This window comes from Rattus rattus, chromosome 10, assembly GCF_011064425.1.
Source record: "Rattus rattus isolate New Zealand chromosome 10, Rrattus_CSIRO_v1, whole genome shotgun sequence".
Lineage (NCBI taxonomy): Eukaryota > Metazoa > Chordata > Mammalia > Rodentia > Muridae > Rattus > Rattus rattus.
The window spans coordinates 50,239,940-50,309,811 of record NC_046163.1 but is presented as its reverse complement, the minus strand read 5'-3'; the positions used below and the strand labels follow the sequence as shown (position 1 = coordinate 50,309,811).

Sequence of the window (69,872 nt, the reverse complement as noted above, 5' to 3'; positions counted from 1 at the left end):
TCTAGACATTTATTTTAGGAGTTTTGGGATTAGTGTGGAGAGTCTTCATCTCTGGGTTCTTCTTGGATCTAGTCAGTCTCACATCGAAACTATTTGAAAAGCTGATCACAAAAAGCAGTTTGAGTGTGCTACCTGCCAAGCATTGTACTGAGTCTGTGTGAGTGGAACTGTGGGTATGCCCTGGTCATTCAGGTACTCTGCCATCCCAGCCCTCAGAATTGTTTGCTTCACCTTCTGTCCTCCTGCAGGCTTGTGATTGGTTGTATCTACAAGTAACTCTTTTCTTATTTCTGTGTATGGATTGCATGCACATAGGTAGCTCCTCCCACCCCATTATCTTAAACCATAGAGTGTAAGATAAGGAACATTTATATTGTAGTGGGGACTATAAGTAATACAGAAATTGCTGGAAGTATAGGAGAATGTGCACGGGGCATATGTAAATGCCACACCACGTGAAAACATAAATGACTCAGCTGCTTGTGGAGACTCACACCACTCACCTCAGACTTAGACTGAGACAGGAGGGGTGCTAAGGTGGAAACCAGCCCGAGCTAGGTAGTGAGTTGCTGGCCAGCCTGGGCCATAGAGTGTGATATTGTCTCAAACCAAACTCTTGCTTCTAGCTCTAACCTTTTATAATTTTTTTCACTTTTCTTTAGTAAGGGTGTAGGTGGGTGCACATTTGCTATGGCTTGTGTGTAGGGGTCAGAGGACAATTGTGAATCCCAAGGGTCTAGCTCAGGTTGCCCCGCTTGGTGGCAAGTACCTTTTCTCTCTGAACCATCTCACTGGCTCCTAGCTGTAACATGTTAAGCTCCATCTCCAGGGTAGAGAGTTTCAGAGTTTCCAGTTTCACATGAAAGGCAAGGATAGGTAACTACTTCCATATTTCAAAAGAGGCTGTCAGGTTTGTAGAGCTCGTGTCTGTAGGGTCTTGTGCAAGGCTTGCACTGGTATTTGGGAAACAATAGCCCAGAGAGCGTGCATAGATTCCAACCCACATGTGCAAACTCTCGCTGGGCAGTGGAGTGCCTGGGCCTAGCTCGGCGTGAGGAATGTGTGCCCTGCAACTTCAGAGACAGTTCAGCCGATGCAAAGAGATTTGTTCCCACTTCTTTCAGAGAGCCCTGGGTACACAATGTCTGCATTCACCTCTTGCCTCCAAAGGGAAGGGGAGAGCTGAAGAAGGGCGGCTGGTTGGATTTTCCCCTTCTGTAATGGGCCCCTCTCGTGTGCTAGAGTAACGTAGAAGGCTCTTGAAATGATTGTGTGTCTAGTATCATGAACCCATTGAGAAGATGGTTGGATCTTTTGTTGTTTCTGTGTAGCCCTGGATGTCCTGGAACTCACACTGTACATCAGGCTGGCCTCAAACTCACAGAGATCCACCTGCCTCTATCTCTGAGAGCTGGGATTAAATGTGTGTGCCACCAAGCTCAGATTCTTAGATCCCAATGAGCTCTTATATCTCCTCAATGTCTTATACATTAATGAATAACTAGTTACATAGAATTTACATAGGTGTTTTCACTTTCAGAATTTCACTGTGGTCACTTTGCTGAGTGCTTTAGACATGTTGACTGGAATTATGGTATTAAAGAGTGTGTGTGTGTGTTTCACTTTCCTTTTTGGTTTTTGGACAAGGCATTAAATATAGCCCTAGCTAGTCTGGAAATTGCTGTTTAGACCAGGATGGCCTTGAATTTACAGCAGTCTTCCTGTGTCTTGCCTCTTGAGATTACCTAAGTTCCACCCCAGAATCCAATGGTGGAAGGAGAGAACCAACTCTTCACAAGTTGTTGTCTGATCCCCACATGTGTGTTGTGGCATGCACCATCCCATACAAAATAAAGTAATTTAAATAATTTTAAATTAATTTTTTTGTGGGTACGGGTGTTTTGCCTGCATGTATGTCCATGTATCAAGTACATGCTGGTTCCTTCAGAGTCCAGAAAAGGGCAATGGGTTTTCTGGAACTGCCGTATAGATGGTCGTGAGCACCATGTAGTTGCTGGAATCGATCCCTAGTCCCCTGGGAAGCAGCCAGTGCTGTTAACCACTGGGCCATCTCTCCAGCCCCTATAATTTTTTTTTTTTTTTTTTTTTTTAATAGCAACTTTTAGGTAGAAAACAGTTTTCTTTTGTGTGGAAATGGTAAAGAATCTTTGCTTTTTCCTGATTTTTTTTTTGTTTTACTATTATATGAGAAGCTTTGTGACTTGAAGTTTACCTCTGTATCTGTAAGTTGATGGTAACTTTTTAATTTTTTAAAAGTATTAACTATTATTATTGCCGCATGTGCTTATGTGTACGTACTGTGTGCACATGTGTCGGTCAGAGGAGAACTTTGTAGAGTTGGTCCCCTTCTACCTTTAAGTAGGTTTTTCGGGATAGAACTCAGTTACATTTATGTAGAATGCTTTTATCCCCTGAGCCATCTCCCCAGCTTCAGACTCAGAGGGTAGTTTTTGAAATCACCTAGGTAATCTTAGGGTTGTCCACCTCAGATGCCTTGTTCCTCACATTTTGATTCGTCCATTGGATCAGGTCTGCTACGCATAAACTAAGTGCTTCTCATTACTCGTTCTGACTTTTTGTTTTTGCAGTGCTGAAAATGTAACCCAAAGCCTCACCCAGCATAGCACTATGCCACTGAACTGTTGAAACCCCTCCCCCTTTATTAAACACTTGTGTTTTATTTAACCACTTCCTGTAAGAAGTAGCTTAAACAAACAACAACAATGACACAAAGTGCGTCCTGAAGAGAAACATGGAATCCTCCCTCACGCTGGGAGGCGGAAGCAGCTTAGCTGCATAGTAAGTGTGACGCTGGCCTAAAACACAGGCGGTTTGTTTCTCTTTAATATTGTCGGCTTCATTTTTTCACCTTGTATTCATTTAAAATATTGTTTGTGCCGGGTAGTGGTGGAAACACCCACCACTTTGAGAAGCAGAGGCAGGTGAATCTCTGTAAGTGCAAAGCCAGCCTGGTCTGCACAGTGAGTTCCAGGACAGCCAGGGCTACACAGAGCAGCCCTGTCTCACGGGATAAAAACATAATTAACAACAATAATCCAGTACAAAGGAGGGGAGGTTGGTGCTGGTGCTGGTCTCTAAATTTGCACTCTTGGATCTCTTGCAGACACGTCGGCCGCCATTGCCTCCGAGCCCACCTTAGTTCTCAGCTCTGTATCAGAAAGTAAGTCAAATCTGGGAATGTTTTATTAACGTTGTCTTCCTTATGAGAAGACAGGAGAAGGCCGTGTGTGGTGGTACGTGCCTGCAGAGGCAGGTGGATCTCTGGCAGTTAGAAGCCAGCCTGGTCTATAGAGGGAATTCCAAGACAGCCAGGACTACATAGTAAACCCTGTATCAAAGCAAACAAACAGGCCCTTAATTTAAGTAGTTTCAGGACTTAGTTCTTATATTTTTTCCTACTAAATATTTATTCCTAGTTGTTGACGTCAACAATTGCCTTCAACTTTTTAAAAGGTTTTATCTTGGAAATATATACCTTATACTTTCAGAAAATATATAAGAACAGTGCTTTTTGGTTCGGTTGATTTTTGTTGTTCTTTGGGTTTGTACTCCTGGCTGTCCTGGAACTTGCTGTGTAGACCAGGCCGGCCTCGAACCTCAGCGATCCACCTGTCTCTGCCTCCAAGGGTGGGACTGAAGGCACTGGCCACCAAGCCCAGCACGCACTTTTGATTTTTATGTTGGTTTTATTGTTCTGTTTTCTGAGGTAAGTCTTGAAGTCTTGTACAGCATACTGTTGGTCTTAAGTGCCCCTTCTCTGTAAGCCTCTGTGCTGCCATCTAGACATTCACTGCCATCCATGGTACTGTGCACCTTTCATCCAGATTCAACACTATTAACACTATTAACATTATGTGACCGTATACAAGCATAATCATTAAACTTAGTAAATTAACTGATGAATGCTTATCTGATACACAGTTGATTAGTGTGTGTTTGGTGGGGCTCATGGGTGTGCAGGTGGAGATGAGAAGACATCGTATGAGATTTGGTTTTACCCACAGAACAGTCTTGCAGATCCAGCAATACCCTTTTAAAAAAGACATTTTCAGTGGCTGGAGAGCACAGGGTAAGAGCATGTCCTGTTTTTGTAGAGGACCTGAATCAGTTCCTAGCACCCATACTAAGCAGCTAACAACTGCTATTACTCTAGGAGATCCAACACCCTCTTCAGGCCTCAGCACTAAGACACACACATATACACATAACTAAAAATAAAATAAAACTTTAGAGCATACTTTTTGCTGTGTAGAATCTGTGCTTTAGTCCTGTTTGAAACTTTTGTTTTAGTGCTGCTCCTTTGGGAACCACAGCTAAGGAAGAAATGGCACGGTTCTGGAATAAGAACACGAGTTCCAACCGTCCTGTCTCTCCCCATTTGACTATCTACAGGTAAGGGCTGTGGAGCTGGATGGGCTGGAGTTGCCCTTGTTTTGCTAAGTATTGGGAGTACAGTACATGGGAGCAGTGGGCTGGCCAAGAAAGATGGCATCGGGTACATTAGCATCCAGCTTCTTAACCTGGGTTGTTGATGTAAAGGATTTCTGAATGCACAGCTGCCAAAAATATCATTGAAAAGCAAGCAGGTTGGGGTTGGGGATTTAGCTCAGTGGTAGAGCGCTTGCCTAGCAAGTGCAAGGCCCTGGGTTCGGTCCCCTGCTCCAAAAAAAAAAAAAAAAAAAAAAAAAAAAAAAGAAAAAAGAAAAGAAAAGAAAAGCAAGCAGGTTGTGTGTCTGAGGCATTTCCTGTTTTGCTTGCCTGTGTTACGTACACGGCACGCACACTTTGTATTGTGCATTGCCATCACACTACACAACACTAAATGCTGTCTGTGATACCTCTGCTCACATTTGAGTCTATGGTATGTATGTTTTTTTTAATTGAGGTGTTTTCTGCTCTTACAGAAGCCTAATGGTTTAACTGTGGAGAACAGTGACTTTTAGTACATCTCTACTGTGATTCCTCAGCGTATAAGTATCAAGCTCTCACAACATTGGAGTATTATGCTAGTGTTTGTTCTTAAAAATCACCGTTTGAAGACTGGGTGGCGACACACACCTTTAATCCTAGCATTTGGGAGGCAGAGGTAGGCAGATCTCTGAGATTTCAGGCCAACCTGCTCTACAGAGTGAGTTTCAGGACAGCCAGGGCAATGCATAGAGACTCTGCCTCAGGGAAAAATTGTTGTTTGAGGCTGACCACAGTGGCACATGTATACATATGTGGAGTGTTGAAGCAGGAGGATCAACCTCAGTTAAATAGCAAATTCAAGGGCAGCCTGAACTATAAGACAAATGTATACTTTTACACTTCTATTAGAGAAAGGGCTCTTCCCATTAAACTAAGTTATCAGGCTGAGAAGATGGATCAATAGGTTGAGGTTCTTGCCACTAAGCACAGTGACTTAAGTTTGATCCTCTGGTGGAAGGAAAGAACTGACCCCCTAGGGTTCAACTCTGACCTGCATTTTGTGTATCATGGTACACTAAATTAATAAATGAAATATTTTAAAATAAACAAACATGTCAACAGAGGCTGCATTCTTTTCCTTTGGCTGTAGGAAAATCTGTAGTTTCTAGCTTCTGGGAGCCGTTTACACTGCTTGGCTTTGTGCCTTACTAATTTATTTATTGGTGTTTTAGACAGGACCTTATATAGCTCAGGCTGACTTCAGACTCAGTATGTAGTTGAGATGGCCTTGAATAAATAAATAAACCTGAGCTTGGCAAAGCATCTTGAGCCTTGCTACCTTTCAAATACTGAGATTACAGGTTGAGCACCACCATTGTTGTCTTTTTTTTTTTTTTTTAATTTATTTATTTACTTTATGTATGAGTACACCATATCTGTTTTCACACACACCGGAAGAGGGCATCAGATCCCATTACAGATGGTTGGGAGCCACCATGTGGTTGCTGGGAATTGAACTCAGGACCTCTGGGAGAGCAGTCAGTGCTCTTAACTGCTGAGCCATCTCTCCAGCCCCACAGTTGTCTTTTTGAACATGCCCTTTGGATTTCTTTCTTTCTGTAGGGCAAACCTTGCTTTCTTTCAAGGATTCCTATTTTACACAAAACTTACACTTTTATAGTCATTGTTTCTTCCGATGCTCAAGTTGTAGCTGTGGCTATAGGGAGTTCTTCAGTATGGGACCAGTGTTGGGGTGCTAGTCTTCAATATGGGACCAGTGTTGGGGTGCTAGTCTTCAGTATGGGACAATGTTGGGGTGCTAGTCTTAAGTATGGGACCAGTGTTGGGGTGCTAGTCTTCAGTATGGGACCAGTGTTGGGGTGCTAGTCTTCAGTATGGGACAATGTTGGGGTGCTAGTCTTAAGTATGGGACCAGTGTTGGGGTGCTAGATGTGCTCATTGTTACGAGCACATTAATTGTAGGTTCTCTCCTTGGGTAGAGCTAACTAAATTCACAATCACCTCCCCCACGCACATGAGTATATGGTTATGTATGTATTTATACGTACATATCTTTTCATCTCTTATTTTCAGAAATAGAAGTGCAAGCTGATTTTGTTTATGTCTTCTAAGAAAATCCCTGCAGACCTTTTTAAAAATTAAAAGTAAATAAATAAACACTAGCTCAGCAAAGCATCTTGAGCCTTGCTACCCTCTTTGCTTGGGTTCCTGCCAGGGGATACTGGCCATTTTTTTAGCCACCTCCACAAATACCACAACCCTTTGAGATTTTTTTTTCCCAGCTCAGATTCCAGAAATAATTTTAATTGCAGAAATTGGACATTGTACCCTAACAGAAGGAGGTTAGTAAGTGATCTTAGTATTCTATAGTGAAATGTTTTACAAGATGAATGGTGAGACCCAGTCTCAAAAAGTGAGGAAGGAAGACAGATGGTTTGTGGAAGGGTAGGATCACAATGTATAGGCATAAGTTTTTTGCAACCTATTTTTAATAAGGGTTCAACCTCTCCTCTAGCCCACCACCCAGCAGAGGTAGAAAAGTTATTGGGATGTAGGAGAAGTGGACCTGTTTAGCAATAGCTCTTTGAGAGTGAGGTTGATCTTTGGCAGCAGTTCAGTCCTGTAGCAAACATCAAGTACGATTCAGCAGCTGCAGACCAGTCCTCTCAGCAGGCAGACACCAGGCAGTTGTAGTTCAATCCTGAAGAAACCTCCAGACTTGCCAACCGGTGTAAGGCGAGGCCACAGAAGGGGCAGCTGCTGCAGGAACCTCATGAGAAGTTACTGGGCGATTTCTCTCAGTGTTGGAATTACCACAAGTTGAGCTCAACAATGCTATGTAAGGTGAACCAATACATGCGTGTCATAAGCGAAGAGTAACAAGTCGGAGCAAACCAAACCAGGGCTCGGTGCTCGTCTCCCACTGTCTGTGGGGTCACATTTATACTCCTTCATCAAGCGTCCTTTCATGTGTCTGCTGTAGCCAAACATTCCTTCACCTGTGTCTGCTTCAGGCAAACATCCTTTCACCTCTGTGCCCCAGCAAAACAGCGTTTGATATAACTAACTTTCCAAGGAACCAGAAATCTCCACTTCAACAGTGATGGAGAAAATCCCAAATAAATGTAGCCTTTCTTCATAATTCATTTGAAGAAAATAACATTAGGTCCATTTATGGAAGTTTGCATGAAAAAAAGAAATGGCAGGAGACATGGAGCTATTTCCCAAATAATATGTCAAGAAAAGATGTCTGAAGTAGCTAACGTCATACTTTTTCTGTTCCTTTGTTTTCTGAAACAGAGTCCTGTTTGGTTGAGACTGTCCTTGAACTCTTTTAAGATCGATGTCTGTCTGTCTGTCTGTCTGTCTCACGGTGTAGCTCAGAGCTTACAGGTGTGAGTCACCACAACCAGTGTGATTGCTTTCTAGTTGTCCTCCCTCTAACTGATCCTCATATGGCGACCCCGGTGAAAGGATTTTGAATTGTAGTGCTTTTACTTCACGTACAGAGTTCTCTGCTCTTACAGAAGCTTAATGGTTTAATCACAGTATTTGCTTTCTGTTTTAACAGTAGCAAGTATTTGGTTTGGTAAAGTCAGGGATAACTTTTAAAAGGATTTTTTTATTTCTGTGTATAAGTATTTTGTCTGCATGCATATATGTACACCACCTGCACGCCCTCTGCCCACAGAGGCCGGCTGGGTTACAGACTGTTGGGAGCCATGTCATGGGCGCTTAGAACTGATCCTCTGACCCTTGCGAGAGAAGCAAGTGTTCTTAACTGCTGAACAATTTCTGCAGCCCTAAGAGATATTTTATTTTTAGTTGTGTATTTGTTTATTTACTTACTTACTTCTGTTTTGTTTTTTGAGCTAGTGTTTTTCTGTGTAGCTCTGGATGTCCTGGAACTCACTCTGTAGACCAGGCTGGCCTACAACTCAGAGATCCTCCTGCCTCTGCCTCCCAAGTGCTAGGATTAAAGGTGTGTGCCACCACTGCCTGGCTTTGAGATACTTTTTAAATAAATAATTTTTCTTCTTTTTTGCAGTGGAGTAAACCCAGGGCAACATGCATGATATCAGTCTCTGAGCTGTGTACTCAGCCAAATTTTTCACTTTCAAATTAGAAAGTGAAAATAAGAATGTGAAAGTTAGGTGAGGTTTTCTTGTTTTTAAGGATTTATTTTATGTGTATGAGTGTTTTTGCCTGCGTGTATTTGTATACGCCAAATGTGTGCCTGGTCTCTCAGAGGTTAGAACAAGTGTCAGGTCCCCAGAATTGCAGTGACAGCTGTGAGCCACCATACAGGTGCTGGGAATCTAATCTAACCCAGTGCTTCTGCAAGAGTAGCAAGTGCTCTTACCATGAAGCCGTCTCTCCAGCCCCAGCCGTGTTTTTGGTCTTGATTTTTGTTTTTAAATTATGTCATCTTAAAAACAAAACAGAAACAAAATCAGAAAGCTTTGTCACCCTTTCCTTGTTAAGATTGTCTTTGCATGTCTCTTCGTAGGTGGTCTCTTCCCATGGCAATGTCTGTTTGCCACCGCGGCTCTGGGATAGCCATGAGTGGAGGTATGTATGTGCGTTATACACACGTGTGGACAGGCGCACACGCGTCTTTGAAGAACTGCTTTTACTGACCCTTCTCCCGGCCTCCTCCTTTGCACACCAGCAACATGGTTGAAATGAGTGCGCGTCCTTAAAGCTTTACTTTTTTTTCTTTCTTTTTTGGTTTTAATTTTTTTGAGTTGGTCCTGTAGATGGTCTCTCTGTAGCTCAACCTGGCCCCAAACTCAGAGATCCATCAATCTTTGCCTGCCAAGTGCTGGGACTAGAGGCATGTGCCACCACTGCCTGGTTCCCTTTAAGCTTTTTATTAATTCATTCCTTTAATAATTAATTGAATCCCTATGTTCTTACTAACCACAGTAGCACTTAATATTCTTGTAGAGGACTGGGGTTTGGTTTGGTTCCTAGGGTAGCTCACAACCATCTGTAATTATAGTTCTGGGGACCCACTACCCTCTTCTGGCTTCCATGGGCACCAGCCACACAATTGGTACACATACACATGTGCACTTACAACCCCATACATGTACAACAAAATACAAACAAATCTTTTAAAAGTATTAAAAAAGAAAAAACAATCAAAAACAAAACCAGGTTTAAAAAAAATACATCAAGAATTCCCAGCTAGTCATGGTAGTACATGCTTTTATTTTTAATTATTTATTTTTATTTTATGTACATTGGTCTTCTTCCTGCTTATGTGTGTGTGCGAGTGTCAGATCCCCTAGGACTGGAGATACAGGCAGTCTTGAGCTGCCATGTGGGTGCTGGGAATTGAACCCCCTGGGTTCCTTTGGAAGAGCAGTCAGTGCTTTTAACTGCTGAGTCATCTCTACAGCCTGGTGGTACATCCTTTATATCCCAGCACAAAGGAGGCAAAGGCAGGGCAATCTCTGTGAGGAGGCCAGCCTGATCTACATAAACAGAGTTGTTTTGTCCTTCAAGATTGCCTAGATCATCATTCTTCTCACTTGTGATATCTCCTTATGATGGGGAATTTAATTAGCTGCATATACTTCTCTGCATATAGGCTGTGGTGACCACCGTTTATATTAGTGATTAGCTAATCTTTGAAATCTCGAAAAGATCTCATTTATAGTTTAAATCTTGTTCTCGGGTTGGGGATTTAGCTCAGTGGTAGAGCGCTTGCCTAGCAAGCGCAAGGCCCTGGGTTCGGTCCTCAGCTCCGACAAAAAACAAAACAAACAAACAAAAAAAAACTTGTTCTCAGCCCTCTGTACAATACATTGTGAGTACCTTGTTTTGGTGTCTGCATTCCCAAGATGGAAATATATGGGGAAATGGCCAGCAGAAGAGGATGTGCTGACAAGTACTTTACTGTACGTCAGTATGTCAGTGCGTCAGTGTGTGCTTACTCCAGGGTCTGAGGAAGATGGGAAGGAAGCAGATGGTCTGAGCATGTCACGGTGATTAGTGTAACACCGCTGGAGAGAAAGATAACAGGGTGCTTCCAACCTAGGTTTTGATGATCTCTTGGGTCACTTTCCCAGGGTTCTTCTAGAGGCTTCATTTTTATTGCAGGGCTCTCTAGGAAGAAGTGTCTGAGAGTTTATGGCAGCTCTGAGAAGTGGCAGAACAGTTGCTGACAATCACACAGCCCTACAGAGCACTTTACAGGCAGACAGCCTGCAGGACTGGTCCAGGCAGCCGAGCAAAGGCACCATCAGCATTTTCTGAGATTCAGGGGGGCAGCCTTGGCTGCTGTGCATTGTTTGCTACTCTGGCACCCAGGTTCTAAGAGGGGCCAGAGGGGGTGTCTCTGACCTACTGGATACCAGAGGGACATGTAGGAAGTCTCAGATGAATTTCCTAGGTATTTTCACACATAGCTAACTTGGGACTCTCATAGCCCAGGCTGGCCTCAGACTTAGCAGTCTCCCTGATTCTGACAGAGCAGCAGGGTGACCTGAGCTGTCAGGTAAGGTTTGTTTTTATTTTAGTTGTGAGAGATACTAAAAAGGAGAATAGTGCCTCGTTTTGCAACCTCATGTTACCATCAGAGTCCTAGTAGCTTGCCCTCCAGTATAAACTTTTCTTCCTGGTGCTGGAGATTGGAGATCAAACCCAGAACCACATCCATGGTAGGCAAGCGCTCTCCTGCTGAGCCACATCATTAGGCCTCTCACTATAGCATGAGACACAAATCTGAACATGAGTTTACACTTTTCTATTCCTTTAAAGACTTTGTGTGTGTGTCTCTGTGTGTGTACACGTGTGTGCCAAATGTATAGGTGCTTATAGAGCCGGGTTCCCTTGACGTGCCCTGTGTAGTCCTGGGACTCTATATATACTAGACTGGCCTCAAAAAGAACTCTGCCTGCCTCTGCCTCCTGAGTGCCGGGATCCAAGGCCTGCTCACCACCCCCGGCAGAACTGAACTTCAAACCCTCCTCCATCTCCCCTGTGCTGGGATGATAGGCATGTATAACCACACATGTTTTGTTAATTATTGTTACATTTATAAGTATTTTGCCTGTATGTATATCTATGTACCATGTGCATGCCTCATCTCTGAATTGGCCAGAAGGCATTGGCTCCCCTAGAGATGGCGTTACAGGTGGTATGAACATTAACATCACTTGGGTGCTGGAAAATGAGCCCGGGTGCTCTGGGAGTGAAGCCGCTACTCCCAGAGTACTCAATTAACTATTGAGCTACACGCTTTAGAAAGTATATTTTTATTATTTTTAATGATGTGTATAGATTTGTAGGGTATGTACACATGCGTACAGGTGTTCTCCAAGGCTGGAGGTGTGTGATTCCCCTGGAGTGGGAGTTATAGGTGGTATGAGCTCTTCAGTCTGCTCTCTTGGGAACCAAACTCAGGTTCTCTCCAACATCAGTGTGCACCGGTAACAGAGGAGTCACCTCTCTGGACCCTTATGCGTGGTTTTATGTGGCACTAGATTTCAAACCCAGGGTTTATATATTTTGGCAAGAGAAGTACATCCCCAACCTAAATTTTCTATTTTAAAGTGGTTTAGGATCATATCAGGTATCAAGAACAGTCATAGAACCCAGTTTAATACATTGCATTCTTTGTAATTGATAGCTACGCGTTCTCTCCCTCAGGGGTCTCTCTTTTTGGCCTGTCGGCACTGCTGCTTCCTGGGAACTTTGAGTCGTATCTGATGCTTGTGAAGTCCCTGTGTTTGGGGCCAGCGCTGATCCATGCAGCGAAGTTCGTGCTTGTCTTCCCTCTCATGTACCACTCATTGAATGGGGTCCGACACTTGGTGAGTCATTTGTGGGTAGCGGCGAGCAGGCGGGAGGACTGGGAGGGTGCCCTCCCTTGTTTCCGAGCTTAGTGTTCTTTGACCTTTTCATACCCTCCCATCCCCCTCTTTTTGATGCTAGGGTCACTGAACCAAGGCCTTATCTGTGCTGTACCTTTGAGCTAGCCTCTAACCTTAGAGCTAGTCTTGGTTCGCTGAGACAGCCTCTCACTACATAGCTCTGGAGGGCCTGGAACATTCTATCCTCCTGACTCTGCATCCCAGGGGCTAGAATTATGAGGAGAGACCACATATAGCCTAACCTTATTTGACTATCTGTTTTAATTTTGTTTATTAATGTTTTATTCTGTGTGTGTGTGTGTGTGTGTGTGTGTGTGTGTGTGTGTGTGTGTTTCTGGGCACTGAAATCAGCTTGCCTTTTCCTGAGCCATCTTGCCAGCCCTCCAGTACTATTCTTAAGACTAATTGTACTGGGTTGCATTGAAATCCTTTTGGAGAAAGCTAAACAAGGTTTCTCTTGCATTCCTTTATGAGTGTGGGTTAGGTCAGTACTGAAAGGGATTAGTGTGAACTTTCCCACTTTCAAGAGAATATCATGAGTAAAAGACCCCTGAGACCGGGGCTGGCAAAGAAGACATACTGATAGTTAATGTGAGTTGGTGCCTGTCTTTTGTCAAGCATGGAAATCTCATTATGAGTGAGGTAAGCAGCTACTGCTCTCAGTGTGACAGCCTTCCTAACCCGAGTGACGAGTCTGTCAGACTCCAGTGTGCTGACTTTGGTTTCCTCTCTGACTTATCAATAAGTAACTGGAGAAAATGAGAGCAGGCGCAGGTTAGGCACTGAAGACCCTGGGGGTGGTGGTGGGGTGATGATGGTGGTGGTGGTGGTGGTGGTGGTGGTGGTGGTGGTGGTGGTGGTGGTGGTGGTGGTGGTTGTTATGGTTTGTTAGTGTGGCACTGGGAATTGAACCCAGGACCTTGTGTGTGCCTGACAGGTATTGTACTACATGTACCGTATAGCTATATCCCTGTCCTTTTAAACCTTTACCACTTTAAAATTTTATTTTGTTTTTGAATATGTTGTCTCTGTATGTATGTGCACCATGTATATACTTAGTACCTGTGGAAGCCAGGAGAGGAAGTGGCTGTGACGCCTTGTGTGCTGGGGCACACCTGCATCCTCTAGAACAGGCAGTGAGCTGTGTCTCTCCAGCCTCAACCTACCCCCAACCCCCAGAAGGGCTCATGTAGTCAAGATTGGCTTCAGATTCACTATTTAGACAAGAATGATCTTGAAATTTTTTTAATAGTACACTTTAATGAGAATATATGTTCAAAACAGCATAAATATTACAGTGAAGGAACTGTGCAGGAAGCAGCTTGTGAAAGTAAAAGTTTGTTATTTGGTTGATTTTTCAATGTATCATCCAATATAAAGCCAATTTTTTGTTTTTTGTTTTTGTTTTTTTTTAAGATTTTTTTATTATATAAGTACACCATAGCTGTCTTCACACCAGAAGAGGGCATCAGATCTGATTACAGATGGTTGTGAGCCACCATGTATGGGATTTGAACTCAGGACCTTTGGAAGAGCAGTCAGTGCTTTTTTTTTTTTTTTTTTTTTTTTCTGGAGCTGGGACTGAACCCAGGGCCTTACGCTTGCTTGGCAAGTGCTCTGCCACTGAGCTAAATCCCCAACCCCAGTCAGTGCTCTTAACCACTGAGCCATCTCTCCAGCCCATAAAGCCAGTTTTAAGGGCAGACCTTGCAATTCGTATTCTCCTGCCTCTAACTCAGTTGCCAACTGCTGGGATTATAAGTGAGCGCTACCATTTTTGGCTTTTGAGACAGGGGCTCATAGAACCTAGGTGTGCCCGAGGCTGGCTTTGAGCACACCTACATTACTGTTGGATTTCAGACAGGGCTTCACTGCGCTGCCCAGGCTTGCTGGAACCAGGCGGGCCTCGAGTTCCCTGTCCTCCTGCCTTGCTCCCTCAGCAGCTGCCATTACATTGCTGAGCCTCCAGTCTTGACTAGGTTCCAAATTCAGATCTTGAAGTCAGGAATATGGTAGTCAGCTGAAAACTGTTCACGTTGCCTCCTACATTGATTTTAACACTAATTTGCTACTTCAAATTGGGGCTAGGCCTTGGGACCTTTCCCAGCATCACATAGTAAGTATTGTGTGTGTGTGTGCGGGGGTGTGTGGGTGGGGTGGGGGTGCTAGTGTTGGTGACAGCATGCTGCCACATAATTTGGACCCAAACTCTCAAAGGCAGAGGCAGGAAAATCTTTCATTTCAAAGCCAGACTGGTCTATATAGCAGATTTCAGATCAGAAACTCTGTCCTAAGCAAGCCCCCAACAGCAGCAGCAAATGAGTCAGCACTCGGAGAGGAGGGTAAGAGTTCAAGGCTGTCTCTGCTCTTATAATAAGTTTCAGGCTGCGCTTGGCTACGTGAAATTCAGTTTGTGTTTTGCCTTCTTTTTTCTTATTTTTTTTTTTTAAGACAGTCTTTCATGGAGGCTTTGCCTCAAACTGGCTGTATATAGAAAGATGACCTCGAACTCCTGATTCTCCTGCTTCTGCCTCGAATTCTGTAGTTAACAACTTATACCAACACACCCAGTTCTTCTCTTTAAGGACCTAGTTTTATTTTATGTACATTGAGTGTTTTGGCTGCATGTGTGTTAGTATATTGTATATGTGCCTGGTACCCACAGAGTCTAGAGGAGGAGGTAAATACCCTAGAATTAGGTAGAAATGGGAGTCAGCCAGTGCTCCTAACCACTGAACCATCTCTCCAGCACCAGCTCAGAAGGAATTAAAGCTTGGTCAGACCTGCCTTGGGGTCAGAGCATTTTAAGAGTTCATATTTGTGACCCACTAGTCCTGTATCCTTCTTCAAGAAGGAACTAAAGTGTATTTTTTTCTGGTCTTCCATTATTTCTGAACCCAAGCAAAATGTCGGTTGGATGCTTTTGCCTTAGTTTGACCTTTTATAGCCTCCACATCAGAGCCAACCTTAGAGACAGACATTCTCTGAATTCCAGTCTGGTCCAATAGACAGTTGAGTGAGGAGAAAAAGCAAGAGCTAAATGATCTATTAAATTAAGTGTATTTATCAAGTGTTCCCCGGAGCAGTGTTCAGTTTGATTTGAAGTGACTGATTCCTGAGGGAGACAGTGGAGAGAAAAGGCAGTTTTATTAATGGCTTTTGACTCCGCAGAACAAAGCTTGGTAACGAGAATCAGCTGAAGGCTTGACATCCTGGCTCAGGCAGACACTTCTTTCTGTTAGTATTTGTCTTACACAGAGTTGGACTTGGGGGTCATTTGGCAGTCTTAGAACTCAGGCTTTTTGCCCTGGTTCCTGCCTATTATGGTAATCTCTGTGGGATAAATTAGGCACCTAAAGGCTTTACTTAAGCCCAAACTCTGCTTTTATGTTTTTTTCTTCTGCCAAGCACTAGCTCTGGGTATAGGTCAGGCTTTGATGAAATTGTGCTCTTAACAGTTGCCTGGCTGGAAGGTGTGATCGGGTGAAGGAAAATGGTGTGGTGGGTTATAAAGAAGACATAGGATCTCCCCCACTGTGACCTCCTTTCCCCGAGACTGGGGTGCTTTTGTAGCTTTGACTGTCCTGGAACTCACTCTGTCGACCAGGCTGGCCTCAGATTCACAGAGACTCATCTGTCTCAGCCTCCCAAGTGCTGGGGGAGGTAGGGCCTTTGACCTCCCTTCTGGAGGCTTCTATCACTGCTACCCAGACTCAGTGTCTTATAAGCACTGAGCAAGGAGCTCTTTGTGCAGTCTGCCTAATACTTCATGTAATCTGGGAGAGACTAATGAGGGTATCTGGATGTTTTTTTTCTGGGTCCCCCCAAATCTCTCTGCAGTGATTCCTAGTTCAGTCTGTTTTCAGTTAGATTGTGGGGTTCATGTGTTCATATATGTGAGGCTGCTGTGTGTGATACGTACAAACCTGAACACTGCTTTTTGCCCTAAAGTTGTGGTTCTCAACCTTCCTAATACTGCAGCCCTTTAGTATGCTCCAACCCCAACCATAGAACTATTTCTGCTACTTCACAACTTTAGTTTTGTTACTGTTATGAATCATAACATAGTGTCTGGTATATAGGATATATGAAATGCAACCCCAAAGGGGTCACAGCCCACAAGGTGAGAACTGCCCTTGAGTATGCATATCCTTAGAGGGTAAGAGTCTAGTGTTTGGGTTTGTTTGTTTTGCTTTCAGTGCTAGAGGTCTACCTCGGTACATACAAGGCAAGTTTTTATGACCCAGTATATACAAACCCCCATTCTTAGTGTTTTAAAAAATGTGCCCTTTAACTCAGTGGGTAGACAATCCACTTACTGGATTGATACCAAAAAAATTAAAAAATAAAAAAGACTGGAAAGGAATTTAGTAGAATAGAAAATACATAGCATAGCATAGCCTGCATTAGTAATGGCAAATATTTTTATTATGTTTCATAGTATATACACATTTCTACGAGGCTCCAGTTTAGAGGATGTTTTTGAGTGGGATTGTAATAAAAAGGTTTTGAGCTAGGCGTGGTTGTAAATGCCCAGAGTCCTGGCTGTTTAGGAACCTGAGATGGGAGGATCCTGTCCGTGAGCCAGGGAATTTTGAGTGTTTCCTAGGTCAATAGAGTAAAGTCCTGGATGGGAGTGGATGAAAAGCAAAGAGAACATAGAAAGTTAGATTCTGCTTGGGTGGTGGCGCAAACCTTCCCAGTACTCAAGAGGCAGAAGCAGGCAAATCTCTGTGAGTTTGAGGCCAGCCTGGTCTACAGAGTTCCAAAGACAACTAGGGCTACATAGGGAAACCCTGTCTCAAAAACAAACAAACAAACAAACAAAACAACAACAAAAAAAAGAAAAACCAGAGCTGAATAGCTCAGCAGTTAAGAGAACTGGCTGCTCTCCTAGAAGACCCAGGTTAAAGTCCCAGCCCCCACATGACAGCTTAAAACTATCTGTAACTCCAGTTCCAGGGAACCTGACACCTTCAAACATACATACAAGTAGAACACCAAGGCACATAAAATAACTTTGCGCTCGCTAGGCAAGCGCTCTACCGCTGATAAATCCCCAACCCCATAAAATAATTTTTTAAAATCATTACAAACAAACAACAAAGTTAGGCATGGCGGCACACACCTTTAATCTAGCACTTGAGAGGCAGAGGCAGGCAGAGTTCTAGGAGTTCAAAGCCAGCCTGGTCTACAAAGCAAGTTCTAGGATCCTACATGGAGAAACCCTGTCTTCAAAAACCAACCAAACAAACAAAAAGATAGAGTTTTAGGGCTGCAGAGATGGCTCAGTGGTTAAGAGCACTGACTGTTCTTCCAGAGGTCCTGAGTTCAAATCCCAGCAACCACATGGTGGCTCACAGCAATCTGTAATGAGATCTGGTGCCCTCCTCCAATGTGTCTAAAGACAGCTACAGTGTACTCATATAAATAAAAATTAATAAAAAAAAAAGATAGAGTTCTTAGAGGGAGATTCAGCTCAGTACTTGCCTAGCATTTATAAAACCCTGGGTTTGATCCTCAGTACCGCTGAGAAGGGAAGGTGGAGGCAGGAGGATCAGAAGTTCAAGGTTTTTCTTGGCTGTCTGATGAGTTCAAAACCTGCTTGGGATCTATGAGATCCTGTCTCCAAAGAGGAAGGAAGGAATTGATGTTAGGTCCCAGAAGTATTCTCCAATATATCAGACCTTGAGGACGATCTCATTGAAGAAGAATTCTGGGATTGACTACTGTGCATGCATATTCCCTTTGGAGATTCACAGGCTGTGTTAGTAAAGTGCTTAAGAAGCTTGCAGTTGTAACCACAGAACTTTAACCACATCCACATAATGCCCTACACAACGCAGAAATATGTTTGGTCCAGATATGATGAACACCTGTAATCCCAGAACTTAGGAAATTTAGGCAGAGGATCTTGAGTTGAATCCCTCCTGGGATACATGATGAACTCTATGCTAATTTGCATGATATAACAAGATCCCTCTCACCCTTAACCCCCAGCTGAGAACTGAACCCAGGGCCTTGGGGTTGCTAGGCAAGTGCTCACTGAGTTAAATCCCCAACCCCATGTAACCAGATTCTGTTTCAGAAAACAGAACTATGTTTTGGAGGAATACCTTTCCAGAAACTGATCTAGACGTGCTGTGATGTGGGGAGAGGAGGTTATATCTGTACAGTCTGGAAGCTTTTATGTGGATGGCCTTTGGCATTCTGGAGAATAGTCACCATCACTACCACAGGAGAGGACTTGGTTTTCAGTCCCTGGGAATGGGTGGTAAGATCACATTGAGACTTTGAGAAGTGTGAAAATGGGGCATAGGGATATGGTGCTTCTCTCTGGAACCACAAAAAATGGCAGGTACCTAACTGTCCAGTAGGTAGAACATTCTGAGACAGGAGTTGTCAGAGTGACTAGGGTTCTAATTGCTGAAAATAAGAATATAAAAACTTTCCCCTCTTTTTTCCTACAGATGTGGGACCTAGGGAAAGGCCTGTCGATGTCCCAGGTCCAGCTGTCTGGAGTGACGGTCTTGGTTCTTGCAGTGCTGTCCTCTGTAGGACTGGCAGCCATATGAAGAGCTGGGATTCCCACATCCGTCCTGTGCATCATCACACTGATCTCTATTCCTGTTTGTCACTCCTCCCTCCAGCCACCAAGGTTCTCCTGATTTGTTTAGATGCCATGTGCTTCCGATCCCCTGGGGGCACAGTAGAGAAGCTTACAGAACTGTAATAGTAGAAAGAATCCTTTTCCCTGGGCCTAGGAGCCCTCATTCCTCTCCACTTTTGACTCTGATTTGTGCTGAGGGTCAGCTTTGTGCTGCTTCTTGCTGAGACAGTGGAAACAATGCCAGTTCTGTGGCTGCTCTGAGTGCCACTGCCTGTGGGCTGCAGGCTTAAAGGACACTTCTGTTCATTGGTCAGCTCGGGGCCTTTAGCACCCACACAGCGTGACTGAGAGAAGAGAAATGGAGGTGGAGGGGATCATCCTGCCCAGCTAGAGGGAGATAAAGAGCAGCGTGGATCTTGGGAGCTCATGCTTGGGGGAAAGACAGACAGCTTTCCATGTATGAGGAAGATCAAAAAAAATTGTATTAAGATTGTTTAGTTTTTCATTTCTAGGTACATACACCTTTAATGTCATTTTTTTCTAATCTAAATTCATGTACCATCTTTCTTTGGAAATGATTAAAGTACTACTCATTTTATGTTTGCCTCTTTGAAATTTAGTGACAGTAGGTGGAAAGGGTCTAATTTCTGTCCCATCCTTTGGATTTTGGACATTTACACCCTCCGGTATGACATTTCCCAGGAGAGAAATAGTTTGCCCAACAACTGACCACAGGAAAAATTGAGGTAATCACATCCAGGTAGTCAAGAGATTTTGGAGAGAAGAACAATCAGAAGTCAGTTAAGCACATTGAGAGTTCTGAGATTTCACAGGGTCACATCCCACCCTGTGGATGGTGGCTATTTACTTCAGCAGATTATTTGGTCATCGACACCTAGTACCCCTGGACACCTCTACCTTAGCTAAGAGCTAAGTAGGTCTGGGGAATGGGGAAAGTAGTAGAGATTTTTTTTTTTTCTGAGCTGGGGAACGAACCCAGGGCCTTGCGCTTGCTAGGCAAGTGCTCTACCACTGAGCTAAATCCCCAACCCGAGAATTTTTAAAAGCAGGGCAGGATTGGGGGGGTCTCAGAATTCTAGAAAATACATACAATGGGAAAACTTGCTACTTTAACCCTCTCGAGACCCTGAATCTTAGCAGGAGTGCTTTGTGGTGCTAGGGATCAAAGCCAGGTCCTTGTACATGGTAGCAAGCACTGCAGCACTAGACCAGTTCCCTAGCCAGGAGTGCTCTTCTGATAGACGGCCAACGCTGGAGTCAGAGCTCCTTGGGACTGGAGATTTGGTTCCATGATAGTATGCACAAGACCCATGTTCGGTTCCCACCACCAAGGAGAGCACGACTCCAAGAGATCCGTCAAAGCACTGATTGAAGAATGATTGCTTAATGGCAGTTAAGCAAGGCAACACGAACCCAAATGGATGGCAGCAGAGGTGGGGTGGGCCCGGGTTGGGCTGGGTTGGGGCCTGTTTCATTAGTCTCTTGAAATCTTTTGAGAAAGGGACTTACCATGTACCTCCAACTGGCCTGAAACCCTTACCCAGACAACCCTCCAGTAGTCTGATCTTGCTTCTGCCTCCACAGTACATGATACCACCACCCTCAGCCCTCAGCCATTTCTGTTCCTGATCCCAAGTAGTGTTTGACGTCAAGCAATGATCACTCCCCACTTTCCTCTAGATAGGCCCTGGCAAGTATTCTGCTAGGAATTCAACCTAGAGTCCCATTCGTGCTAGGCAGGCACTGGGACAGGCCTCACCAAGTACCCAAACTGGCCCAGATAGGCCTTGAACTGATTCGTACCTGCTTCAGCCTCCCAAGTAGCTGGAATTACAGGACTAGGCTTCCACAGCTGACTATGCTGTGGAGTTCCTCCAGCGTCAATCATCTGTCTGGAATCAGGTTTGGCAAGGCCATTAAATTTAACCAGTGCCAGAAAGATTGGGGGGGGGGGGAGCAACAGTCAACGGATTGGCAGGCTGGGAAATTATGAGGACATTTTTACTTTTTTCTATGATGGCTTCTTAACTACTCAGTGATTGAAGGGAAGTAGATTATCTGACTTTATTTTTCAATTTGTAAGCTGGTCTATAGGCTTATACTTTTTTAAAACCTAGTTTAATAAGGGTATTTAAACACTTTAACCTCCCTTCAAGCCACCACCCACCAGAGGTAGTGGAAAGGAAAGGTTAATAGCCAGGAATTTTTACTTCGCTGGAGTGTCTGTCAGGATAGCTCGGTGGGTACATGGTCTAGCCACTAAGCCTGAGGACCTGAGTTTGAACACCAGGATCCCTGTGACAGAAGGATCCAATGCCCATATACGTTCTTCTCTGACTTCCACATGCTTGAGGCACACCTACATACATACATAAATTCAATGAATACGTGTACTAAGAGGTTTTACATGCTCTACTAAGCAACCATACTTGTGATTTTTGAAGACATTGGCTGTACGAAGTTCGGTTCTCTGAAGTTTTACCCTTGTGTGGTGCAAACCAGCTTCCTCTTGGTCATTGTGGGAGTCACTGAAGACTCACTTCCTTTCCCTACCCTCTTCCCCAGTCTTCCTGTAATTATGGATTACAAAAGACAGTAAACGAAGAGAAAACCCAGGTCAGTAAAAGATTTAACAAGCAAACAATGTTTATTTTCCCAAATTTACCTTTACTCCTGGCCCATCATTTCCCTATTCCACACTTCTGAATACAAGGTCTTATTTATTTCAATCAGTATCTAAAATGTCACCCTAGCATGGCCTTTATCCCGCACAGCTTTGCTCATCTGGATCTCAGCTAGACTAAGCCCGGCTTGGTGCTCTAACTTGGGCTCGGAGGTGGATTCTTGGGAGAGTTGAGTGGTGTCTGGGGACCTGGAGTGTGACCCGCAGAGGGGTGTGAACTCTGAGGTTCATCCGGGTTGTCTCCTTGGATCACCGGGGAGCTGGGGATTATGGTTGGATTTAGTGCTTGTTGTACAGTCTTTGTGACAGATTTCTTCTGTTTCTTCTGACTGTTGAGATCACCGGGCTGTTGGAGAAAGGTGATCATAGCTCTCATAAGGCCCAGATTGTTCCCAGGAGTCAGTCTCAGAATCCAACTCCCTTTCTTAATACACTCCTGGCAGGCGGAAGGAGGTCAGGGTTTGAACAAGAACAGTTACATTTAACCTCCCTTGGAATTCTTTCTTACTGGGGTTAGGGGTGGGGGACAAGACGACTTCGTTTCGTCCCTTCAGACTTGACTGGGCAGCACGAGACAGATTTGGTTAGAGGTCCCCTCCCCTTGCTGGAACAGTTTTGAGGCTGAAAAGAAATGGAAACAGTGGGAGTTTGGGTTAAACAGGAAGGATAGATACCTTGCCGATGATTTCAGGACGCAGCCCATTACAGGCATTGAGTAGGTCAGGATTCTTGTGTATCCATTCGGTGAGGGAGTCGGCAGCAGCCGTTGTACGGGCGGTCAAGTTCGCCTTAGCAGGTGGTATCTTCAGGGGCATTTGCCAGGTGCCTATGTAGGAACCCCAAGGATTTGCCTACAGGGAAAAGGGTTTGCTCACCAGGTCTTCACGCCGGTAAGTGTCTGCTTGGCAGGACTGGCTGGCTTCGTAGCCATTCCGATGCTTTGCCAATGCTTAGTAAGGAAACATCTGGGAGGATGACTAAGGCATTGGGTTACCAAGGAAAAGGAAAGCCTTTTCTTCAGTCAGTTTCTCCAGTTCAGCTGTTTTTCGGCCCCTTTCCTTCCAACTTAAAGTTTTGCATTCTTAGGCTAAGTGTGACAAAGGAGTTCTGCGCATAAATATTGCCAGCGGAAAACAGTTTATATATTTGTCATTTTCAGGACTTCCATGTGCTAAGCACAGCTCTGTCCTGGTGGATAGAGGGTTGGGGCATCGCAGGTTGGAGTTTAATTTTCTTTGCTCTTTTTGTTGGTTTTGACACAGCATCACTCTATAGACCTTGGCTGTCCTGGAATTCACTATGTAGACCAGGCTGGCCTCAAACTTTCCTGCCTCTGCTTACCGAGTATTAAATCCCCCCTGGGATTAAAGGTGCAGGCCACCATGATTAGCTGGCTCTTCCCTTTTTTGTATGATGGAGGTGGGGAATCTCACCTTGGAACGGGGCACTGAAGGCAAGAGGTGACCTCGATCGTCGGCGATTATCTGAGTGTAACCTTCATGGGTAGCGATTTTCTGTAGTGGAGGTGGAAAGTGTCTGAAGTGAAAGGGGCTGGGGGTAAAAGTTATGGGGGAGAAGCACTTGGATCATTCCAAGGCTAAGGGAGTTAGGTGACAGGGGGAACTCGAGGCCAGTCACCATGAACTGGCCTTGAAGGGGCACTGAGCTCAGAATACCTCTTTTGTTGGCTTGGCAGGAGACCAGTTCTGCAGGTACCTGGGTAAGTAAGCCCTTTCATACTGTGGAGAGAGAGAGGAGGTTCCTGTGAGGCTCAAAGGTTTCCCTGTGAGGTGGTGGCACTGCTCTCTACAGTTATGTGAACTCTAACTCACTGTGACAGGAGTATAGGGGGAGGAAGCCATCTTAAGGGGGGTAGGAGCTAAGGAAATGTGCTACCGAGTATGAGGAAAGCTGAACTAGGCACTGAGTCTGGGAAGAATCCTCAGCTGGAGGGGAGAGGGGAAGGGGGAACGGTTGAGAACAGCACACTGACTCTCGTGTATGAAGATCCCCTGACAAAACCCAACAGTTTGTTTGCCAATCTGAAAACACAGCAAAGAGAGAAGAGATTGTGTCTGGCTTTGCCATGCTGCAAGTCGAACCCAGGATCTTGTGCATACTAGGCAAGTATAATCTGTCTGCTCAGGATGTGTTCTGGGGGTGTAGCTCTGGGTTACAATGCTTATCTCGCATTACAGAGCCCTGGGTCCAATTCTCAGCGCTAGTCGGGGAAAATGGATTCTAAAGAGCAGGCATGAGATAGGTGTGCACAGGGAGGGGGAGGGGACAGGGGGTTATGGACGGGAAACCGGGAGAGGGGATAACATTTGAAATGTAAACAAATAGAACATATCTAATAAAAAGAAGATAGGTATGCATGTGTGTGTGGAGTGGCTTAGACTTTTGTTTTTTAAAATGCAATTGAATGTTAATGCTTGGGGTTTATTACGTTCTACTGAGCACTAAATATAATTTTTAATTTTCACACAGTTGCTAAAACCTCTAAAATTATGTTTGTGACTCAATCTATGTAACAAAATCTATATTGCTACCTTCTTTCAGATAGCCAAAGGGCAGAAAATGCCGGTTTTATTTATTTATTTATTTATTTTCTTGTTTGCTTGTTTATTTAAGGCTGCCCCTGTCTCCCTGGCAAGAATGGTTTTTATTTGTAAAAATAACCCATTTGTGGGCTGGAGAGATGGCTCAGTGGTTAAGAGCACCGACTGCTCTTCCTAAGGTCCAGCAACCACATGGTGGCTCACAACCATCTGTAATGAGATCCGATGCCCTCTTCTGATGTGTCTGAAGACAGCTACAGTGTACTCATATATAAATAATAATAAAAAAAATAACCCATTTGTAAAAGTATTTGTAAAAATAAAACAACCATTTACGTTGCTTTGACAGAAGGTAGTTAGCCAAGATGGCACACACCTGTGAGCCTAACACTTAGCCGAGTGAGGTAGGAGGGTTTTGAGTTAGTGGGCTAGCCTGGGAGAGAAGTATGTAGTAGCAAGACCTTACCTACCCACACACATACACATAAACAAAGAAAAAAGAACAATACTAAACCTTGAATACTAAATAAGGGAGATATTTTCTCCAAAAGAAGTCTAAAAATATATAGACAATATTTTTTTTCCTTCAGACAGTCTTACTACAAGACTCTGGATGGCCTGGAACTCTCTATGTAGACCAGGCTGGCCTCCAACTATCAGTCATTGTTCTGTCTTCTTGTTGGAATTACTGAGATTATAGGCGTGTCCTACCATGCCCGAATTCATGTATACTCTATGTCTCTGTCTCTGTCTGTCTCTGTCTCTCTCCCTCTGTCTCTCTCCCTCTCTTCCTCCTTCCCTCTCTCTCTCTCTCTCTCCTCTCTCTCTGTGTGTTCATGGGGAAGAGGGTTCTCTTGAAGCTCAGGCTAGCCTTGGACTCAGTATATAGCTCAGGATACCCTGAACGCCTGATCCTCCTGCCTCTGGGATCACTGAAGAGCATCTCCACACCTATATTTTGAAATTTTCCAAAACAGATTAGTGATAACTTCCATGTAAATAGATATGACTTTGTTACTTGATTTACAAAGCCTAACGGGTTTACCTCTGGCCTGTAAAAATAAAATCACTGCTTTCTGCCTTGCGTTCTACAAATTTAACACAGATCCTTTTTGCTTGTTCCTGGGCCCTCCCAACCATGAAGTAAAGCACCACCTCAACCCAGTCAGTCTGATGGGAGCAGGTAGGTCAAGGGTAGAATCTGGAACGTAAAATCAAACGTAAAAGGGTGAAGAGCAAGGACTTACCTGGTTGGCACTGTAGTTAGTGGCCATGATCCAGTGCTGTTTACACTTGTTGCCTAGCAACTGCGGGAGGACAGCCTTCTGGGAGTAACTCCCAGTCAGCAGGGGTTGGCTGCCTTCTAGGGTTCACACTGCCCCCTTCCTTTCTCTCTGAAACTTAGGTCCATTTTCATTTTAGACTATAGAGGCCCAAACAAACGTGAGAAAATGAACTGAGAAGTAGCCATGGATCTTCCTGCCTGCCTCTGCTTCTAAAGTCCCTGGACCACTGGGGAGGACGGCTATGCCTGCCTCAGTTGCTAGATTTTGAATTTTTCCAAAACAAAGTAGAGATAACTTTCATGTAAAGAGCTCTTTCTCCAACATAAGTTAACCCTGCTTCAGAATTTCCAGGTTGTCTTTGGATGACATCTTCAACTATTTAAACAAACTTTGTGACCCCCACCCCCTCAGCTGAGTTTGTGAGGCACTGTGGTATAATGAACTAAGCCCCTGGCTTCCTCCACTAAATCCCTCTCATCACATATTGTAGTGATGGCCTGCTTTGTACACGGAAGGATAAAGCGAAGGAGAGGTCTAATGCTGTAAATGCTTATCCTTGGTGCCTCCTGCCTCCTCCATCGCTCTACAGTCTACAGATACAGCTTCCTGGTGTTGGTTAGGATATGGCACATCGGGACCGGGATGGGGAACTAAGCAGGGAGAGCAAGAGAAAGTCCGAGATGAAAACACTAGGTTTGGGAGGATCAACTGATGGTACCAGGGCCCAAGCCTATTAGCTATAAAACCAAGAAACCCTGAGGGACTCATCTACATTTCTGTTAGGTCCATCTATTCGTCAGTTAGGGTGTTAGAACTAGAGGGCTTGTCAGTTATATAGTCTCAAGTTTTAAAAAGAAACAAAGTTGTCCCAAGATACTTCTGAGCCAGCGGTGGCTGTGCACACCTGTAATCACCCCAGTATTCAGCAAGTGGAGGTAGGAGGATCTCAAGTTCAAGGTCAGCCTTGGGTACATAGTAGGACCCTGTCTGGGAAAAAAAAAAAAAAAGGGGGGGGGAGGGACTCACGAGGCTCCCCTCCTTCCTGGGGTACTATAGTTAACCGTTGTTGGGGGGGGGGCCCCCAAGGCCCCACCCTGTATGTTAATTGTTCCTGGCAAGATCGGTTTTTTTTTTTTTTTTCAGTGTTGCAGCCACACTGGCAGGTGGTCCGTGTTCCTGTAAATAACCTCCGGCTTTGTGCAAGCAACTCTGAGCTCAGTGAGACATACACACTCACCCGCACACCAAGGCATGGCGATGCCTTTAACCTCAGCACTTAGGAGGCAGCCAGGTCTACATAGTGAGTTCCAGACCAGCCAGGGACGCAGAGGGAGACCGCATCTCAACAACCAAACTACAAGAGCCAAAGCCCACGCGGAAGTGGGAGGAGGGCAAGGTGGGAAGCAGATGGGGGTCCATCGGGAGGGGGAGGGGCGTAAGAGCATAGGAGGGTGAATTAATCAGAATCCTTCGTGTATGAAAACGTCACAATGAAACCCACTATTATATAGATCACAGATGCTGGTTTAAAGGACATGGAGAGATGGCTCAGTGACGAAGAGTGCTTTCTGTCCTTCCAGTGGAGCCAAGTTTAGCTTCCCAGCACCCATGGCTCACACGCTCCTGTAACTATGGCTAAGTGGAGTCTGACACCCTCTTCTGACACAGCTACCTCAACTCAACACGTAGGATTTAAAAAAAATTTTTTTTCCAAGAAAGCAAGCTGCATGTGGTAGTTTTTACCTGCAAATTGCAGCCTTTGGGATGCTGAAGCAGGAGGATTGCTACAAGTTTGGGTTACTTGAGAGTGCCTCCAAAATTCAGGGGAGTGGGGAGATAACTGTTGGTTCTTTCTCTGCCTAAAATCTTTATCCTATCCAACAGAGCCATTATAATGATACTCCTGAGCCTTCTAGATAATGGCATAAGAACAGCTCTTATTCTAGGCTCTGACAGTTCGTAGCTGGGTACTGTGACATAGGCCAGTAGCCCCGGGTGCTCTGTCCCTGTGGTTCTCATTACTCTAGAGTGATGGAGGGCACAGGAGCTATTTTAGGATCAAGGACTGTCTCTGCTCAAACATCCATTTTGCCCACAAGAGGCAAAGTGACAGCCGTGCACTCATGGCTTCTCTGGAAACTGCTGCCTTCATTGCCAGCTATTAAGGCAGTTTTCCTTGGCCCTGGGCAGTGTGTGAACTCAGACCTAAGTGAGGACAACCATTAATGTGCATCCTGGAGCCAAATTATCTTGGGTGAAATTCTGGCTGTGTTTAGAAAATGAGGCCTTAGAGAAGTCCATCTGCCCGGCTTTGTGACCTTGCATGAGAAATGAAGACTGCCCTACTTGGGAGCATTAACTATGTGTAACATACCCTGGTAGGCACCTGATGCAAAGAGGCTCAAGAATTTTAACCTTGTTATTGGCTTAAGGGTGCCTGGGGTGGGATGGGGTGGGGTGGGGTGAATGTGATGGTGCATACCTTTAATCCCAAAGTTCGGGAGGCAGAGCTGGTGGACCTCTGTGAGTTTGAAGTCAACCTGGTCTACACAGTGAGTTGCAAGTCAGCTGTGGCTACAGTGCTGTGTATCTCAAAACAACAGAAAGAGCATCCAGAGGTGACCAGCAAGATGGCTCGGTGGGTAAAGAACTACTTGCCTGAGAAGCCTCGTGAGCTGAGTGTTGTCCCAAGTGAAAAAGCCAGCTGTATCCGCAGCTCCTCTACCTGGACGGGTATGCACGATAGGCACCCTTGCCTGGTGTGCAAAGCAGGCAGAAGCAGCAAGAAGATCACACACACACACACACACACACACACACACACACACACACACACACACACACACAGGACACACATACAGACACATCACAGTTATACACAAACAGAAAACACACAGAGATGGGGCACTAGAAAGACACACAGGTGTGTTTAAACTACACACACAGGTACACACAAACACCACACACTGGAAGGGCAGAGGGACCTCCAGGGGAAAGGGTGGGGCACAAAGCCACAGGTGTGTTAAACACCAGGGGGGCAAAGCCTCTGGGGCAGAGGACCTGGGGGTAGAACTCTTCTCCCTCAGCACTGCATCTCCTCACTACAGAAACTGATCTTTATTTCCCCTCAGCCAAAGTCATTCGCTCCGAGCTGAGGACCACTCTCCAGAGACTGTGTGAGTTCTGCTCAGAGAGTCTGACAATGTGAGACAGCAGAGAAGAGGAAGGACAGAAAGGATCCTGGCCAATGAAAGGGCTGGGATGTGGCTCCCGTTGGTAGAGGGTAGAGCGCCTGCCTCAGAAGCAGGGAGGTAGAGATACCCAGCACTACAATAAATCCCAGGGCCTTGAGGCAGGAGCACCAACAGTTCAAGGTCATCCTCAGATGTATATTGCCTTTGACCCTGTCTTAAAATAATATGATAAAATAGAAGGGGGCTGACACACTGGGTCAGGGAGGAAAGGTGCTTGCCACACAAGTCTCACAATGTCTTAAAACCAGTCATCAGTTCTTGTATAGATTTCTAAAGACATGATCTGGACATGACAGGGGAGGCTTGTAGTTTGAGCATTCGGGTAGATAAGACAGGAAGATCCCAGATTCAAGGTCATCCTATACAGAGCTATACAGTAGGAACCTTTTCCCTAAAGAAATTAATTAAATAGATAAAGCAAGCCAGTTGTGGCGGCACATACCTTTGATCTGGCACTCTGGAGACAGTCAGGTGGTCCTCTGACTTCAAGGCCAGCCCGGTCTGCAGAGCAAAGCTCAGGACAGCCAGGACTACACAGAAACCCTGTCTTGGGAAAAAGTCAATACTGTTAGAACCAGTTACCAGTTTTCATATCTTTTTTCAAAGATTTTATGTGAGCACATGAAAGAGAACAACAACAACAAAACACACACACACACACACACACACACACACACACACACACACACCACATCTGGCCCTCAAGACAACCAATTTCCTGTGAACCCAGCCAGGGCCTGAAGCTTGGACTATAAAGATTCTGTCTCAAACAAAACAACCATGAAAAAGCCATGCATGGTGTATAACACCTCACTTCATAACCATGTGTGCACCACGGAAAGCGCACATGCCGAACACGGAGGCTTCACCCAAGCTTTCCCAAAGGAATGCCTCTGCCCATGCGTCACTTTGCATGTGCGCATGTCTGTAGCGTACGTCAGGAAACAAGGTTGTAGACTCAAAAAGCCAGCTTTGGCAAACTGCTTTTCATGGACATTTACTTCATCCTTGAACTGCTTATGAAACAGGTCTGGGGATGGAACTTAGTAGAGTAGTTGTGTGGTGTGTTCAGGGGGAGCCCTGGTTTCAATCCCCAGCACCTCAGAAAACAAAGAAAACAGAACCACCACCACCGCAACCCCCGCCCCCACCAAATCCAGCAAGTTGGAGGCAGACCCCAAAAGCTTAGCTCTCCAAAGAACACAAGCATTATGTACTACGGTTTATCTAATTCACAATAGCACAAAGTGAGAAACTTAGACCTCTGCCACAAGACAGGGTCTCTAGACCACGCCGACTCAATTCCTTTTGTAGCTGTGGTCTGGAGATGACCTTCAACTTCTGATCCCCCTGCCTCCACTTTCTGAGTTCTGGAGGCATAGATGTGCATCACCACAACACATTTGAAACACACACTTCTCTTTTCTAAATCAAATGCTTATATTTTGTGTGGCGATTCTGCAGAGGGGCCACACTGACATCCTGTGCGTTGTTCTGACTTTAGCTGTGTGCTGTGATCTTAGCACTTAGCAAGCTGTGGCAGGAGCGCGCGCCTTGAACTTTTTGCCACCCCCAACCCCTGTGGCAAAAGTGAGAAGCTAAAAAAAGAAGGTTTAAGCGGTTGTTAATCAAGACTGAGGCATCTGTAATTTCCCCTCTCAGGCAGTTTGACCTGAGAACCGTTAGCTCTAGTGATATCATCAATCCTCCAACATGTCTCCCAAGGTAGCTCCGAGGAGCCCTGCATGTTACCTCACGGGTCCAGGCGGTACCTAGGTGCTGGAGTGGAGACCTGGACTTTGTAGGTTTTCCATAAAAGCTGAGAGCAGTTTGGTACACAATAAGGCCAGAAATAAAAAAAAAAAAAAAAGCAAGCTTCAGTTCCAAAACTCCTGAGTTCAAAAAAGCAATAGTAATTTTTTTCTGAGACTACAGCACCCCCTGGTGGAACTTCTTATTATCATTCCCTTTAATGTGTGTGTGTGTGTGTGTGTGTGTGTGTGTGTGTGTGTGTGTGTGTGTGTGTAAAAACAATAACAAAAAATAAAACTGGTAGATTTTCCAGACAACTGCTCAAGAAAAAGGATGGAGATGGCACAAACTAAATTAGAGTTAGCGAGGAGGCAGAAAACCAAGAGTGTATATTTGAGATAGGGTATCAGGTAGCTCAGACTGACCTTTGACTTCTTGTGTGGTAATGTGGCCTTTTTCCAGCTCCTCTTGCTTCCGTCTACTGATCATTGGGGTTGGATTTTGAGTGTATGCTGTGATACATTCAGTTTGAACAAAAGAACTGTTTTAAAATAGGAAAACCTTCGTGAAGTGAATTTAAAAAAAAAAAAAAACAAAAACAAAAAAAAAACGAAATCAACGGAACCGGTCTGTTGCATCCACAGTGGGCAGAACAGAGGCTGGGGTTGGGGATTTAGTTCCGTGGTATCCCTAGCAAATGGGCCCTGGGTTTGGTACAGCTCAAAAAAAAAAAAAAAAAAAAAAAAAAAAAAAAAAAAGTCAGAGGCTGGCGTTCAGGCCTGGGTCTGCCATGCTCCCCGGCCTCCTTCCATTCATGGGAGCACCTTTCTCTTCTCTGTTTTCATAAGCTATTTTCTAAAAATTACAGAAATTGCTTTCTCTTCTGGTCCCCGCGGCTTACCGTGCAGACATGGCCAAGTCCAAGAACCACACCACACACAACCAGTCCTGCAAATGGCACAGAAATGGCATCAAGAAACAAAGATATGGTCACAAAGATGTGAATCTCTCTAGGGGGTCGACCCCAAGTTTCTGAGGAACCTGCGCTTTCCCAAGAAGCACAACAAGAAAGGCCTGAAGGAGATGCAGGCCAACACTGCCAAGGCCGTGAGTGCACGCGCAGAGGCCATCAGGGACCCCGTGAAGCCTCAGGCCGTCAAGCCCAAGATGCCAAAGGGCTCCAGCCGCAAACTCAGCCGTCTGGCTTTCATCACTCACCCCAAGCTCGGGAAGAAGATTCAAAGCTACATGGCCACGGGTCGTAGGCTCTGCCAACCAAAGCCCAAGGTTCAAACCGAGTCAGAGGCCAAAGCTCCATCAAAGGCCCAGGCTGCAGCTCCAGCCCAGGCTCCCAAAGGTGCCCAGGCCCCTGTGAAGGCCCCATGGAAAAGGCTCCTGCCAGTGTGAAGACAGACAGACGGCTGTGACACACCCACCTACACACTATTGCAGATGACCAGTGTCCTATGCTGTTTTTACAAATAAACTTGAGGGAAGAAAAAAATTACAGAAATCACTGTTGCATGCCTTTAATCCCACCCAGCATTCAGGAGGCAGAGGCAAGAAGATCTCTATGAGTTCAAGGCCAACCTGACCTACAGAGTGACTTCCAGGACAGCCAGGGCTGTATAGAGAGACCTTGTAACAAAAAGAAAATAAAATTAGTTTCACTGGGCACAGTGGTTACAAGAATACAATGCCAACTGCTCCAGAAGCTAAGGCAGGAAGATCATAAGTTCAAGGCCATACTGGGCCACTTAGCCAAACCTTGTCTCAAAATTTTAAATATTCAAACGAAAGGGTCTATACACATAGCAGAGCAGCAAGGACCTTGTCTGGCATAGAAGCAAGGCCTGGTTTTCCATTGTTCATACCAAAGTTAGAAGAAGAAGAAGAAAAAGAGGGGGGGGAGGAGGAGGAAGAGGAGGAGGAAGAAGAAGAGGAGGAGGAGGAGGAGGAAAAAGAAAGAGGAAGAAGAAGGAGGAGGAGGAGAAGGAGGAAGAAAAAGAAGGAAGAAGGGGGAGAAGAAGAAGGAAGAAGAAGGAGGAGGAAAAAGAAGGAAGAAGAAGGAAGAAGGAGGAGGAAGAAGAGAAGGAAGAAAAGGAGGAGGAGGAGGAGGAAACTAGAGGTTTTTCTTCAAAACAAAACTGTCCTAGATAGTTTCATAGAGGATTCCATTAAACCTTATTTTTAATTCTGTAAGTACCAGGGGTTGTACACGTGAGGCAGCACTCTATCATGGAGATACATTTCCTATCCTTTTAATTTGTTTAGGAATTGCTTTTCCTGGACTAATGAGGTGGCTACATGCTAAAGGCACTCGCCACCAAGCCTGACAACCTGAGTTTGATCCCCAGCTCCTCACAACGGCAGACTAGCCAGGTAACAGTGACCTAGGCCTTAACATTTTACCTAGGCCTTAACATTCCATTTAGGCCTTAATATTTGAGGACTGGAATAGTTGAGGCCAGCTTGGGCTACACAGTGAGACTGTCTCAGCAGAACAAAGAGAATGAGTTTGCTTTACATTTCTTCGTTGATTGGAAGCAATAAGTATACATTTCTTTGGTAACTTTTTTTTTTTTTTTTAAATGCCGGGTTCAGTGGAACAAGCCTGCAATTCAGTCTACTCAGGAGACCGAGGTGGGAAGGTGGTGAGTTCAAGGCTTCCAGTCCAGACATTAGTGAGATCCTGTCTCAAAATAAAAATATAAAAAGGGGGTGCCTGTCTACACATGAGAAACTAGGGTTCAATCCTTAGTAGTGTGTGTGTGTGTGTGTGCGTGTGTGTGTGTGTGTGTGTGTGTGCGTGTGTGTGCGCGTGCGCGTGCACAGGACCACTCCTTGTTACTGGCTAAACTTCATTATCAACTTGACCAAATTTAAAACCACCTAGGAGACACACTTCTAGGAGTATGTGAAGAAGGTGCTGTCAGATTTAACTGAGAAGAGAAGACCTTCCATGAATGTGGATCACGTGGACTGGAGGTCTATCCTGAATACAGTGGAGAACACGGACAGAGTTCCAGTGTTCTTTTCCACTTCCAGACTGCAGATTCGCTGTGACCGGCGACCATAACTCCCTCAGCACGGTGGACTGTACTCTTGAACTGTGAGCCAAGATAAAGTCTTCATTCCATAAGTTGCGTCTGTCCAGTACAGTGATGAGAAAAGTAACTAAGACACAAGCCTGCTGGTATCTTGTACTATTTCAGGATGTTGACAGCAAGGAGCCCATATAACTTTAAAAAATAAATATAAAACCAACCTGGTCCTCGTATTGAGTTCCAGGACACCCAGGACTATATATATAGAGAGAGACCCTTAAAAAATAACCTAAATAAATGAACAAACAAAGAATGACATTTAAAGAACCCCAAAAGTGGGAGGTGGAAGTGAGGGCCCATCATGTTCTTCTCTATGTACAGGGCTAGGTAGCAACACCCTGTTTGAGAAAAGGGTAGAGGTAATATAGTAGGGATAACTTGTCTCTACCCCAAATCAAAATCACTTGGAGACTCAAGATAGCTCAAGGATAGCTGGAATGATCTGGAACTGTTCATTCCATGACTAGAAATTACACTGGTTGTAATGGAGACTACTCTGGTAAATTGTCACATATTGTTTGAGATCACTAGGAACTGGTCCTGGAACTGAGATTGTCCCTTTCCCCTATTTCAGACCCCAGCATGCTTGTCAAAGTGTCCTCCCTCCAAGACCCCTTATCTGTGAATGGGCTGCCCCACTCCTACTGTGACTGGCGGGTTGGGGGACACAGGAGGCACATGGTGTTGGCTGCATCTTAGCCGAGGTGGCAGTCAGGAGTACACACATATGGCCTCTCAGAAGATATCATTCAGAAATGAATTTTATTTAGTTATTTTGCTATCCGGGCGTTTTATTTCCCACATCCAGGATGGCGGGTTCTAAGTGTATCCCAAGAGAACAAGGAGGAAGATGTGTCACTTTGTCTAATGACACTTGTGTCATTTCCTCTTTAGTCAGTTTCTCCCAAGGAGGAGATAGAGACCACATTGTTCAAGTGAGTACACAGAAATAGCACAATGCAGGGCAATGACTGGAAGCTATTCAGTGACTACAGTTCCGTGTCCGGTCTTACTCTTTTGAGATGTCGGTACCCATGCTCAGGTTTGTAAGGTGTGTCCCGTCTTTTCCCTCAGCTCCTCTCTTATCTTTCTGTGTCTGTCCTTAAGTCTGTATTAAACAAGGTGCCATGTACACTTCCCATCAAAGCCGCCACTCAGGAGGTGAGGAGGAGGTGAGGCACCAGTACTTGCTGTTTCTACAGCTCCTGAACACTTCACACACAAAAAAATTGAAGGTTAAGAGAGAGACTAGGGAAAGAATAAGTATACTTAAGTATGCTTATGGACTCCTCAAGGGAGAGCTATACATAAATATTTTAACCTGAGCCATAGATACCTACAGTTTTGCCCCAAAAGGTTGCTTAGGAACACAGGTTTATTGAGTAGTTCTAGAGAAACCACCAGGGTTGCTCAGAGGGTTTCTGGTGAGAGTCCGGGAAAACTGTCTCTTCACAGATGGGAAGGGTTGTAATCCCTTAGGTAAATGTTGCTAATTGTATTTTGTAGTCTGCTACTTTGTGAATTCTTCTTCCTTCCACCCTTGTCCACCCTTTCAACCTCTATAATTATATAGGAGAGGAAAAGAATAAGAAGGAAAGGGAGCGACTTCATGGTTGGACTACTTCCTGTTCATTAAGGGTGGAGTTTCTTGGGACAAGTTTGATCTTTGCCCACAGGATACCTAATTTCTTCTTGTTTCTTTGCACGCAAATACTTAACACACCTGGACCAACAGCTACCAACCAACGACTCACCCCACCACTTGGGGACCTAGCATTTATACACCCTCTGAAAAGTCCCCAGAATTCTAAATGTCACACAATTGCAGAAAGTATCTGCAGCTGGCAAAAACACGCTCCTGCTAGAGCATGAGGCAAAGCATAGTCAGCAGCTGTGGACAGTCTGAAGCTCCATATCCCAGGCCTGGGATTAAAATGAAAACATACTCTTAACAATATTTCTGTGTTGCCTAAATAAACCAGAATTTCAAAATTCTCTCTACACTATTTACAGTTCTTTTGTTTATTTTCTTTCTCTCTTTCTTTCTTTCTTTCTTTCCTTCTTTCTTTCTTTCTTTCTTTTTTTTTTGGAGATAGGGTTTCTTTATGTAGTCCTGTAGATCAGGTCTTGAACTCAGAGATCCACCTGCCTCAGCCTCCTGAATGCTGTGATTGTAGTGGTACAATCCCCCCACTTCAATTCCCCCCTTCACCCACCCACCCACCCACCCTCATAACTCTGGCTGTCTTGGAATTCATTATATAGACCAGGTTGGCCTTGAACTCAGAGATCCACCTTCCTCTGCTTCCCAAGTGCTAGGATTAAAGGTGTCCACTGGCTCTGTAGAACAGATTTTAAGGCAGTGGTTCTCAACCTTCCTAATGCTGCAGCCCTTTAATACAGATCCTCACGCTGTGGTGACTCTGGGCTATCAAATTATTTTCATTGCTACTTCATAACTGTGATTTTTCTACTGCTATAAATCACGATGTAAATGGATATTTGATATGCAGGATATCTGATATGCGACCCCTATGAAAGGGTAATTGGACCTCCGAAGGTGTCTTGATCTACAAGTTGAGAACCGCTGTTTTAAATGATATTCTGACGTAAAAAGGAATTTGTGGACATCGATGTAAATGGCCAGGGCTTGGACCTAGGTCCCATCACCTAATAGGATGGGGTCACAAGCACGCCCATACTTTTCTTAATGTGTAACATTTTGATGATGGTGGTTATCTCCTAAGGTGATTACAAGGATTTGATGGTACTACAAATTAATCTGCTACAAAGGAAATGTAAAACGAGCAATTATGATTTCAGAGTTCCCATTAGTGAATTGAAGATTCTGAAAGTTACTAATGAAAGATAACCTTCCTAAGTTAACTGCTGAACCGTTGAGCGAGGCCGGGGATTGGGGGTGGGGATGGGGGGAATGTGCACCACAGCCATCACACAGCTCAGGAGGCCGAGGCAGGTGGATCTCTGAGTTAGAAGCCTGATCTACATGGCTACACAGAAAAACCCTGTCTCGTAACCCGCTCTCCCCTCAAAAAAGGATTAGGCTGGAGCGACGGGAACTCTGTTGGAAGGAAAGGGAAAGTACCCATTTCCCTTGTGGAGGTTTTCAGAGTCCCTTGGCCACAGCCTCTGTCGCAGAGAGGTCCTGCCCTTTCTCTGCTCTGCTCTCCTCCCGCAAGTGCGTGGCGCCCGAGAGTCACATCCGGTCCCACTGTCCAGAAATGAGCTCAGCCCGCAACCCCCCACCTCCCTTTTACGGTGACTCACGCCTGATTACCCGGAAAGCTCTACTGGGACCGTGGGACCCGGCGTGAAGGCGGCGGGGGGTTGGGAGGTGCGCAGGGGACGAGGCCGAACAGGCTGCGTCCGGGAGAAGGAACCGGAAGCTGGGGATGAGCCGAGTGGCCTGCAAATCCTCAGGTCCCGCATTTTGGTCTCAAAGTGCTGTCAAGAAATGCTTTGCAACCTAGGCCAGCCCCAAACTTGTCTGGGAAGCCACCACTACAGACAACGTCCCTCTGTTTTCGGTTGGCTCCCTTTTTAACCAATGGTTGCAACCGCTAATTTGCTTTGCTCTTGTTAGACCGGTTCATCTGCATAAACCAGCCTCAGTAAATCTTTCATCTCAAGGTGTGTGCTCCATGTTATGTGTATTAGTACACCTCTGTTAATATAAGAAAATACCGTAATAGGTACAAAACGAAGATTATTTAGGCCAAAGATCCAGTATCAGGCGCTCTCGTGAGTTAGTTCTCTGGTGAGGACTTCATGGTGATACAGGAGACATACGTGGAGAGCCAGAGATCGAGAGGGAAATCAGGGGCCGGACTTTTTTTTTTTTTTTTTTAAATAGCAACTTTATCTTGAGAAATTCATGCATGATGTAGCTTACTTATTATGCCCTACTTTTTTTTTTTTTTTTTTTGAGATTGATTTATTTAATGTATATGAGTACACTGTCGCTGTTTCAGACACACTAGAAGAGGGCATCAGATCCCATTACAGATGGTTGGGAGCCACCATGTGGTTGCTGGGATTTGAACTCAGGACCTCTGGAAGAGCAGTCAGTGCTCTTAACCGCCGAGCCATCTCTCCAGCCCCCTACTTTTATTTTTAATTTATTTTCATGTCTATGGATGTTTTGCCTGCATGTGTATGTCTGTGCACCGAACTGGGTGCTTGGTGTTAGGGAGGTCAGAAGAGGGGGTAGGATAGCTTCCCTGTGGGTGCTGAGATCCTCTGGAAGACACCAGCACTCTTAAACACTAACCTCACCAGGGCTACTTCTTAATGCTTCTAACGCAGCCACACTGAGGACCAGTCTTCTAGCACACAAACAATTATCCATAAACCATATCCCATCTACAGTACTGTACGAGGCAACCTATTCATGGCTTAATACATGGATAGGTTGGGAGGGGGTGTTTTGCCTAACACTATGGGTCAAGGTCAGTTAGAGGTTAGTGTATGATTTATGGTCAAGGTCAGATCGCAGTTCTGTCCTCATCCATCTTTAATGGAACTCGGGATAATGGTCAGACTCAACAGCACAGTGCTTACTTCTCCCTGAGTCCCAGGATGTGGTTTTCACTGTGTGCTTTGGAGTGTTGTGCCCTGAAGTTAAGAATAGGCCATCATATACTTGGCATTAAATAAAAATTAAAACAACAACAACAACAACAACAAACTCAGGTGGCTGAGGCAGGGCCAGCATGGACTACAGTATGAGACCCTGTGTTCTATATCGTCCTTCAGTTTTGGATGAGTGAATTCAGTAAGTATAAATTGAGTGAAGGTAAGAATTATCCAGGTAGAGTAACAAATACCTTTAATCCCAATATTGAGGAGGCAGAAGCAAGAAGATCTCTATGAATTTGAGGCCATCCTGTCATATTCAGTTATTTCCAGACTGGTCAGAGTTACAAAATGTGTCTTAAAAAGAAAAAAGCACAGGATGCCCTTCCAGGGGACTAGTCCTGTCCCCAGCACACACACGACAGCTCCAGTGTCTTTAGCTCCAGTTTCAGAGGACCCAACGCCTTCTTCTGGCCTCTGAGCACGTGCACTATATTGCATGTGGTACGCAGACATATATGCAGGCAAAACACCATATGCTTTAAGAATAAATAAAATAAAGGGACTATGGAAGTGTTGTTGAGGCAGCTAAAGTTCCCAGTCCAAAGTTGGAGGCACGCTGTCCTCCTGGGTGAGGTTTCCAAATAAAGGAGCAAAGAGCATGCAGCAGACAGAGGCTCGGGATGCTTGCTGAGGCAATGGTACTGGGGCTCACGGCGGAGAGTTCTGGCTTTCTTAGTCAAGGTTGGGAATCTGAACTTAGGTTCCCATGCTTACGGAGCAAGCACTTTGTAGACTGCCATCTCTCTCTAGCCATGGAAAATATTTTCCCCATAAACATTATTAGTATTATTGTAATTTTTGAGACAGAGTTTCTCTGTGTAGCCCTGGCTGCCCCGAAACTCACTCTATAGAACTCAAAGAGTTCTGCCTGCCACAGTCTCCCCAGTGTTGGGATTAAAGGTGTGAGCTACCACTGCCTGGTGGAAAATAATTTTTTAAATAATTTTTTTAATAAAGAGAAAATATATTGTTTCGAAGCGACTTAGGATCAAGGACCTTAAGATCCCTCATGGCAAGAGACTGTGAAGTGGAAAGAGAGGGAGAACGATTGTCATGTCTGAGAACTGGATGGTTGACATCTTAAAACAAATAGTAAAACCAACCACAGCCAAGACGGGTGTAAATAATAGTTTCTCTGCTGTATGAAGGGTAATGCTACCGCATTATGAAGCAAGATAAAAGATCATCACGGGGTAGGGGGTGGCGGGATAGATCTCAATACAGGTTATAAACTCTGGAGAGGAGGGACTGACGCGAGGCAATCCCTGCTGAAAAGATCAGAGCCCTTCCGGGGGCAGAAGTATGAACTGACGACTCCACGCACTGAGCAGCGGTTTCTGGCTTTCAATGTGTCCGCAGTGCCTTCTGGCAGAAGCTGAACAAAGGCAACAAAAAAAGGGCAACAAAAATAACTGCGGATCTCTTGCTGCAGAAACAAAATCCATCCTAAGCATCACTGCTCCGGGAGGACCTGTTCACCCCCGCCACTCTCCGGTCGTTTGTAACTGTGCTGTTCCATCCCTCCGTGGGACCCAAGAGGGCGTGGGATCTCACTGTAATTCGATCAGATCCTTTTGTGGATTCTAAGGGTAAAATCTTTTAGAACCTTCAATAGGATTGAAAAGAGGTACCGTAATAGGTACCTCCTACAAAAAGGAGAAAGTAGCTGTTTCCGCCCGGTTTCGAACCGGGGACCTTTCGCGTGTGAGGCGAACGTGATAACCACTACACTACGGAAACTAGCTGCCTACTGCGTTTATATAAACTGTACTTAAAGTGAATTGTTTCTTTTCTGGCTCCCATTCTTTACTCAGTCAACTAACACCTAGAATCAAACAGGTTCCTCTCTGAAGCTGTTAAATGATACTCATGCATGGAGACTAGACAGTGCCTCCAAAAAAAACTGCCAGCCAAGTTAAGACTCTAGCCGGGATCCAGAAGCCTCAGGAAGAGCGCCAGGCTTCCGTCAATACCAATAGGTGCAGTTTTCCAGATCCCGTGGGTCTCTAGGAATTGCTTGGCTGACGTGTCTAGGGCACCACCTGGCGCCCAGCATCTGCTGTGCGGCGCGCGCGACTGGAGAAAAACCGAGCAGTCATCAGGCAGGAGGAGACCACCGACCCAAGTGATGGCCCGGGCAGGGAGGAGGCAAGTTCAGGCCTGAAACAATGAAAAAACACCTTATGCTTGTCCTGAACCTAATGCAAAAGGTGTTTTCAGGCTTTCTCGTTCAGTTTTTTGTTTGTTTGTTTGTTTTTAATGAGTTAAAATGTTTATTCGTTCATTTCCTGCAAATGAGGTACTCTTCGGTGACATCCTTGATCTTAGTACTTAACCACTGCACAGCTACATTAACTGCTTTATGTGGTTTCTCGCTGGGTCGGTTTTGCAGAGGCCTGCCTGCTCCCCTAGTTTCTCCTCATCAGCCTTAGGTCTATTTGGTCCTCAGCACGAAGGTCTTCCTCCAACTCGACATTCACAGGCTCTTCACAACTGGGTGCATGCTCCAAGGACAGACTTGGTGCTTGTCTAGGGCTTTGGTAGTTTCGTGAATTCCAGTGCTAGGCCAAGGTGAACGAGAGAGGTCTCCAGACCCTTTTGTAAAGCAGGATCAATGTCTACTATATCTCCAGGAGCAATGACTTCCCCGGCCATGGCAACCGGAGAGAAAGAGTCCTTCCTACGTCTCAAAAAATAAAAATGAAGTAAAATAGCCGTAAGACGCAATGGGAGACTTTTGGGTTTTTTGTTTCTGCAGCAAAACTTTTGAGACCGGCCGGCATTTGTAGGCCAGCCCTACATATTATAAAAGTGAAAGTCTGTGGATGAGTACATTTGATTCGGCTACGCTAAGATGGGAGGAGAAAGGAAATGAGAATCTGGAGTAGGGAGTCCCGGCTAAAGGATGAGTAAGAAGGGAGGAGGTTGAGTTGGAAGTGGTGGTGAGAGAGTTGCAGGGAAGAACTGATTGTGGGAGGCTGTGTAAAATGTGAAAGGACCTCAGGTGTTTCCCAGTGGGTGCTGGGCCAACACTAAAGAACTCATAATGCTAAGCTACTTTTAGGGAAATGCTTCCTCAGGGAATCTTGTTCCAGCACATGCTGATCCCACTCTGTTGGAAACATTTACACTTTAGAGATCACTACAGAGCCAGATGGTAGCACATAACTCTAATCCCAGCACCCAGGAAGCAGGTACAGGCAGATCTTTGAGTTAGTTGGTGGCCAGCCTGGTCTACAGAGCAGGTTCCAGGACAGCCAGGGCTTCATAGAGAAACACACAGAAAAAAAAAAGTCATTTAGAAAGGTTGGATTGACATACATAGTTTCAGTAGGATAGAGGTCCTCTGCAAGTGTCCTGGGAGTGTCTGGTGAATCCTAGTTACACTATCTCCAAACAGCACTGTCCTTTGACAGGTCTTGCCTCAGCAAATCATCACGTGAATCTGCATCACATGACACAACCAGAAATTTCCACTCCTCCCTCCCTCCCTCCCTTCCACGTACTTGGGCCTTTAAGAGTGGGTGTATTTATTTGCTCCGTGTTCACTGGGCTCTAAGAGCAGGTGTATTGCAGAGATTCAGATCACACAAGTAGTTTTACCAGCGCCAGCGCTGTCTCCACAGCTGTCTCTTCTCAGGTGGCCCAATTACAAGGTTCAATCGATATACTTTAGTTATTAACATATTTTAGGAATGGAGTCTTTCTCAATTCATTAGGTCAGAGAGAAAAAAAGAAAGACAGAGAAGAGACCAAAGAAAGAGGACACATTTCTATCCAGTAATGTACTTTATATGTGAGATGAACTACAATGAGTTAAGCAAAAGAAAAGCTCTGAAAAGCATCAGGGTCCCTGACCAGATTGACCTTGACCCACAGTCGGCAACATGACTTCAGGTTGTTTGACAAATAGAGCAGAGGATTGTGGGGTGTCTGGCAGTTATAATATTGACTAGAAGTAAAATCAAAATGCCCTAACCAAGAATTAAAGGCCACCATGGTGACAGTGACGAACCCTAGACACCAGACCACCAGGAAGACATAATGAATGTTTTGGTTCGTTGGTTGGTTGGTTTTGGTTTTCAAGACAGAGTTTCTCTGTATAGCATTGGCTGTCCTGGATCTCTCTTTGTAGACCAGGCTGGCTTTGAACTCACAGACATTCACTTGATTTTGTCTCCCATGTGCTAGGGCCAAAGGTGTTCACTGCCATGCCCAGTTTATAATGAATGCTGTTCCTTAGTACACTCTGAGAAAACTTTTCAGGATCGGTTTCAATATTTTTGTTTGTGTTAGTGTTTCTGAGATGAGGTCTCATGAAGTCTAGGCTAGCCTCCAACTTGATAGGTAGCCAAAGCTGGCCTAGAACTCATGATCCTACTACCACTGCATCCCAAATGCTAGGATTGCATTTGTGTGCCAAGAGCCATCTAAGAGAGGCTAAATACTAGCAGGTGATCTTCCTGATTTGGCTCCACCTTGGATTAAAATCTACGTTGGATTTGCTTCTGCAGGCGAGGCTCATGAGAATTTCACCTTAGGAAAGATTCCTGCTATTAATATGCTTTTCCTGTTATTATTAAACATGTATAACAATCACTAGGTATTAGCTCACCCTTTTGAGCATATCTTTGCACAACTACAAAGATATATTCTCTTAGTGATGCTACATAGACAAATAGATGACTTTTAATTCTTTTTTTTTTTTCAGAGCTGGGGACCGAACCCAGGGCCTTGTGCTTGCTAGGCGAGCACTCTACCACTGAGCTAAATCCCCAACCCCATGACTTTTAATTCTTAATAATAATCCTGTAAGAACTCCTAAAATTATAGAAGTAATCATTAAGCTCTTTTATTAATAGGGCTGATATTCAGTCCTTCCTGATGTCAAAACTGCATTGAGAACTTTGCCACTCTTCAAGCGTCACGAGTTAATTGCTTTTGAAATAGCAAGAAAAGCATCTACAACTCAGAGCACATTACAGGAGGTTGTAAAATCCATTAACCAAAGGTCATAAAAAGAGAACTAATATTTATACAGGAGCAAGGACAGAAGACAGAAGATAAAATATTGATTGGGTTCATCTTTACAAAATGTCACTAATACTTTGTCACAAAAGTTATGGTTTTTAATTCTCCAGGAACTTGCAGAGCTGGTGACAGGTGATGGATGTTTAGCCAGACAATTACTCTTTTTTTTTTTTTTTCTTTTTTCTTTTTTCGGAGCTGGGGACCGAACCCAGGGCCTTGTGCTTGCTAGGCAAGCACTCTACCACTGAGCTAAATCCCCAACCCCCAGACAATTACTCTTAACGGTTATGCATGTAAACATTCTCTGTTGTAAACTTCTTATTCGATTTATGATTTGAATTTATGTGTAAACTTGTGATGAACTTTTTACCATGTGATCAATCAAGTGTTCTGAAAGAGGAATAAGTGCTGAGGACAAAGAGAGAGACGGCCCTTACCCCCCTTTTAACTTACAAGTCCCTTGTCCCACCTTTCTTATAGAACTTTCAAGAACTTAGAAATAAAGGCTAAAATCACTTTTCAACATGTCCCTTTTTCTTCCTGCAACTTCAACTAGCAAGGCTAGGAGATAGAGCCCTGCAGTTCCTGTGAAGATAAAACGGAGGCTACTTTATTTAATCCCCTGCTGTTTTATGATGGAGGTGCTAAACAGTTTCTCACATCAGAGGAACTCAGAAGACAGATCAGCTACTGAAGTTACTTAGACTTAAGATAGGTACACATTTTATTTTTTATTTTTTATTTATTTATTTTTTTTTGAGCTGGGGACCGAACCCAGGGCCTTACGCTTGCTAGGCAAGTGCTCTACCACTGAGCTAAATCCCCAACCCCCTACACATTTTATTATTAAGCAGCAACTTTAAATCTCTCACCCCCACCGATGCTCTTCCCCGTTGTCATTGACTTTCCTTCAAGAGGGAGCCAGAAAGAAAGAAGAATAGGCAGGGCATGGCCCCTGGCATTTGTGGGCTATGGTGCCCTTCTTCAAGTATGTTCTAGAAGCCTTTACATATGCCTGAATATTTGGGAGAAGATTCATGTGTCTCTGAGTACACTGGCTGCCTCCTAGGTCAGAGCATAGGTGGAGGCTTCATTGACAGAAAATGGAAGGAAGACTATTACAAATAACAGAAGGGAAGGGAAGAGTCCATCTTGCAGGACTTTTGTCTGATGGTATCTGCTCTTTGGGGTCCTCATTTTGTATTGAAGGGCCCTGCCCTGTGTGAAATGTGTCTGAAATCTTGTACATTCCTACTGTTGGCCTATTTCATATCAGTTTAGTTCTAAGACCTCTAAGGAAAGCTAAGAGGCTGAGTTTGTGCTGCCTCTAAATCCTTTCAACTGGAAAAATATCATTGGGTTTTCCTTAGTTGTTCTGCATCCGCTGTGAAAGATGAATGGGGTGAGCCGAACATGGCAGCCAGCACTTAGGAAATAGAAGCAAGGCAACAGATAATTGCCCTGGGCTTGAGGCCTGCTGGGTCTACACCCAGAGTTCTCACCCAGCCAGGGCTTCACAGTGAGTGGGTGTAGGAATAAGAGAGTAATAGAGGGAGCGAATACAAGCAAAATAACATATGTTTGTGTGCATATATACACATATCATATGTTATATAATAAGATATATCAGAGTGTTGTGATGGCTATTTTTGGTTGTTAACTTAGAATTCACTAAAATCCCAGTGGCTGGGTACACCTGTGAGGGATTTTCTTAATGAAGTCATTTCAAATGGGACGATCTTTTAATTCAGATCCGTTGGGGTGGGAAGATCTACCTTAATCTGAACCATGCCATCTACTAATGACCTACATAAGGACATGGACGAAGGAATCTCCCTCTCTGTCCCCCCTTTCCCCTTCTTCCTCCACCCCCTCCCCCTTCTTCCTCCATCCCCCTTTCTGGCTTCTTCTTCCATCCACCTTTCCTCTTCTCTCTCCCCCTTTTCCCTCCTCTCAATTTCTCTATCTCCCCCTATGCCCCCTCCCTCCGTCCCTCCGTCCCTCCCTCCCTCCCTCTCTCCCTCTCCCTTTGCACACTTGCCCTCTCTCTGGCTGTCAAGTCCTTTACTGTCATTAGAGCCTACTTTGAGATTCTGTCATATATAGAAGACCAGCTGAGACACCCAGCCTCTTGGACCAAGCAACTACTGTATCCTTGGACGTTCTGTTGGTAGACAGCTACTGAGGGAGTATTTGGACCACAGTTATAAGTCACTCTAGTAAACCCCTTCTCTCTATATGTAGTGATTCATTCTATAAATTATGCTCCTGTAGAGAACCCCGACTAATACTACAGAATTGAGATAGGAAAGGAAGAAGAAAGGTGAGTGCAGCCCCGGGTTTGGCCTAGACTCCAAGCGTGTGGGGAGGCAGGTAGGAATGCCTTCAGCGAGGGAACCACACTACAATATTCCGGATTAGAAGTAGAGCGTGTGGATCATAAAGTCCCGTGGCAGTGCATGCATGCCTTTAGTCCCAGCACTTGGGAGGTAGAGGCAGGCAGATCTCTGTGAGTTTGAGGCCAGCCCGGTGAGTTCCAGGACAGCCAGGGCTACACAGAGAACTGTGTCCTAAGAAAGAACGACGACAACCCAAAGGCTACAGAATAAATAAATCCTCCCTCTCACGCCCCTGAGGTAATAGCCAAATAAGCCAACGAATTGCACCACGAAGGCAGCACCAATGCAGATCTTTCTAAAGATCGTATTCACGAGGGGCTCACGAGGCCTCACCTCTAACTAAGGAGCTGTGCAGAGAGAATCTCTTATGTTCTGTGTGGAAGCACCGTCTGTCGTTAACAAGCTGATGGCGTCTTATCAAAAGGCTGCAAATAGGAGAGAGAGAGAGAGAGAGAGAGAGAGAGAGAGAGAGAGAGAGAGAAAGCCCGCCTCTTGGAGACATTCTTAGAGATAGCCTGATGTTCTTGGAACTCAGTGGCATAACAGTAAGAACACCAAACAGCTCCACATGTCCTCCAACCTCTTGCTGTTTCCCTCTTCCCAGCTAGAAATTATTGAAAACTAAGCTCGCTGCTGACTGCAATGGGGGAACGGACGTGTTGGGAAAATAGCTCTCTGCTCATTTGAACCAGAATCTGTGCTGAAGACGTTGGCACGATGCCTCTGCTTTTGTAAACTTCTATTTGAAAACAAATAGGTTTATGAGCCTTATTTCAAAATCAAAGCTAAAGCACACTGAAGCAGTCTGTGGATGACTCTTAACCATAAGAAGACAAAGTTTTAAAAATGCCATAGAGGGTAAAACAATATCTGAGAAGGAAGGAGGTTGAGCAGGTTGAACACACAATCTCCATCCCCCAAGACCAGCCCCATACAATCATTCAAAACTATCCCTGAGGGGTCTCAGGGCATTCAGTGAACACAGATATAATCCTAGCCCTGTGGTGGCTAAGCAGGGCTAGCACCAGTTATAGGCTAGCCGGGGCCATATATTAAAATTTGTCTGGAAAAAAAAAACTTTTTAAATTTACAACAGGCCGGGCATTCCCCAGAGAGGGTCCCAAATTTATAATTACTTTACCTCAATTTAATTTTAACACTGAAACACATAATTGAACGGATAAAACCCAGAGCCTTGACCAAGCTTAAAACAAACAAACAAACAAACAAACAAACAAACAAATGCTATACTGATTATCCCGAATCTTCTGCCAGATATTCTGAATCAAAAAAAGGTTTTAGCAATGGATGTAATTTCCCCTTGGCTTTTAGGAATTCCAAAGCCATTCGTCATTTGGAGATCTCTTCTACTATGGAAAATTCAACAAAAACTTGTGATATTCCCACTGGTAACTTAGAAGTTCCTGGTTAAAGAAACTGAGGACATCCATTGTACTTAGTAGGTTTGACAAATCTGGATGTCACCCCTGATGGGGCTAAATGTTCAAATGATAAAATGATCTTGAAAAATGTCCATCCTGGGCAGCTGGGTACTGTTACTATACAATGTTTTCCACCCTCTTTAGTACAACTACTGAGATCCCCTGTGGGTTTTCAAAAGATCTAGAATCATTTAGCTGGAGTTCAAGAATCAAGAGCCTAGAAGATTCAAGTCAATTTGCTTGTCTAAGGGTAGGTTTTGGGCTGCAGCATCCAGGTAGATGAGGTGATGAACAGGGGAGGCAGCCTAGGGGACTTCTTTCAGAGCTAAGAGCGGGTAACGAGTCTGACGGAGCTGGGAACTCTGCGAGGTGCGTGTGTTCCGCGTGTGATGGTGGCTGGGCACCGAGTGAAGCAGAAAGGCTGAGACGTGAGAAAGTAAATTTCGGGACTCCGAAAAGTAAGAGCAGGAACTAGGTGTGCATCTGAGGGCAAATGTGTTAAAAAGGACAGGAATGCAGAGTCATTGAAGAGTTTTAAACATAAGCATGGTTCGGTGGTGCTGTGCATTATGAGGACCATTAAACAGTAAAAGGTTTTTACAAAGGATGCTGAAATGATGGGTAAGAATAAGGTTTTAAAAAAGACAGCTTCCCTGACCGGGAATCGAACCCGGGCCGCGGCGGTGAGAGCGCCGAATCCTAACCACTAGACCACCAGGGAGGGACGGCAGCTATCTCCCGCTTAGAATACCTAGGACTAATCTGAAGTTCAGTACTACTTATTATTTGGCTCTTTGATAGGTAACTATAAGCAGAAGACTCCAAAAAACACCTGCATCTGGTACTTATCCTCCCGCTGACCACATTCTCAAAATATCTCAAGCCTCCGTTAGGTCACGCAGTCACGAGACAAGCTAAGAGGCTCCAAAAGGGCCACTCTGGATCCCAAATTCAATTAAAAAAAAAAAAAGGCACACCATGCGTTGGCCGGGAATCGAACCCGGGTCAACTGCTTGGAAGGCAGCTATATTCACCACTATACCACCAACGCAACGCTAGTGTTCGCCCTTCCGGACCTCCTGGTTTCCTAGTTGCTACAATCCCACCCGTAAGAACAAGCCAAGAGGGGCTAAGGCACAGGGACCGCTCCGGAAAGGCCACCACCCAGACTCTCCTGGCACACCGCTCAGACCCAGAGAGTCGCACGCCGCCCATTCTGACACATCTGGACTGGACCCCAGCATCGGGTTCGAGGTGGAGGGCGCGGTAGGGGAGGCGGGGAGACAGGGAGGCGTGGAGGCGGGTTCATGGGCGCCAGGGCTCTGGGCCAGTTGTCAGAAAAAAGGATTGAGGGCTCAGGAAAGCTTTGCCGGAGGACATCGTGTTGGGCTGGATCATCTGGGTCTTCGTCTGGGATGTGAGTCAAAGGACAGTGCTCTTGCCATCTATCTGGCAAAAAAAAAAAAAAAAAGTCTCTTTATGTCTCCCCGTCGGGGAATCGAACCCCGGTCTCCCGCGTGACAGGCGGGGATACTCACCACTATACTAACGAGGACGACATTTGTGTTAGCATCTGGACGCCGGCCCCTCTCCGACGCCCATCAGGACCGCCAGCCTCGGTCTCACCCATCGCCCAGTTCTGCACTGCACCGCAACCCCAAAGCCTCCTGGACCTGGCGACAACACCAGGACAACACTTGCGTGCAACCCTCCGGTGGTTGCCTCCCGGAGACTCTTCCGGAGAAGATCTTGGCTTGGGCTGGAAAGCTTGAGTTGTTGCTGAACTAGTCCCTAAACCGAAGATGGTGAGCCACGCCCGGGCTGGGTAAGGACCGGAGACTCGAGGACTTTGGAGCATCGTGCCCATTCTATTGTAGTCGAATCCAGTTGCCTCTTCTCTGTGGTGAGGGTTACAGTTTGAGTCTGGAGTCCAGATATAGTTATTGCCAGGTTCAATCAGCAAACGATAAGGGAACACGCTTCAGCTGTCCCTTCCAACTGAGCTGCTTATCCTTCCCTTGTGTAGTCAGGATGGCCGAGCGGTCTAAGGCGCTGCGTTCAGGTCGCAGTCTCCCCTGGAGGCGTGGGTTCGAATCCCACTCCTGACAAGCTTCCTTTTCTAATCCCCGTTGTTTATTCCTGCTGAGTAGCAATTTGCTGTTTTCAAGCATCCTTTCTCTTCCTGTCCTGACATAAATAGCAAGTTCTCATACCCAACTATCTGCCTCAACCCACCATTGCTCCTCTCGCCCCAGTCACTCTCAATATGTTTTTGTGAACGCTAGACAAGCGCAGCCTTTGAGCTACATCCCCATGTCCCTTTAACTCGAGCTGTATTTTATCATCGCTTTTAGGTGTTGTTGGCGTCTCTGCTTCCCTTCACCGTAAGTTAATATATAGAGTCTTTCTCCTTATTGCTTCCACATTTTCAGTTCCTGCTAGAAAAAACATTACACTTCAGGCTGAACCTTCTTTTGGGCCCTTTAGAATTTTATTTCCACATTTGGATTACATAAGTAAATGGTGAGTATGGGCTCTTCTTCTCCGAAATAGCCATCCAGCGTTCCCGCCTTTATTTAGCATACAGAAGTAATTTTTTCTCACTGCTTTCTGATACCAGTCTTCGCACGCCGAGTTCCTGATTTTGTACTTAGTCCTGAACTTTATTCGTCCTTGGCTTGTTCCTTTGTGGGCTCTGGATTGTGCCCAGGCCTTGGGAATACTGGACAAGTGCTTCAATTTACCTGTCAGCTACAATCTCCTGCTCGTCTCAGATTTCTAAGATAGGGTCTCACAGAGTTGTCCACAGTGGCCTCAAACTATGCAGCAAAGGCTGGCCACACTCTTAAGATCTCCACTTCTCAAGAACTCGGCTTAAAGCTACATCGACTCTTCATTTTCCTGTCTTGCATTTCCCATCCCCCACCCCCTTAAATCCTTTTACTATACTTTAAATAGTACCTTTTTTAAAAAGTATGCGTGCATGTCTGTATGAGCAGCACATGAGTGTGGTGCCTGCAGAGACCTTGAAATGGAAATCAGAACTCCTGGGCTGGAGGTGCAGCAGTTGTGAGCGCCATACGTGTTCTGGGAGCCAAGCCTTAGCCTTCTGTGAGCTGTAGCAGGGTTGACCCTGAGTTTACTGCCCATCTCCTGATCCTCCTGTCTCTACCTCTAAGGACTTAGATTTGAGGCCTGCCCCAGCCCACCTGGTTTAGTTGTGGTTGATGGGGCAACTTTGTGGAGTCGGTGGTGTCAGGTTTTTCCTGTGTGTATTTCTCCCAAGACCAGAGCAAGATTAGGACGCTTCTTTCTGGTACAAGTCAGGTTGAATGTCACAAGTGTAGTCAACGGGAGAGGAGCCCTTTCAAACTCGTGATGCCAAGCACAGCTGAAGGCTGAAAGACGCTAAGACGTGGTTTCTTCTGAACTGGATATGAGTGACCATGGCCTGGAACGTGGTTCCAGTTTGCTCCAAAAAACGCATTTCAATATGCAAGCCGTTGCATGCGTTTTCATCACAGAACAAAACAAATCATACCAAGGTATACTTTAAGCAACCTGATGGGAACATGGGTAGGGAGGAGCCACACGAAAAGACCTCTACTGTGGGTTTTGAGTGCTATCTGATGGCATTCTTAGTGTTTAGGGTTAGAAGCTTGTGATCTACCAAGTGGATTTGGTGGTGAAAAGGACGTTAGGTCAGATACAGACGTGAACAACGAGTGGTTGTTAAGGAGACCAACAGTAGCCCAAGATAATTTGGCTGAGTTTGCAACATCCCATCTTCCTACAATCATGACACAACTGGTCACTCAGCCTTGTAGAATCTTTAACCAATCCCCTCCATGCCTTCCTATGAGAACTGTAGTCTGCAGAATTGAGTCTAAACAGTTTCCATGTTCCTAAGGTAAAGAATACTGTCTTAGTCAGGGTTCCTATTCCTGCACAAACATCATGACCAAGAAGCAGGTTGGGGAGGAAAGGGTTTATTCAGCTTACACTTCCATGTTGCTGTTCATCACTAAAGGAAGTCAGGACTGGAACTCAAGCAGGTCAGGAAGCAGGAGCTGATGCAGAGGCCATGGAGGGATGTTACTTACTGGCTTTCTTCCCCTGGCTTGCTCAGCTTGCTTTCTTATAGAACGCAAGATCACCAGCCCAGGGACAACATCACTCGCAATGGGCTGAGTCCTCCCACCTTGATCACTAGTTAAGAAAATGCCTTACAGCTGGGTCTCATGGAGGCATTTCCACAACAGAGGCTCCTTTCTCTGTGATAACTCCAGCTCGTGTCAAGTTGACACACAAAACCAGCCAGTACAGATACATATAGTATATGCCTGCGTTTGTGAGGGTCATTGTTTAATTCTTTCTCTTTCCTTTCTTTTCCGTTTTCTTCGTGCTGTTGTTTTGGGTTTTCTTTCTTTTTTAAAAGATGATGTCTTACTATGTAGCTCTGGCTGGCCTCCAGCTAGAGGCAGTTCTCTTGTTTTCTTAGTGCTGTTTCTCGAGGGGTATATATATCATCATGGCCTGCATTACATTTTGAGATGGATTTTGCTATGTTCCCTAGGCTGGTCTTGAACTTATTAGCTCAAGTGACTTTTCCAATGGAGCCTGCTGAGTGCTGGGACCACAGGCATACCTTATCCCACAAGCTCTGTGTGAAGAACTGAAACGGTAGATAGATGTTAAGTATTAAGTTTCAAACCAGGGACAAGCATCCCTGAGGATGTTTAACATATCAAAGCGGGCATAGCCTCCAGGTTTCCCAATATCCCTCAGTCCCTACCTGTTTCAGGGTATGGCCTGCATACCCTGTTCTTTACCCTGCACCTTCCAGCCCAGGGCTAGGCTGCCCTCCGCCACAGAGGCTCTTCCCTACATAATCCAGACGTTGTGGTATATACTCTCTTTGCCCTTCTGCCCTTCTCTCTGCCTCTCTCTGCCCCTCTTTTGTACTTCTGGCTTCCTGGTTGCTATTCTTGGTCATAGATCATTTCTCAACCTCCAGTGAAATGAGACAATTCAAGCCAGATTAAATTATCTTAAAGGCAGGTTTATTAGAAAACTGTTGGGGGCTCTATCTCCTTCCCACTTACGTCCTGCACACAAGGTTCCCTACCAGCTGAGGTTCCGCACGCCTAGCACTCCAAATGCTGCTGTCAGAGGACCCAGTGGGAGGAGGACTCAGCTCCCATCCGCCATAGAGCTGGCCCGACCCTGCTCCAACTTTGGATCAGACTTGGATTCCTGCCCAGATTGTGGCTCAGTCCTGCTGCTACCTGGAGCTTACGACACTGCCCTCTGCCCTCGCTGTGGCTTCTCCATCAATGTGAGAGATTCTGAAGGGAAGGCTGTGAAGACCTCAGTTGTGTTCAACAAACTGGGGGCTGCCATACCTATGTCTGTGGACAAGGGACCTGAATCCCAGGGACCAGGGGTTGACGGGCATGACCAGAGGTCACATGGGAATGGCCTACCACACCAGACAGATGTGCTCAGTCGGTGAAGGACAGACTGTCTTTATTCCTGTATCAATTGCAAGTTTCAGGAAAAGGAAGATTCTTGACCTTTTTTTCTGGCAACTCAGCAACAATCCTTCCCTCCTCTTGAAAGTGAGGACATCAGTCTCACTTCTCACATCGATGCCTTCTTGGTCTCCTCCAGTTACCGTGCTTTGTTCTCAGAATAAGACCATTGACCCAGGGCACTTCTTTCCCTTGTTGAATTTACTAAAGTTATTTTTTCTATGAAAAAAAAAAAAAAAGGAAACTGTTTTTGGGTGGGGGAGCTCACTGCCCCCAAGGACTGGAAGTCACCATGGGGAAGGGGGAGATAGGGGAGGGAGAAAGAGAAAAAAAAACATGCATGTAGAAAGAAAAAAGGAGAAAAAAAAGAGAGAGAGAGCAAAAGGCCAAAATATCTGGGTTATATAGGGAAGAGCCTCTGGGGGAAGGGCAGGCTAGACCCTAGGCTGGAAAGCTCAAGATTGGGGACGGGGTATGCTAAGTAGGGACTGAGGGATGCTGGGACAACCTGGAGGCCAGGTCTGCTTTGATGTGTAAAATATGTGCCTCATCCCTTGTCCCTGGTCCAAAATCAAACACCTGGTTCCCCCTTTCACTCCTCACCCCCTCTCCACAAGGTTAAAGGTCACGGCCACTCTGGACTTTTCCAGATATGTCTGGCCCTGGCTATGCTCTCCTGAATAAGTAAGTACGTAACTGAGCGTTCCTGTGTGTCTATGCTTGGTATGTTTGTAATGTGGAGGTGTGATGCGGGGGTGGGGTGGGGGGTGTTTATGGGTGAGGGAGGGTGTGGGTGAGGGGAGGGTGTGGGTGAGGGGAGGGTGTGGGTGAGGGGAGGGTGTGGTGAGGGGAGGGTGTGGGTGAGGGGAGGGTGTGGTGAGGGGAGGGTGTGGGTGAGGGGAGGGTGTGGTGAGGGGAGGGTGTGGGTGAGGGGAGGGTGCCTTAACTGCCCATGCTGAGCTTGCTGAAGCATCCACCCCTGAGGTACCAGCCATATTGTGTGTCTAGCATAAAATGAGGTTTATTTGGGGGCATGAGAAGAGGGTTGAGAAGGAGTAGAAGGGGGGGGGAGGGGGTAAGAGGCCAAACCTACTCCATCTTGGAACTGGCCTCCATCTTAAAGTAAACAAAGAAAGCCTGAGAACTTGACCTGCAGTGGAAACCAAGCTTCACCATGTATCAGGCAGGACCTCTTGTCTTTGGCCAGAGTCACTCCCTTGCTTCTTCCTAGCAATAGTCAATCAAAGACTAGTCTGATTGGTTCACATATACTTTCAGACCAGTAGTGATTATATCCAGTCTTGCTTCAGAGCACCCACCTTTTGGCTTATAGTCATTCTATTAGATACTTGCCAGACTGGACACCCCCTCCTTTAGTCCTATTTTTCTATAAAAACTTGTCCTGCTGAGGGTTCAAGGCTATTCTGCCTTCCCTTCCGGTCTGTCACTGTTGGGTTACAGGGGAACACCAACCTGAGCTTGTAATAAAGAGTCCCTAATGCTATTCCATCAGAGATGGCTACTTGGTGGTCTTTTAGGGTTCATGAACGCTTCCTGGCACAACAAGGGGAAAAAGGAGAGAGAGCAGGGTAGGGGAGAGGGGGCTGGGTGGGGGGGGAAGAGGTAGGCCAGAAACTCATGGAAAGATGGGGGATAGGGTGAGGGGGGAGGCTAGAGAGGGAAGAAGAGTGAGAAAGTCCAGAGGGGGCCTGGAGAGATGGCTCAGCGGTTAAGAGCACTGATTGCTCTTCTAGCGGTCCTGAGTTTGATTCCCAGCAACCACATGGTGGCTCACAGCCATCTATAGTAAGATCTGGTGCCCTTGTCTGTCATATATGTGCAGAACACTTTTTATGTAATAAATAAATAGATCTTTAAAAAATTAAAAAAAAAAAAAAAAAGGAAGTCCAGAGAGAGAAAGGGTGGCCAAGCAGTCCTTTCATAGCAAGCCAGGCTCATACCTGGCTGTTGCTAGGTAACTGTTGGGTAGAGCATTAGAAGAAATGCTAACTTTCTCCAACACCATGGAGCAGTCATCTCTATGGAGTAGACATAAGATGTCCTTGCCTTTCATCTCTTTTTTTTTTTTTTCTTTTTCTTTTTCTTTTTTTCAGAGCTGGGGACCGAACCCAGGGCCTTGCACTTGCTAGGCAAGCACTCTACCACTGAGCTAAATTCCCAACCCCTTTCATCTCTTTTTATCATTAATTAAATTGTAGAAAATGGGGACTAAAGAAATGGCATAGAGATTAAGAACATATATTATTCTTGCAGAGAACCCAAGTTTCCTAGCGCCTGTATTAGGTGGCTTTTACCTTCTATTACCCAAGCTCCAAGGGAACTAACATCCTCTTTTGGCCTCCATGGGCTCTTGAGCCCATACACATACTCTAACACATACACAAATGCCCTGGAACTCACTGTAGAGCAGGCCAGCCTTGAAACTAGAGATCCATTTGTCTCTGCCTCCATAGTGCCGGGATTAAAGGCATGCACCACCACTGCCCAGCTTACTTTTTTTTTAACTTTAAAAATCAGCAAATAATAAGTAAATAATGCACGCAACTCACAAGTCTCAAAAAGTCCCTGAATCTTACAATGTTCACAGCCCTCCCCCATCCCTGAATTTATGTAAGCAATAGGGACTCTTGGGGACAGAGAGGTCTCTGAAACCTATAAGCTTCCAATAAGTCATTGCAATGAGCTCCAGGGAATGCAGCTTTCATGAGTCATCAATCAGATTGAGGTGGAATTTACAGTAATACAGCTGTCCTTGAGTCATCCATGCCTGTAAATAACCCCTCACCCACTCTTCTATAAATAACCCCCAATAAAGTCATAGGTTTGTCATTGTCGGCTAAACAAGGATCAACAGAACTGAAGATGAATTTGGGAGAAATGCTCACATAGTCCTGCCTATAGGTAGCCAGGTATGCAACTAAAGCCGAACAGTCTGAAGGCAGAGCATCTGCAACGGGAACCCTCAAATACCACATCTTCCGCCACGTCCTGTGTGATAGTGTGCTGTTTTGCTATGACAGTAGTTGCATGGGTCTTGCTACAGGTAATAAGACATAACTAAGGATATCCTACTGAGAAGCGGAATGTCCATTGTTGGGATAACCTACCCCCATACGTATTATGTCAACTGGCTATGAATGTGTGCCCCTGTATTGCCATTTCTACAGCCCACAAGACCTGCTTTCCATAAGTAAATGCTTCTGGCTTCCTCACCTGCCCCAAAAGATGTAAACAAACTGATCTGCAATTCTCTGTTTAAAAAGCAAGCCGCCATGGGGGAGGTCACAGAGCCCTCAGTCTGGCCAAAGGACAGCATTAAGAGATAGACCTGCTGCTGATTGGTTCAGAGTGAGGAAGCTGTGGAACCCCTCCCATTATGCTAATAAGCCTTTCTTAGCCGGAGAGAGAAGAAGGCTTTGGATAAATGAGGAGCTGGAGGCTGGTTCTAGAGGGAGAGCTGAGTCCAACAGTGAAAGCAGAAAAAGCTGTGAGGTTGAGACACAGTGGCAGTCAGGTCCAGTCTAGATGGTTAGCTGAGGAACTGCCCCCCAGCATAAAGGCTAACAGGTATATACTATACAGATGTCTCCCTATCATTATTAAACGCCAAGTGGGACCCTGATTCCCAAAGTGCCCACAAGAGTCCACAGATGCAGCCTCAGAGTGGCTCTTGACTCCTATCTTGTATCAAGTGGCATGGCTTCTTGATAAGTTAGTGGGGTTCTCCAGATGAGTGTAGAGATGCCCTGAGAGTGGTTAAAGATTTAAGCCAGATTTTATAATCCCTGACAGTAACATATAAGGTCTCAGAACATGGACAGGTTGCTAAAGAGGTCACATGGTCACTGTCGTGTGTAGTAAAATATATGTCCGAGGCCAAGATGGCTCCTTAGGAGGAGTGTGTGCGTGTGTGTGTGTGTGTGTGTGTGTGTGTGTGTGTGTGTGTGTGTGTGTAAGGGAGGTGTCGGTGCCCACGCCAACAGGGTACCGAGAACCAGGCCTGCGAGGTTTAAGAAAAAACACACAGACTCAGGTCATTCATGTTAAGAAAAGAGAATGCAGGGGTTAGGGGTTTAGCTCAGTGGTAGAGCGCTTGCCTAGGAAGCACAAGGCCCTGGGTTCGGTCCCCAGCTCTGAAAAAAAGAACCAAAGAAAAGAGAATGCCAAATCTTTTACTTGATTCACGGAATACATATACCCCAAGTTCACCAGGTGGAAAATTCCGGGAAGCACAGTGGAAAAAGCGCCTTCTCTCCTCAAGAACAAGGAAAGAGGAACAAAAGACAGGAGCCCATTATCACCCAGCTGTACCACCCAGGCTTGTGCTTAGAGCCAGAGCTTTCCTTTGTTAGGAACAAAAGGCTTCCACTCGAATCAGCAAAGCTCAGCGGGGGTCAAACACTGGGGCCCAGGAGGGCTGGACATGGAGGGATTACAGTGAGAAAGGAACTTGAGCCTAGCGACTTATAATGAAGGAAGGATGAGGTAGACGTACTGGCTGGCTTACCATTTCTTAAGGATGAGGGAGCTGGGGGAAAGAAACAAACAGTGACTACAAGTTAGATCTGTTCTAAAGAGCCCTTTCTAGGATCCAAAAACCTGAAAGTTGTGCAGAAAATATGTGTGTTAGGAGAAAAACAGACACATTAAAAGTGATTTAAAAACATATTCCTTAGGTTTGAACTTTAAAAGTAGAAATCACTGGGCAGTGGTGGCATAGGCATTTAATCCCAGCTCTCAGGGAGCAGGGCAGGCAGATCTCTGTGAGTTGGAGGCCAGCCTGGTCTACAGAGAGAGTTCCAGGACAGCCAGGGATACGAGGAGAAACCCTGTCTCAAAAAAAAAAATCAACAGCAGCAGCAGCAGCAGCAACAACAACAACAACAAAAAGGAAGAAAACAGAAGAAAAAAAAATGAAAACAAGAAGAGGAAGAAGAAAAAATAGAAATCTTGATTCAACAACAGATTGGGGGCCCTAAAAATGGAAGAAACTGTAACAGACAAGGAATGCTTAGCACAGAACTGATTAAATTAGGATAGACTTTTACGGAAGGTTGTCTTTTGTTGTTGCTGTTATTATTTGGTTGGTTGGGTTGGGTTTTCTGCTTGTGTGTTTATTCTGAGACAGGGTTTCACTCTGAGGCCCTAGCTATCTTAGGACTCCTCATGTAGACAGAGCAAGCTGGCCTCGAACTCACCGAAACCTGCCTGCCTCTGCATCCCTATTACTGGGATAAAAGGTGTGAGCTACCACGCATGGCTTTGTTTTTGTGGTTGCGATATTTTTTAAAGAGAGATTTTTATTTTTAAGTGTGTGTGTGCGTGCGTGCGTGCGTGCGTGCGTGCGTGCGTGCGTGCGTGTGTGTGTGCGTGTGTGTGTGTGTGTGTGTGTGTTGGTAACTGAACTCAAGTCTTCTGAAGGAACAGTCAGTTCTCTTAACCACTGAGCCATCTCTGTAGCCCCTCCCAGACACTTTTAAACAAACATTAAAGGAGCCTTGCATGACCTGGTTTGTGGGGCTCTGGAATATAGGGCCATATGGGATTAGTCTTGTATGCCGTTGAGGGACCTCCCCCAAGCTCCTCCCCCTAATTGAGTAATATAAGCTACTAACCTCTCCTTAAAACAAAGGCTACATTGGAGATAGTATGAGGGAAATCCATCACTGATAGACTTGGTTAGCATTGTGCCCAGATCCAAGGGTCCCCAATGACCACCAGGAGTCAAATTCATAAGCAAAAGCAAAGAGTATACAAACTCTCATAAGGGCCCTGAGTCCCTAAGGTTCAGCCTTTTTATTGCAGTTACAGCAGGATGAGGGGCTTATCAACTTGGCAGTTACATGACTGGCTAACAGCGATTTCATCTGACTTAAGCAATCTATACTTATCTATAGCCTCTGGAATGTTATGTATTTTCCTACTGGTGGCCTGTGTCTAGGTTAGTTCCCTCCTGGAATAGTTTGTGGTTTTTCTAGTAATTAGTGCTTAACTTAAGCCCAGTGTATAAGATGGAGGTCTGGTTACAAGATGGGGTTTATCTTGTCAAGTTGGGGCCCTTCCATTAGATAAGCCATTAAGGATGAGTGGTTATCACCATGTGAGATCTGAGAGACTAAAGGAGAGACAGGTATTACTGAAATGTAGGTATTAGAGATGTTCAATGTCCAGTTCATCAGGCCAGACCTTACTGTCTTTATAAGACTCAAAAAAGAAGTTGATTCAACAGAGACATCAGAAGTGTGTGTGGGACTTCAGTGGCTTTGCTGACGTATTTAGTGGGGCATGGATCTCGTGAGGGAGAAGATCTGATAAATCTAAATGACTTTGGCCGACATGCAAATAGGGTTTATAAAGTACAAAGAAAATCAAAAGGAAGTAAACAGGCAAAAGTCTCTGTTGGAGTTACTCAAAGGCAAAATGTGGCAATATTTGTGTTGAGCCAGAGTTCCTTAAAATAAATTACTAGAGCCCCAAATGCTCGTACGCCTCTGATTGGCTTTTTCTTAGATTGGGTCTCTATTGCTGTGCAGAGACACCATGACCCAGGCAATCATAAGGACAACATTTAATTGGGGCTGGCTTACAGTTTCAGAGGTTTAGTCCATTATCATCATGTTGGGAAGCATGGCAGTGTGCAGGCAGGCATGGTGCTGGAGGGGCTGAGAGTTCTGCATCTTGTTCCAAAGGCAAACAGAAGACTTGTCTTCCAGGCAGCTAGGAGGACCGAAGTGGAAACTTCTTTGGAAAGTCAGATGTGTTGGATGGCGTTTTGCTGGGGCAAACAGGTGGAGGAATGTTTTCCTGAAGCGAGCATAGGTGAAAGGATGTTTCACTGAGGCAGGCACGTGAAGGAATGTTTTGCCGAAGTGGACACAGGTGGAAAGATGTTTTGCTAGAGCAAGCCCATGAAAGGGTGTAAGACTCTCAGAGAGAATCTTCCCTCAGGAGGGAGATCCTCGAGCCCAATGACCAGTCTGAGTCCACAGGCTGCAATCTGCAAGAGGATTTTTATTGATCAGGATACACAGGTATCTGTGGGCGTCCCAGTCAATTCGGAAGACTGGCGCGCCTACCAGAACCAGGGACGGGCTTTTATAGGGTATTGGGGAGCAGAAGCAGGCTTACAGAAGCAGATGCATGGTTGGTGGATTCAAGTGAGGCGCGGATGTATGGTTACACCCAGTAGGCTATTCAAATGAGGTTGTCACACAGCAAGAGAATACGTGCAGGTTGGGGCATCTGGAATGTCAGGGGCTAGGGGCTTATCTCTTGTTAGGTGGCCCATAAAGCAATACCAATAATTTAGACTGGTTTCTGTATTTTGTTTTCTTTTATGGTCTGTTTTGTCTAAATGATGAGTCAGCTTGTCCCACAAAGCTTGGACACATCTGAACTTTCCCAGGCTTATTTTAGTTCTGAGTCTGTGTATCTAAAAACTTACTTTTTACTTCTATAGTTGAGGGCCTTGGGCTTGTACAATTCCCTTTCTGGGAGGGGGGTCTTTCAAGGGCATGTGATAAAGGATTCTACACTAATGACTCGCATGTATTGGTTCACCTCACATGTGTCATTGAGGTGTCCGTTTGTCGTGACTACATAGAGAGAAACACTCCAAAATACTTAGGTCCTGCTGGCTTCTTGCTGTTTCCTTGGACTCCAACCAATTGGCAGAGTAATGTCAGCTGATACAAACTCATGTGGAGTTTTGCTAAGACAGACTCATGTGCTGAGGCAAGACATCTGGTGAAGACGTGTGGAGGATGTGTGTTCTTTGGAGGAAGCCCTAGAAATAGGACTCAAGGGACTGTGTTGCTTGTCGAGTTAGCTATGCAGCACTTCTTGGTCTCGAGTCTTCACTGATCTCCACTTCATTGAGAGAGGCACCACAAAGAATTTCTGATGTCTCTGGTGCTCCTGGTCCCTCCTGCTGGCTCGTGCCAATTAGACTGAGGTCTGGCTGTCCCCGCTAGGTCATGCCACTGCTGCTGCTATCCCGAGACTACTGAACTGGCCTGTTGGTGTATTCATGAAGTGTTTGTGAGTGGATCAAACTGCCTCTGCTGAACTGTGAATCAAAATGCTGATTTCCTGATGACACAGATGGGATTTGCTCCGGAGAACCCTTTCTAAACAAGCCCACTTCCTCTATAACCTAATAATCTTCTTTTCTACTACTTCTGGTGGGTAGTGGGCTAGAAGGGAGGTTACAGTTTTTAAGAACTGATATTAAAAGTAGGCATTGAAAAACTTTAAATTACAGAGGAGAGTCTCAAAGGCCATTCCCACAATGACACGCTTCCTCCACCAAGGCCACACCTTAACTCCTAATAATGTGCATAATGCAAAGAACATTTAGTCCAATCTCAAAAGTCTTGTAGTCCATAACAGTACAGATCAACAATGTTAAAAGTTCAAAGTGCAAAGTCTCGGGGTTGGGGACTTAGCTCAGTGGTAGAGCGCTTGCCTAGCAAGCACAAGGCCTTGGGTTCAGTCCTCAGCTCCAGGTAAAAAACAAAAACAAAACAAAAAACAAAGTGCAAAGTCTCTTCTGAGATTCATCCAGTCACTTAACTGTGATCCCCTATAAAATCAAAATCAAAAAGCAGATCACACACCTCTAACATCAAGGGTTATACATTACCATTCCAAAATGACACAGTGAGGAAATCCTGGAGAAAAGCAAGATGAGAAGGCGGCTGGGCCATCTCCAAACTTTGCATCTCCAAGTCTGATGTCCAGCTCCCTTTTGCTTTGTTGACAACAGCATAATTCTTGCTCTTTGTCTGGTTCCACTCCCTGTTTGCAGATTTCCCCAGCAGGCATCCCGTGACTCTGGCATCTCGAGCATCCTGGGGTCTCCAAGGCAACTTCAACATTACAGCTTCTTGTTCCAATGTCTGGGGTCCACACGTGATCTTATGGGTTCCTCCAAAGAACTTAGGTCAAATCTCTACCACTATAGGGTCTGTTTGACTCCACCCCACTACTGCTGCTGTTCTTGGTGGTCATCCCATGGTACTGGCATCCCTAATTCGATGGAATCTTTTATTGCAACTAGGCTTTACCAATGGCCTCTCATAGGCTCTCTTCAAGGTGCCAAGCCTCAACTTCTTTGCATGACCCCTTCATATCTGGGCCATCAACTGCGATTAAGGCTACACCTTCACCAATGGCCTTCCCTGGACCCTCACAGTGCCAAGCCTCAGCTGCTCTCCATGATACTTTCACGCCTTCAAAACCAGTACCACTTGGTTGATTCTTTCACATTACCAAGTCCAGCTGCAGCATGAGGTACGATCTTAACTATCTCTGAAGCACAGCTTCTTTGTGCTCTCAGAAAATACTTAGCAGAGAATTTCACCTCAGTGATGCTGGTCTCCTCTTAATCTGCTAATGTCTTAGCTTCAGCTAACCAGAGTCAATTGTCCCATTAGTCCCTTCTATTCTTGACTATAAAGCCAGAGCCACTCGGCTAAAGCTGCTGGGTTCTGCTGCTTGCTGGAGTCAGAACATGGCCCCTTGTTCTATTACATCATCACCAGTTTTCTGTTTTCCAACTCCTTCACTGCCTAGGCTTGGCTGTTATGGAACTTACTCTGTAGACTGACATCGAACCCAGTGATTTGCATGGCTTAGTCTCCTAAATGCTGGGATTAAAGACATGTGCCACCATGCCTAGACCTAAGCTTTCCCTCACCTAGAACTTTCTCTGTCCAAAGCTGGCCTTGAACTCAGAGACCAATTGCCTTTGTCTCCTTTGATTGAAGCTGTGTACCCCATACCTGAGCCTAAGCTTTTCATGGCCACTATTATTACTCAAGATCTAGATTTAAAAAAATCTGTGTCTTTCAGTCTCAAAATCTGGATCACAGGTGTGTCCTGATTTCTGGATTGTAGTTCATGCCAGACAAAAAGTCCAAATGGAAATAACAACCAGGTAATAATAATGCCTAAATATAACTATCCCTTGTTTAACTGCAAAAGCATAAACAGTAAGTTTAGTTGGGTGGGATCTTGCCCTGAGGTCACCACTCCCTTAATCTGTGTAACTTCTTGAATAAAGGATTCAGCTCCTTTCTACTTCCTCGTGTCCTTTAATCTTTGTATTTTCCTTTCTCAGCTGGCTCCTTTTCATCAAAACGCTCTTCATAAGAGTGAACTTTAGTAACCACACAACAGAATTTATACCAGGCTGTTTGAGACTTCCTTTGTCAAAGCAAATAATTGAAATCTCTTTACCTTAGCCTCAGCAGACTCTTCAGACAAGGGCAAAAAGCAGCCACATTCTTCACCAAAATATTACAAGAACAGTCTCTAGGCCACAAACTAAATTCTCCTCTACTGGAACATCTTGGGCCAAGTCTGCACAGTTCAAATCACCCTCAGCACCAACATCTCAAGTCCAAGGTTTGGGGGTGACACTCCCTGGTAGTCTAGAAGGTAGGATTTGGTGCTCTCACAGCCCCATCCCAGGTTCAATTTCTGATAAGAGAAGCTTCTCTTATTTATTCCTCTCTGTAACTTGTCCTCCCACCTCGAAATTCTCTCCTGCCACCTCAAACATGCTCCCTTTTGGCAAAGAGCCAGTCCAAGGGCAGTCCTAGAGCAGAACTTGTCTCTGCTGATACATACACACTCACAACACATCATACCCATCGCTCTCCTACACATGTCCCAGAGGATGTATGTATGTATGTATGTATGTATGTATGTATGTATGTATGTATAGATGCGTGGATGGGTGGTTGCAGGCATGAATGGACAGACAGTTTCATTGTTGGATGGGTGGGTGGACAGAAGGATGCATGAATGGAAAGTTGCTTGGATGCACGGATGGGTCTGTTAGGAAAGGCCAATTGAGTCATGCAGAGGGGAGGAAAGTCCCAGCCTCTGGCTGAAGTCTTAAGGTGAAACCAGCCTCTCCTGGAAGCCCCCACCACGTAGCCTGCACCCAACTACCTGTGTGTATCTGGTGTGTGCACATGTGTGTGAAGTGAGTGAGCAAGCTAGCGAGTGAAAGACAAGAGCAGTTTCTAGGGTGGGCACCCGGCCTTTTGAGGAAGCTAGGGCTTAGGTGTGGTGGATTGAAACTCAGGGGGCACCCAGACTGCTCCCAGGGGTTGGGGTGCTTTAGCTCCTGTTCATTTCCACAACCCCTGTACATGACCATCACCCCAGCAACAGCAGCAGAAAGAGGGGCAGCATCAGTCATAAGACAGCCAGCCACCAAGACCATCCTCACTACCACTATACCATCACCATCATCATCATCATCATCATCATCATCATCATCATCATCACCAGCAGCAGCAGCAGCAAAAGGACCAATAGAGGCATCACCACCACCACCACCACCACCACCACCACCCCCGTCACCAGCAGCAGCAGCAGCAGCAGCGTAACAACCATGGGTACACAACAGTGATGGTCACTGGGAGACTGTTCGGTGAGGGAGGGCTTAGCATGGAGGACCATGGAATCAACTGTGTGCCCTTGTGCCTCTCGGAGCTGTGTAGAGTGAGTGAGTGTGTGTGTGTGTGTGTGTGTGTGTGTGTGTGTGTGTTCTGTGTGCATCACTCTCTCTCTCTGTCTCTCTGTGTTTCTCTATGTCTGTCTCTCTCTGGGTGTATGTGTGCATGCACGAATGCTGGCGGGCTTTTACTCGCAGAAGTGCATCCACTCAGCAGAGAGGGAGGAGTGGACAGGATGCCAAAGTGAGAGCACATGGCATCCCGGCATGCATGTGCGTGTGAGGGCGTGCTCGCTCACGCTGTGAGACATTGAAGATGGAGATGGGAGAGAACAGGATTCCCCACATCTACATCCCAGAAGAGAGGAGGAAGTGGTGTTTCCCAGCATTGTAGGGTGGGAGCCAGTAGGTGAGGGTGGTGTTAAGAAGGTGTAGAGCTGGTCCCCAGCTCCGAAAAAAAGTAAAAGAAAAAAGAAAAAAAGGTGTAGAGCTCCTGGTATTGGTGGTAGACGGAAGCCTGCAGGATGAATATATTAAATTGCTTGAAGGTGACTGTAGGTCATTTGCAGGGTAAGGATGCAGTGTGTTTAGGTACTAGAGTGTGTCTGTTGCTGTTCCCGTGTGCCGCACGGTGGTGGAGAGGAACGTTAACCTCAGAACCAAAAGACTAGACTCTGCATGGGCCGGGAATCGAACCCGGGCCTCCCGCGTGGCAGGCGAGAATTCTACCACTGAACCACCCATGCCCTGGCTGTAAGTGCTATCTGACGCTCACACAGCCTGTACTTGCTGAAAGTCCTGACACTCAGAAGCTCTTACCCTCCTCCGTCCCCCTCCCCCCGCGACAGACCATAGGCCGGAAAAGATGGATGGATGGACTGACGGATGGACGGACGGACAGACGGTTCCATTGTTGGATAACTGGTTGGATGGAAGGACTCATGGATCGAATGATGCACGGATGGAAAGATGCAGGTATGGATGGATCATCCGACAGGAGAGGCCAACTGGGTCATGCAGAGGGCTGGAGGAGAGTCCGGGCTTCGAGCTGGGGCGAAGCCTGCCTGGGCTGGAATCCACTGACTGGCACGTAGCCGGCGCGCTCCTACCTGTTTGTGTCTGGTGTGTGTACACTTGTGGGAAGCGAGCGAGCGAGGAGAGCGGATTCTAGGGCGGGCACCGGGCCCTTTGAGGAGTCCAGGTCTTAGGTGTGGTGGATTGGAACTCGGAGTCCACAGACTACGTTTCCTTCGGCGCCCGCTGCGGGTCGGCGCTGTGGCTATCGGGGCGCCAAGCGTCAGGCAGGTGTGCGCCAGGGGTGGGGGAGGGCGTGGATTTGGGGAAGGCCAGCTGTAGAGCAGAAGCCTCGACGGCCTCAACACAGAGGCATGGGCACCGTGGGTGTCTCCCTTGAGAGGCGGAGGAAAAGGACCCCGCAAGAGGCGGTGGGCCGGAGAGCTGTGTCAAAACCTCCGGGTGTGGGGTTATGGGTGGTGACGGTGGACGGTGACCAGTGGACGTGGGCTTGGACAAGGTTAGCTGTAGACAGAAGGCGCTAGCCCCTGGCTGGCTGGCTTACCGGCGTGCTTAGGACCAGCCTCCTACTCACTCGACCTTCTCATAAGAGAAGCAACGCGACCACACCACCCACTTCCCCTCTTCCCCATCTCCCACCCCCACCTCCTCTCTCCAGCTGCTTGAGGCCAGCCCGGGTGGGAGTCTTCTTTCTTGTTGGTTCTTCTTGAGGCAGCGGAGGGGGAAGAGCGTCGGCGGAGCGTAAGACTTTGTCTTACGAAATACGGGGTGAGACTTTGTCTTATGAGATATTTAGGGTTGCTGTATAATAATAAGTTTACTTATCTAAGTCTAAGTTACTATGCTACTGTAGCTGTTTTACTTGTCTATGTCTAAGTCACTATGCTCTGCTACTGTAACCGACCCGCCTTCCGTGTTCCTCTGAGGCCAGAAACTGCAGTCTCTGGCATTTAATACCTCATTCTAAAACAGCAGGAGATAAAGTAGAGGATTACTTGCTGGGGCCTTTCCCCTTTTGTCCCTATGCCTCTTGCTTGTCAGGCTAGGGGGAAATTTGGAGCAATAAACTTCTAGTGAACCAAGAGAAGTGAATAGCACTTGCAGAAGCAAAAACTTTTACATAGGCAAATATGCATAAACTTATATAAGTTCATATACAGACCCGTGAATGCTCATTTATACATTTCCACTCAAACCAGTAGGGTCTAGCTTGCATGCAGTCTCACTGTTACATTCTTACACACACACACACACATGCATACATTCCCACAATTACGTACTTACACACACATCCATACTTACATATGCATATGGAGCAAAAGACCAAGCACCAGTGCAAACAGAACTCACTCATTCTGGATGAAGAATGAGCTCCAGTCCTTATTGCATAAAGAAAAGGCTTCTACCCTTCTTTACCATTAATGCTAAATGAATTAAACCCAAGTTTGTAAGAAAAAAAAAGCTTGTTTCTTTTAATAAGACTAAGCCTGCCTCGTTATTAAGAAAGGATCTGTTCTGTCCCATGGTGAGAAGTCTGCCTGCTCCTTCTGCTCTCTCCAGCTTCTTCTTTTTCCTCATTCCCTCTGCAGTCTGCACTTTGCTCTCTTGTTTCCTACTCTCTCCAAGTAATCCCACTCTGCACTCTCCTTCTAATCTTGCCCTCTCCGCGTGTTCTGATGTCACAATAATGCTCTCACTCTCAAAGCCTTTTCTCCCAATGCTATGCCTATGCTTCTAAGTTCTTCTTGAGTTCAGTTCTGTCTAAAAAGTGTTCTGTCTAAAAACTTCTCCACAGTCCAGTTCTGCTCAGCTTGGTTCTGACTCCTCTCTTTGTCCTCAGCTCTTAAACATCTTTTAGAATACACGATCGCATTTTAAAAAGTTTACCACAAGTCCTCACACACACACACACACACACACACACACACACACAATCGAATCATAAGTTGAAATAGAAGTTTACAGCAGAGAATATTTACATGCTTGTCCTTTAGGAGTAATTATCTGGCTAACCATCCATCACCTGTCACAGCTCCACAGGTTCCCTGAAGGTTTAAAACCATAACTAAGTTATATAGTGAGGTTTTGCATAGGTAAACCCAGTCAATATTTTATCCTCTGTCCTAGCACCTATGATAAATCATTAGTTCCCTTTTTATGACCTTTGGTTAACAGTTTTACAACCTATTGGAATGTGCTCTGAGTAGGAGAAAGTCTGGTCACCATCTAAGAGCAATTAACTGATGTCGTTATGGCTCCCGACACCCAACTGCAGAGTTGGTTGGTGTTGATGGGAGGTCTCTCCTGGAGACCCAGGTCTGTGGGGGGAAAGACTTCGGGGACGAGGGAGGGAGGGGAGGCGGTGGATAGGTTGAGGAGGAGGCCAGACGTGCGGTCTCTTGTGGTGGGGTGAGGAGCGATGGACTGGAAAAGGCAAGCTTGTAAGGAGTGGGATTCGAACCCACACCTCGAGGGGGAACTGCGACCTAAACGCAAAGACTTAGACCTTTCGGTCATCTGGGCCGGAGGCGACTTTTCGCACAGGCGACCGGCGCCCAGGTGGGAACAAGCAGTCTTGACAGGACGGCGCGCCGGTTCTGGTGCAGATCTGAACGCCTCTGGGTGCTCAAGCTGCGGGCATCGTCCGACGAACTCAGCCGTGCTCTGCCTCGCCCGGTACCAGCGTGTCGACGACCGGATGCTGCTAGGCGCCAGAGTGCCTCCAGGTCCCGGTTTGGATCCCCGCCCTGCAGCCCCCTGTTTGCCCCACAGCACGCAGGGCTGTCCTGACGCGGCAAGTGATAACCGCAGCCACTCCGCACTTGGCACCGGTGCCTTAGAGGGCGGGGACAGTGGTCCAGCGCCACGGTGGTCCCTTGGGGCTGCCGGTCGGGGTCCTGGTGTTGACGCCGGGTTTCGGGGTCTTGTGGGTTGCGGTGCAGTGCAGAGCAAGAGGTGGTGGTTGGGGGAGACGGACGCTGTGGTTGTTCCCTGGCGTGGTAGACGGGCCGGAGTGCGTGTGTTTGCGGCTGTCGTCGTCCTCGTTAGTATAGTGGTGAGTATCCCCGCCTGTCACGCGGGAGACCGGGGTTCGATTCCCCGACGGGGAGACATGATGTCCTTTTTGGACACCTAGGTGGCCCGCGGGCGCTAGCCCTTCCACCCACGCCCCACGCTCAGACCCAGACCCACGTCAGCCCGCCGAGCCCCATAGTCTCCAGCAAAGCCTCTCCGGAGCCCTCAAACCCTTTTTCTGCCAACTGGGCCAGCACCCTGGCGCCTGCCTACACGCTTCCTGGTGGCCCCTACCGGGCCCTCGCACCCGGAAACCGAAATTGGTGGTCCAGGTGTGTCAGGACGGGCGGCGTAGAAATCGCTGGGTGAGCTGTGTGCCAGGCCGCTCCGGGTGGTGGCCAGCCCGGAGCGGTCCCTGGTGTGCTGGACTGGGCTAGCGCGCCGGGTTGCAGCAACCAGGAGACAGGAGAGCGCCAGAGGAAAGGCATGAGCACGTGAGAGGCGCGCTCGGGACCCGGAGGAAAAGCGCGGAGCTGCGGAGCCGTGGGTGTGGTTGAGGTTCAGCCGTGTGCCGGGTATTGGTGCACAGGGAAATAAGTGGTAGGCAACGACGAAGGCTCTGCATATTGTTTGGTAGTAGTCGGTAGGGACATATGGGTACCAGATAATTCATGAGGCGTTGGTGGTATAGTGGTGAACATAGCTGCCTTCCAAGCAGTTGACCCGGGTTCGATTCCCGGCCAACGCAGTGAGTTCAATTTTTGCCAAGGTCCTCAGCCCAGGGCGTGCCCACTGGGGTCCTGTCTGGCGACTCCGAGCTGCTTGCGAGGCTTTACTACGGGGAGAAGTTAGGAGAGCGCCAGACCTTTTAGGTTGTGCAGAGTGGGAGAAGAGAAACGGACAGATGTGCAGTCCTGGAGGTCCCACCCGGCTTGCCGACTAAGCGGCAGAGGCCCCAGGGCAAATGGCAGGCCAGAGCCAGGCACAGCGCTAGAACGCCAACCTCCTAAAGCCCAGGATTAATGGGGGGGGGGAGGGGGGTGAACAGGAGGCAGGGAAGGTCTATATCGGGAGGCGAACAGGAGGGCAGGCAGTATGTCTGCCCTAGTGGAACAGGTATGTGTCTGTCTCCTTCCAGGAGTTGGTAGCCCGAAACAGTTAATACATACTCGCTGGTGCTCTAGTGGTTAGCATTCGGCGCTCTCACCGAAGCGCCCGGGTTCGATTCCCGGTCAGGGAAGCCTCTCTTCTTAGTCCCTCCACTTCCCACCTCACTCTGACCCCTTTTGTGTGACTCAATCATTGATGGTGTTCAACTGGAGCTGAGACAGTAGCCATGATTAACGAGACAGCAGCATGACCCGGGTGACACCCTCTGGGAGTATTTCCTGAAGGTCAACATACAGATGCTGTGTTGCATAGGAGCCTAGACTGGGTCTCACGCTAGTCAGGCATTTGAGAGTGTGCAGGAGCCAGCCAGGCTGGGATGGATGGAAGGCGTGAAGGGAGGTATCACTGAGAGCAGGTGAGGAGCTGGGATGCTCGGCAGGACTGGAGTCCAGGAAGGGGAAGCTGATAGAGGACATTAGTGAAGGTGCAGCACCAGTTGGACTGGGAGCCCCAGTGACAC

The 69,872-nt window shown here is 46.1% G+C and overlaps 2 protein-coding genes, 8 non-coding genes and 2 pseudogenes across 11 annotated transcripts in view; 6 read left to right on the top strand and 6 right to left on the bottom strand.

Moving 5' to 3' along the window:
• Sdhc (succinate dehydrogenase complex subunit C) overlaps positions 1-19,567 on the top strand; it is a 20,941-nt gene extending 1,374 nt beyond the window's left edge. Inside the window, exons 2-6 of the mRNA XM_032914926.1 lie at positions 3,146-3,202; positions 4,333-4,434; positions 8,984-9,045; positions 12,136-12,299; positions 18,830-19,567. Of these exons, the coding sequence (XP_032770817.1) occupies positions 3,146-3,202; positions 4,333-4,434; positions 8,984-9,045; positions 12,136-12,299; positions 18,830-18,934 (490 nt within the window). The 3' untranslated portion in view covers positions 18,935-19,567. The remainder of the gene's footprint in view (positions 1-3,145; positions 3,203-4,332; positions 4,435-8,983; positions 9,046-12,135; positions 12,300-18,829) is intronic.
• Positions 19,568-21,614: 2,047 nt separating this feature from the next.
• Positions 21,615-37,117, bottom strand: Cfap126 (cilia and flagella associated protein 126). Of its 2 annotated transcripts, XM_032915426.1 has the most exons (6): positions 36,922-37,117; positions 25,482-25,628; positions 23,350-23,412; positions 23,107-23,187; positions 22,348-22,524; positions 21,615-22,019 (listed from the first exon to the last, which is right to left on the bottom strand). In XM_032915426.1, the coding sequence occupies exons 2-6, from the start codon at positions 25,506-25,508 to the stop codon at positions 21,810-21,812; spliced, it is 558 nt and encodes a 185-aa protein (XP_032771317.1). In that variant the 5' UTR covers positions 25,509-25,628; positions 36,922-37,117; the 3' UTR covers positions 21,615-21,809. The 2 variants fall into 2 exon arrangements, with proteins under 2 accessions (XP_032771317.1, XP_032771318.1); XM_032915427.1 differs by lacking the exons at positions 23,107-23,187; positions 36,922-37,117 and having other exon boundaries at positions 25,482-25,521.
• LOC116910909 lies at positions 31,437-48,952 on the top strand (annotated as a pseudogene).
• Positions 39,960-40,032, bottom strand: Trnav-cac. The gene has a single exon. It is a non-coding gene; the product is annotated as a tRNA-Val (tRNA).
• Positions 47,814-47,885, bottom strand: Trnae-cuc. The gene has a single exon. It is a non-coding gene; the product is annotated as a tRNA-Glu (tRNA).
• Trnag-ucc lies at positions 48,144-48,215 on the bottom strand. The gene has a single exon. It is a non-coding gene; the product is annotated as a tRNA-Gly (tRNA).
• Trnad-guc lies at positions 48,648-48,719 on the bottom strand. The gene has a single exon. It is a non-coding gene; the product is annotated as a tRNA-Asp (tRNA).
• A 237-nt stretch (positions 48,953-49,189) lies between the features above and the next one.
• Trnal-cag lies at positions 49,190-49,272 on the top strand. The gene has a single exon. It is a non-coding gene; the product is annotated as a tRNA-Leu (tRNA).
• Positions 49,196-52,739, top strand: LOC116910908 (annotated as a pseudogene).
• A 12,128-nt stretch (positions 52,740-64,867) lies between these two features.
• On the bottom strand, positions 64,868-64,938 carry Trnag-gcc. Its single transcript has one exon. It is a non-coding gene; the product is annotated as a tRNA-Gly (tRNA).
• Positions 64,939-68,265: 3,327 nt separating this feature from the next.
• Positions 68,266-68,337, top strand: Trnad-guc. Its single transcript has one exon. It is a non-coding gene; the product is annotated as a tRNA-Asp (tRNA).
• Positions 68,338-68,918: 581 nt separating this feature from the next.
• Trnag-ucc lies at positions 68,919-68,990 on the top strand. Its single transcript has one exon. It is a non-coding gene; the product is annotated as a tRNA-Gly (tRNA).
• The last annotated feature ends 882 nt before the right edge of the window (positions 68,991-69,872 follow it).

What these genes read in the sequence shown, in the direction of transcription:
- Cfap126 (XM_032915426.1), bottom strand. Translation starts at nt 25,508, where the DNA reads ATGGCCACTAACTACAGTGCCAACCAG. An exon ending in CTAACTACAGTGCCAACCAG is followed by an intron (nt 23,413 to 25,481) that starts GTAAGTCCTTGC and finishes CTCTCTCCACAG; the next exon opens with TATGAAAGGGCTTACTTACC. An exon ending in CTTCAGTGCCCCGTTCCAAG is followed by an intron (nt 22,525 to 23,106) that starts GTGAGATTCCCC and finishes TTTTCCCTGTAG; the next exon opens with GCAAATCCTTGGGGTTCCTA.